General features: G+C 36.6%; 1 protein-coding gene and 7 pseudogenes across 1 annotated transcript; 7 read left to right on the top strand and 1 right to left on the bottom strand.

Moving 5' to 3' along the window:
• The first annotated feature begins 16,403 nt into the window (after nt 1–16,403).
• LOC148765807 (putative leucine-rich repeat receptor-like serine/threonine-protein kinase At3g14840) lies at nt 16,404–18,615 on the top strand (annotated as a pseudogene).
• A 1,337-nt stretch (nt 18,616–19,952) lies between these two features.
• On the top strand, nt 19,953–33,381 carry LOC105973862 (putative leucine-rich repeat receptor-like serine/threonine-protein kinase At3g14840; annotated as a pseudogene).
• Nucleotides 33,283–39,231, top strand: LOC148765806 (putative leucine-rich repeat receptor-like serine/threonine-protein kinase At3g14840; annotated as a pseudogene).
• Nucleotides 39,232–39,804: 573 nt separating this feature from the next.
• LOC105973861 (putative leucine-rich repeat receptor-like serine/threonine-protein kinase At3g14840) lies at nt 39,805–42,805 on the top strand (annotated as a pseudogene).
• Nucleotides 42,806–43,297: 492 nt separating this feature from the next.
• LOC105973873 (putative leucine-rich repeat receptor-like serine/threonine-protein kinase At3g14840) lies at nt 43,298–46,414 on the top strand (annotated as a pseudogene).
• Nucleotides 46,415–46,990: 576 nt separating this feature from the next.
• On the top strand, nt 46,991–49,992 carry LOC148765805 (putative leucine-rich repeat receptor-like serine/threonine-protein kinase At3g14840; annotated as a pseudogene).
• A 609-nt stretch (nt 49,993–50,601) lies between these two features.
• On the top strand, nt 50,602–63,185 carry LOC105973860 (putative leucine-rich repeat receptor-like serine/threonine-protein kinase At3g14840; annotated as a pseudogene).
• Nucleotides 52,313–58,460, bottom strand: LOC105964248 (transposon Tf2-1 polyprotein). Its single transcript, XM_088811758.1, has 2 exons — nt 53,343–58,460; nt 52,313–52,835 (listed from the first exon to the last, which is right to left on the bottom strand). The coding sequence occupies exon 1, from the start codon at nt 58,458–58,460 to the stop codon at nt 53,742–53,744; it is 4,719 nt and encodes a 1,572-aa protein (XP_088667884.1). The 3' UTR covers nt 52,313–52,835; nt 53,343–53,741.
• Nucleotides 63,186–70,511: the final 7,326 nt, after the last annotated feature.

Below are 70,511 nucleotides of genomic sequence, written 5' to 3'. Positions count from 1 at the left end.
TGCAGCTTCGGACGCTGCAATGTATTCCACTTCGGTAGTGGAATCGGCCGTCGTGCTTTGCTTGGAACTCTTCCAACACACGGCACCACCATTAAGCGTGAATATAAATCCAGAATTCGACTTTGAGTCGTCCACATCCGATTGAAAACTAGAGTTAGTAAAACCCTCTAATTTCAACTCGGCACCCCCATAGACCAAAAATATATCCTTAGTTCTTCGCAAGTACTTGAGGATATCTTTCACGGCTTTCCAGTGAGCCGGGCCGGGGTTAGACTGATATCTGCTTGTGACACTCACAGCATACGCAATATCGGGTCTCGTACATAGCATGCCATACATTATGCTTCCTATGGCAGAAGCATAAGGCGTCCTTTTCATCTCTTCGATTTCACTAGGTGTTTGGGGACACATAGATTTCGAGAGACGAACCCCATGGGACATTGGCAAGAATCCCTTCTTGGATTCTTCCATGCTAAACCGTTTCATAACGTTTCATAACCCCGGCCCGGCTCACTGGAAAGCCGTGAAAGATATCCTCAAGTACTTGCGAAGAACTAAGGATATATTCTTGGTCTATGGGGGTGCCGAGTTGAAATTAGAGGGTTTTACCGACTCTAGTTTTCAATCGGACGTGGACGACTCAAAGTCGAATTCTGGATTTATATTCACGCTGAATGGTGGTGCCGTGTGTTGGAAGAGTTCCAAGCAAAGCACGACGGCCGATTCCACTACCGAAGCGGAATACATTGCAACGTCTGAAGCTGCAAAAGAAGGGACTTGGATAAGGAAGTTCATCCAAGAGTTGGGTGTCATTCCTGATGCTAGTGATCCAGTACCGTTGTACTGTGATAACACCGGAGCCGTGGCACAAGCTAAGGAGCCACGATCTCATCAGAAGTCGAAGCATATTCTGAGGAAGTATCACGTGATCCGAGAGATCATTGATAGAGGTGAAGTTAAGGTAGAACGAGTCACCTCGGAAGAGAACGTTGCAGACCCCTTCACGAAGCCTTTACCAAGATCGGTCCATGAGAAACATCGAGAGTCGATGGGATTGCGGTTTATGGGTAGTTGGCTTTAGGTCAAGTGGGAGATTGTTAGAGTAGGTGACCAACAAGCCAACCTGTGGCTGTGGTCTTTCGTATTTATTATTGTAATAAACGAACCTTTATTCGTATTAATGATAAAACACCTTGGCATTCTATATCTTTGTCCCTTTGTCACAAGCATAGATATAGTCCTTACAGTTTTAACAAGTACTAGTAATTGATCGTTAGGATCGTGAGATATTTACTTAAGTATTATAACTGTTAAACGTGTTCCTAGTCGAAGGGTTACGTCACGAATGAGTATATCGGCCTTTCCCATTAAGACTAGCACTTAGTGTATGTGTACTGCATCTCATCAGTAAACGGTATTGTGATATCGGCATGCATAAGTGGGTGCTCGTAAGTTGACGAGTTCACTGAACTCCCTCACCCTAGAAATCTCTAAGTGGTTCCCAATAATCGAGTAGAGATATCTATGGTATAGTTGTACACCATTAGTCCTTATGACCTAGACATCACCGTGACTTCACTAGAGGACCTGCTGTATCGTGACCTGTCCCTGAGTTCCACCGAGGACCATCCCAAGGGCCAGTGTTCGTGCAGTCTGAAATCTAGTGGGAGGTCTGTGCATTGTAGTCGGGGATTCGATCGCTAGAACAGTCTTGGATGTCCTGTGTGTTCTGAAAGTTTGTAATCATTCTAAGTCTCTGGCCAGAGCTGACTAAGTGATGATTAGAGAATTTGATTCTCAAAGTCATGCACGTGACGATTACAACACTTGGAACGATCGCACCGTCATCGAACATATAAAGAGGTCTCGATGAACCAATGCCTCTAGTTCGATCGGGACATATGCATTGAAGGGACCGTACTGTACGTTAACTATATCTGAAGGTTCTTGCAGGCACTTCATTTGTATCTAGGGAATCATGACGCGTAGTTGCTAGACGCCAATCTTGATTCGTTGGGTGATTAAGGTGAAACGAGCTTCATCTTAATCGTAACTCGAAGGGGACGAGTTTTGACCACAAAGGGTTGTGGGCCCACGGCTAGCTTACACCTGAACCATCGAGGGTCACACTGCTCGTGCACATGAGATCTTTGAATAAACGGTCAGAGATAAAATAGTTTATCTTTGCATGATTGGAAGTCAATATGATTGAGTCCAACATTCATAATTTGGAATTATGAATGAGAATAAGAAAAGGAAAAGAATAGGCGAACGTGTTAGTGAACTTTCTAAATCGGGATGTTTCCAAATTTAGAAAGTGCACTGAACTAGGGTTTCCACTTTTGGAAAGTTGGAAAATGAAAGATGGCACTCGTAATGACGAGGGAATTATAATGATTCCGAAAATGTAATCGTTGCAATTTTTCGGTCATTGAATTGAGAGAAACGAGCAAGTAAAAGTACTAGCGAACTTAAGCTGTTGGGCCCGGTCCAACTTAAGCCCGCTAGGGTTTTATGCAAGGGACTATAAATACATGATTTATAGGCCTTGCACAAACACACAAAAACCCTAACCCTAAGCGGCCGTCAACTCTCTCTCTCGGCCTCTCTTTCCGCGTCCATCACCGCGCCACCGTCGCCGTTCCGTCGCCGGAATCAGCCATTCATCGGCTGTTCCTCTTTCGGTATTCTTTCTCTTTTCGTTTCTTCCGTTTTATTCTAACTACTTCGTGTCTAGTGCCACGTTTTAGTAGATCGAAGTATACGAGGTGAAATCCGAGAGGAGGAAGATCGTAGATCGAAGAATCGAGGAGCAACGCACGAGCCGAAGCTGCACGCTGCCCCACGCGCTGCCCCGAAGCCGCGCGTATACCGCACGCGCCGCCGTGACCTCACGCGCCGCTGCTGCCGCTGCACCGCTGCTGCCCCGATTGTACGGATTGGTTTCCGTAGCAATCTCGACGTGTTAAACGCTCCTACCTCACGCGTCAAGAGGTAAATCCACGAAACCCTAGTTTCGTTTCGATTAGGTTTAGACTATGATTTCATGTTTGTTTCGTATGATTTTTTGTGATTATGTGTAATCGTTTTAAATCATTACAAGCATGTTATTTGGTTTAAACGCGAGCATGTTAATTGATTTAAATTCGGTTCAATTTATTAGCATGTATGTTGTTTTTAATTTCGCTGGAAGCGCAAAGGTACGCAATTAATTGATTTAATTTGTCGGGCATGTACTATGTGCGTTTTAAACTCGTTTAATTCGCATAAATTTTTGTTTTCCGCTGCGTATGCGTGCCCGAAACCCAACACTTTCACGGCTTTCCAGTGAGCCGGGCCGGAGTTAGACTGATATCTGCTTGTGACACTCACAGCATACGCAATATCGGGTCTCGTACATAGCATGCCATACATTATGCTTCCTATGGCAGAAGCATAAGGCGTCCTTTTCATCTCCTCGATTTCCCTAGGTGTTTGCGGACACATAGATTTCGAGAGACGAACCCCATGGGACATTGGCAAGAATCCCTTCTTGGATTCTTCCATGCTAAACCGTTTCATAACGGTGTCTATGTACAGGCTTTGGGATTAGCCAAGCATCTTCCTTGCTCTATCTCTATAGATGCGTATTCCCAATACGTAAGATGCTTCTCCCAAATCCTTCATTGAGAAACGTGTGGACAACCATGCTTTCGTTTGTTGCAGCATTCCTACGTCATTCCCAATGAGTAGAATGTCATCAACGTAAAGCACTAAAAATATCATTGCCCTCCCACTAACCTTCTTGTATACACAAGGTTCCTCCGGATTCTTCTCAAAATCAAACTCTTTGATAGTTGAGTCGAACCTAATGTTCCAACTACGGGGTGCTTGCTTCAATCCATAAATGGATCGCTGGAGCTTGCAAACCTTTTGCTCACTTCCAGAAGATATGAAGCCTTCCGGCTGCGCCATGTAAATTTCTTCCTCAATGTCTCCATTAAGGAAGGCGGTCTTCACATCCATTTGCCATATCTCGTAGTCGTACCACGCAGCTATGGCCAGCAAAATCCTAATGGACTTCAGCATCGCGACTGGCGAAAAGGTTTCCTCATAGTCAACACCTTGCCTTTGAGTGTATCCTTTTGCTACCATTCTAGCTTTATAGGTCGATACCTTTCCATCAACTCCAATTTTCTTCTTATAGATCCACTTGCAGCCTATAGGAACAATTCCTTTGGGTGGATCTACCAAGGTCCATACCTTGTTGGAGTACATGGAGTCCATTTCGGATTTCATGGCAGTTAGCCAATGTCCCATGTCCGCATCCGATACGGCCTCATTGTATGTTCTTGGATCTTGTCCAAGATCAACATGATCTTCATCATTTTCGAGGAGGAATAACCTATCTCGCATTTTCCGAACTCTTTCGGATCTACGTACCGTAGGTTCAGGAGGTATATTAGTGGTTTGTTGTATTGGTTCGATTGCTTGTTCTTGCGTTTGAACTTCACTTTGTGGTTCTTGAACTACTTCAAGTTCTATCATGCTGCCCTTTCTATCGGATAGAAACTCCCTTTCCAAAAAGGTGGCATTTCTCGAAACAAACGTCTTTGCTTCTTTGACATAGTAGAACTCGTATCCCATCGAGTCTTCGGGATACCCCACAAAATAGCACAAGTCGGATTTACTATCCAACTTATCTCCCACTAATCGCTTCACATAAGCGGGACAACCCCATATCCTAATATGTTTGTAGTTGGGTTTCCGGGAATGCCAAAGTTCATAAGGTGTGGATTTAACTGCTTTGGTGTTAACTCTATTTAGCAAATACGCGGCAGTACGAAGTGCATGACCCCACAAGTATGCCAGTAAGTTTGTGAACCCCATCATTGATCGAACCATATCTAATAAAGTTCGATTCCGACGTTCGGAGACTCCATTAAGTTGAGGAGTTCCCGGTCGAGTCCATTGGGATTGTATCCCATTCTGTTTTAGATAGTCAATGAACTCGATGCTCAAGTATTCTCCACCACGATCGGATCGCAGCTTCTTAATACTTCGTCCGAGTTGCTTTTCCACTTCGTGTCTAAAATCTTTGAACCTTTCAAATGTTTCAGACTTGTACTTCATCAAGTACACATACCCATACCTAGAACAATCGTCGGTAAAGGTAGCGAAGTAGTTATATCCACCCTTCGCACTAACACTTAGTGGACCACATACGTCTGTATGGATCAAATCCAAAAGACCCTCGGCTCGTTCCATTTTCCCTTTGTAGGGTGACTTGGTCATTTTCCCTTTAAGGCAAGATTCACAAGTTTGTAGTGATTTCACGTCCTCCAAAGAGAACAATCCTTCACTGACAAAATCGTTCATCCTTCTTAAAGAGACATGACCTAATCTAGCGTGCCAAAGTTGTGTGGGCTTTTGATCTATCTCCTTACGTTTTGCTGATATGACATTAATAGGTATTTCATTTGGATTTAGTTCATACAAGTTGTTTAATAGTCGTCCTTTGCAAATTAAATTCTCATTCTTTTGTATAATGCAAATCGAATTTCCAAAAACAAAAGTAAAACCTTCAATATCTAATACAGGAATAGAAATAAGGTTTCTAATGAGGGACGGAACAAATAAACAATCGTTCAAAGCAATAGGAAAACTAGAATCCAAAACATTTAAGTAAATTGTGCCAATGGCTTCAGCAGCAACTCTTGCTCCATTCCCCATCCTTAGGTAGGTCTCACCCGCTCTAAGCCTTCGACTTCTTGTCATTAGCTGCAAATCATTGCACAAATGTGAGCTACAGCCCGTATCCAATACCCAAGAAGAAGAGTTGACAGACAAATTTACGTCAATGAAATACGTACCCTTTTCAGAACCTTTCTGCTTCAGGTAAGCCTTGCAGTTGCGGCGCCAATGTCCTTTCTTTCCACAGTGATGGCAAGCATCATCAACTTGCTTGCCAACCTTTGCTTTGGGGCCCCCACTACCTTCACCCACTTCGAACTTGCTGTTTGGGAAGGGAACTCTTTCCTTTCTCTTCTTTTGGAAAGAACTCTTCTTTCCAGAAGTAGCAGCAATGAGAACAGACTTCTCTTTCTTAATGGTGGACTCGAAGCTGACCAACATGTTCATTAACTCATCCAAGGGAGGATCTAGTTTGTTAATGTTGAAGTTCACAATGAACGATTCATAGGAACTAGGAAGGGACAACAGGATCAAATCCAACGAGAGCTCGGCCGGGAGGGTGACATCAAGATTCACTAGCTTTTCAAGGAGAGTGATCATTTTGAGACAGTGCTCGTGGACCGAAGTCCCTTCGCGCAGTCTCGATGTGATCAACTCCTTTGTAGCAGCGTACCTCGATGCCCTAATATTCTCACTATACATGCTATCGAGATGAGCCTTTATATCGAAAGCATGCATGTGAGACTCATATTTCCTCGCAAGCTATCATATAGCACCTAGCATGAGTGTCATCTTTCTTCCAAACTTCATAAGTTTCCTTTTCAGCATCAGTCGCTGTGGCAGGTATAGTGGCGGGAAGTCTCTCGTTCAAAACATAGAGACGCCCCTCAACAGTTAGCACAAGCTTAAGACTACGCAACCAATCTAGGTAATTAGAGCCATTGAGTTTATTGTCGAGGATTGACATTATGGGATTCTTAGACATGATTATCTGAGACATATAGAGAAGAGGATTATTAGAGATTCGCGTTAAATGATTGTTACAATTAAATGTTTGGACTTATGTTATTTAATTGTTCTCCCACTAATTTTATCGAGTTCCACTTCCCTCTAGTAGACAAACGAGAAAACTGATTTTTCTTAATGGGCTTTAGGTCCAATAGACAAATATAACCCGTAGTTAATCTAGCCCGATTATATTTGCCCAAATGTAGATCACAATCAATCATATCCACAATATGACCCTAAATTAATTTTCCTCACACTTGATAATGACCTAAGTTAATCTCGCGAATATCAAAATCGTCGTGTGTTAAGTCTAACCTACCAATCAAAGATGCTCATAGAACTTGATTATGCCAAACTAATGCAGTCCCTAGTTAATCTAGCCGACCACGTTAATCCAACATAACCCTTTTCTATGGCTACCTTCATCGCTATGTCAATTGAATTACAGCTTACTCTACCATAGCACTCCCCGCTAACACGGCTTACTGCACTACAGCAAAGGGCTACACATAATCCAACCGTTGGCAGAAGGAAAGAAATAACTCAACAGATTGGGTCATTCTTTATAGCTTGAAATGATTCTCAATTAGATTAAGAACGAGGGGTTTTATTAAAAGTTTTTATCTCAACAGAAGGTTCGGATTGGTCTATGTGATTCCTACATCTATGTTCTCTAAAGATATATGGAAACGCATATTGTCCTAAGAGGAACATACGACCTAATTATATAATTAAGGGTAAATTACACACACCCCCCTGAGGTAAGCTTAAATAACTGGAAGGTCCCTGTGGTATCGATAATTACACTCAGCCCCCTGAAACGTAGTCAGAAACTCTAATGGGATAATGAATTGGTTACGTTATTCCGATAGGGTTCTAGCGGACTATTGGTTTCAGAAAGTGGTGGAGACAACAAAGAGCTATGGGTGATTTAAGAAATGTTCGGGAATGTTCGGGGAGCCATGTTACCCCATAGCTCTTTGTTGTCTTCACCACTTTCTGAAACCAATAGTCTGTTAGAACCCTATCGGAATAACGTATCCAATTCATTATCCCATTAGAGTTTCTGACTACGTTTCAGGGGGCTAAGTGTAATTATCGATACCACAGGGACCTTACAGTTATTTAAGCTTACCTCAGGGGGGTGTGTGTAATTTACCCTATAATTAATTACGTTAATTAATTATCGGGTTATTCAAAATAATTATAGAACCTCAAATAGAATAAATCATTCAAATAATGTTGAGGTACTACTAATTAAGTTGAACTATAATCAATATTATATATGTGTTCTATTAATTGAAATCAATTTAACAATTTAAATTAATTAATTAATCTAACACCTATTTACTAAAATAGATGATTGTCGATCCAATTATCTAATTGGGATTAATTGAAAATAATTTTCCAAAAATTAAAATCAATTTGTTTTAAGTTTAATTTTAGAAATCTGAAATAATTTTTTTTTTTTTTTTTTTTTCAGTGAACCGGTTCGGCCCAACCGGTTCGGACCGAAGCGGTCCGGTTCTGTCCGGTCCAGCTGACCCAAATCAGTGGGCCGGGTCAGTCGGACCGGGAACCGGTCTGACCGACCCGAATCCACGTGGATTCGGTCAACTAGATCGCACACAACCATCGAACCGGCCGGTTCGACCGGTTCGATCCGAACAATTAAAAAACCGATGTTTTAAAAATAATTTCAGATCCGATTTTCCAATTTTAAACAATTTTAAAGCTGGAAAAATTGTAAACAATATTTCAAAAATATTTTAAACTTACAAAAACTCCCAATTACATAATACAACAATCACTACTTTAATAAATCGAACATGCATAAAATCATAGCATATTAAAACGAACGCAATTAATTACGCAACATGCTCTGATACCACTGTTGGGTTTCGGGCACGTGTACGCAGTGGAAAACAAAAATTTAATGCGATTTAAACAACTTTAAAGCACATAAGCACACGCCCGACAAATTAAAATCAATTAATTGCGTACCTTTGCGCTTCCAGCGAAATTAAAAGCAACATACATGCTAAAATGTTTAACTAAATTTAAACCAATTAACATGCTCGCGTTTAAACCAACTAACATGCTTGCAACGATTAATACGATTTCATATAATCACATAAAATCATACGAAAGCAAACATGAATATTTAGTTTAAACGTAAACGAATCGAAACAAGGGATTCGTGTGTTTACCTCTTGAAGCGTGAGGTAGGAGCGCTAAGCAAGTCGAGATTGCTACGGAAACCAATCCGTACAATCGGGGCAGCAGCGGCGAGACAGGCCATGGCGGCGCGTGTAACTCACGCGCGGTCTTCGGGCGGCGCGTGGGGTTGCGTGCGGCTTCGGCTCGTGTGCTCCTCCTCGATTCTTCGATCTTCGATCTTCCTCCTCTCGGATTTCACCTCGTATACTTTTATTTACTAAACACGTGGCACTAGACACGTAATAGTTAGAAAAACGGAAGAAAAAGAGAAGGAAAGAGACTACCAAGGCAGTCGGCCGATGAACGGCCGATTCCGGCGAGAATCCGGCGACGGCGCCGGTGATGGCCGCGGGAGAGAGGCCGAGAGAGAGAGGTGAGCGGCTAGGGTTTTGATTAGGTCTTGTGTGTTTGTGCAAGGCCTATAAATCAAGTATTTATAGTCCCTTGCATAAAACCCTAACGGGCTTAAATTGGACCGGGCCCAACAGCTTAAGCTCGTTAGTTCCTTTACTTGCTCGTCTCTCTCAATTCAATGATCGGAAAATTGCAACAATTACATTTTCGGAATCATTATAATATCCTCGTCATTATGAGTGCCATCTCTCATTTTCCAACTTTCCAAAAGTAGAAACCCTAGTTCAGTGGACTTTCAAAATTTGGAAACTTCCCGATTTAGAAAGTTCACTAACACGTTCGCCTATTCTTTTCCTTTTCTTATTCTCATTCATAATTCCAAATTATGAATGTTGGATCCAATCATATTGACTTCCAATCATGCAAAGATAAACTTACTTTATCTTTGACCGTTTATTCAAAGATCTCATGTGCACGAGCAGTGTGACCCTCGATGGTTCAGGTGTAAGCTAGCCGTGTGCCCACAACCCTTTGTGGTCAAAACTCGTCCCTTAGAGTTACGATTAAGATGAAGCTCGTTTCACCTTAATCACCCAACGAATCAAGATTGGCGTCTAGCAACTACGCGTCATGATTCCCTAGATACAAATGAAGTGCCTGCAAGAACCTTCAGATATAGTTAACGTACAGTACGGTCCCTTCGATGCATATGTCCCGATCGAACTAGAGGCATTGGTTCATCGAGACCTCTTTATATGTTCGATGACGGTGCGATCATTCCAAGTGTTGTAATCGTCACGTGCATGACTTTGAGAATCAAATTCTCTAATCATCACTTAGTCAGCTCTGGCCAGAGACTTAGAATGATTACAAACTTTCAGAACACACAGGACATCCAAGACTGTTCTAGCGATCGAATCCCCGACTACAATGCACAGACCTCCCACTAGCTTTCGGACTGCACGAACACTGGCCCTTGGGATGGTCCTCGGTGGAACTCAGGGACAGGTCACGATACAGCTGGTCCTCTAGTGAAGTCACGGTGATGTCTAGGTCATAAGGACTAATGGTGTACAACTATACCATAGATATCTCTACTCGATTATTGGGAACCACTTAGAGATTTCTAGGGTGAGGGAGTTCAGTGAACTCGTCAACTTACGAGCACCCACTTATGCATGCCGATATCACAATACCGTTTACTGATGAGATGCAGTACACATACACTAAGTGCTAGTCTTAATGGGAAAGGCCGATATCCTCATTCGTGGCGTAACCCTTCGACTAGGAACACGTTTAACAGTTATAATACTTAAGTAAATATCTCACGATCCCAATGATCAATTACTAGTACTTGTAATAACTGTAAGGACTATATCTATGCTTGTGACAAAGGGACAAAGATATAGAATGCCAAGGTGTTTTATCATTAATACGAATAAAGGTTCGTTTATTACAATAATAAATACGAAAGACCACAGCCACAGGTTGGCTTGTTGGTCACCTACTCTAACAATTCTTGTGTTTAAAATCATTGCATGTATGATCAGACTGCACAAATGATAGATTCAAGTCATTTTAGAAAGGGAATTTACAAGAATTTTTCGATTTATTAAGGAGTTTTGAAGGAAATTCAATTTTGGTAAAAACTAAGGGCATGCATGTGAAGATCTAGAGATGTTTGGGTCAAATTCGTAATTTTGAAGAAGCCAGTCCTAAATGTGTTCTCCAGTCTATTTTTCAGCATTTATTGAACAAATTTTTTGGACTTAAAGAGGTTTTGCAAGAAAATTAGTTTTTAGAAACTCTAGTAATCTTGCATGTATAGATCTTGAGATTTTTGGGGTATTATATGTAAGTTTCGAAACTTCTGCCTCAATTAACTTCTTACCTTCGTTTTCTGCATTTATTGAATTAGAATATCAGATTGTTAGGAGTTTTTCGTGAAAAGGTAGATTTTGAACTTTTACTGTGGTAGTATGTGTAAATATTGAAACTTTGGGGTGGAAACTGTAATTTTCAGAAACTTGCTATTTTCGAAATTCTTAGAACTCAAAATTGAGATTTTGGTTAACATTATTTGAAATCTTGTTAAATTGATGTGTTTGGAGTTTTTTTAAGATTAATGAGATTTCTTTTCGAACAAGACATTTTTTTTTGTGATAATAAATGGTAGAGACTAAGTGCTTCTTTAAGTGTTTTGTTATACTTCATTCCCTAGTGCTAGAATCTCTCTATATTAATGATAAAACCTAGTACTACTACCTAAGGAGCTTGATTTTGAAGGACGTTTGTTCCTCCTTCTACAATCTCTAATTATTTGCTAAAAGACTTTAATAGTCATTAAATGCATGTATGAGTATTTTTCCCTATCCTTTCCGGATGTTGGTGTGTGTGCATGTGTGAAATAACGCCTTGGTAAGCTAATATATACATTATATTATCTAGTAGTTATTTATTTATTTTAGGTCTTAGTAACTTAGGCATTATTATATTTAATTTATACATACTTATAAGTGTGTATACTAAATATATATATATATATATATATATATATATATATATATATATATATATAAATATATATATATGTATATGTATATGTATATGTCAGTTTAGATAGATGTATATATGTACATGTACATGTATGAAACACATATAATAATATAAGAATATAACATTAACATATTATTAATGCATAATTTATATGGTATACGTTTGTTTGTGTGCATCCGTGAGTGTGTAGGTGTGATCTTATATGCTTAATTGTTGTGATAATTGGTTTAGTGTGTTTGTGTGTTTGTTTTTCACTTGATTGATATTTGTGATGTATTATGGTGGTTAGTTTTCCTTATGGCTTATTGTGAGGAGTTTGTATCTTTTGTATACCTATGTGGAATTTTAAATACTTCTACTTGGCCACTTTTGGAAATAAATAAAATAACTTGGGGAGGTTAATGGAATACTTAGAAATAATAAGAAGAGATACAGGGGGCCGCTATTTCAACCATAGATACAATAGTTAAGTGGTTTGATTCCACCAAAAACGGGCTCAGTATAACTGTAAGGTCCCTGTGGTATCGATAATTCCACCAAAAATGTGGGTAAATTACACCCACACCCCTTAGGTATGCTTAAATAACTGTAAGGTCCCTGTGGTATCGATAATTACACTTAGCCCCCTGAAACGTAGTCAGAAACTCTAATGGGATAATGAATTGGATACGTTATTACGATAGGGTTCTAACGGACTATTGGTTTCAGAAAGTGGTGGAGACAACAAAGAGCTATGGGGTGACATGGCTCCCCGAACATTCTCGAACATTTCTTAAATCACCCATAGCTCTTTGTTGTGTCCACCACTTTCTGAAAGCAATAGTCCGTTAGGACCCTATCGGAATAACGTATCCAATTTATTATCCCATTAGAGTTTCTGACTACGTTTCAGGGGGCTGAGTGTAATTAGGGACCTTACAGTTATTTAAGCATACCTCATGGGTCTGTGTGTAATTTACCCATTTTCTTATTATCTAGGTCAATAAATTAATTTCGCATCGGATCCGATAAAATGTTTTCAAAAATTCACGATTTGAATAGAAAACCGAAGTATGTGCCTTACATTGATTGTAATTGTTCTACTACATATATATCTACATACATATATATATATATATATATATATATATATATTAGAACAATATTTGCAAATTTTGATATCTTTCGAGATCCTTACTGAGCTTGTGTAGCTCATATAGATATTCTCCGTTTGCAGGTACTAGTAAGACTAACCCCACCGGATTGGACAAGTAGCGGATGGAGTGGTCGACTTCGGATTTTCGGGCTCGTATGGAGGGCTCACTAATGTTGCTTATTATCTTAGTCTTTGTTTATTTTTCATTAAAAACTCTTACTATTACAATTGTAGCTCATGTATATTACTATCCCTAGTATAGGGCGAATTCTCTTCTATGATTACTTTTGAACTAATATATGTATAGTAGTACGTTTATTTAAATAACTTAATCGCTTAATATCTTTACCCTACAATTGTTTTCTAAGTCTCTGATTTTTCCTACATGGATGATAATAAAGAGAGAAATTTGAGAACTAAGGACAAGGTGACACCAAATAAGACTTTTCGAGAACCTTATGGTAATGTTTTAAAGAAACAAAAAAAAACAAATAAATACTAAATTCTTTGGACTTTCTCGGGTATTAGATACGGGCTGTGACTCACACCTATGTAATGATTTGCAACTAATGACAAGAAGTTGAATGCTTGGAGCGGGGGAGACCTACATAAGGATGGGGAATGGAGTAAGAGTTGTTGGTGAAGCTATTCGGACTATTTACTTAAATGTTTTTTATTCTAGTTTTCCTTTTGTTTTGAACAATTGTTTATTTGTTCTGTCCCTCATTAGAAACCTTATTTCTATCCTGTTTTGGATATTGAAGGTTTTACTTTTGTTTTTGGAAATTCAATTTTCAGTATACAAAAGAATGAAAATGTGATTTGCAAGGGATGACTATTAAACATCTTATATGAACTAAATCCAAGTGAAATACCTATTAATGTTATATCAGCAAAACGTAAGGAGATAGATCAAAACCTCCCACAACTTTGGCACGCTAGATTAGGTTATGCCTCTTTAAGAAGGATGAACGATTTTGTTAGTGAAGGATTGTTCACTTTGGACGACGTGAAATCACTACAAACTTGTGGATCTTGCCTTAAAGGGAAAATGAGCAAGTCACCCTACAAAGGGAAAATGGAGCGGGCCGAAGGTCTTTTGGATTTGATCCATATAGATGTATGTGGTCCACTAAGTGTTAGTGCGAAGGGTGGTTACAACTACTTCGCTACATTTACCGATGATTACTCAAGGTATGGGTACGTGTAGTTGATGAAGTACAAGTCTGAAACATTTAAAGTTCAAATATTTTAGGCACGAAGTAGAGAAACAACTCGCACGAAGTATTAAGAAACTACGATCCGAAGAGTACTTGAGCATCAAGTTCATTGACTATCTAAAATAGAATGGAATACAATGTCAATGGACTCCACATGGAACTCCTCAACTAAATAGAATTTTAGAGCGTCGGAATAGAACCTTGTTAGACATGGTTCGATCTATGATGGGGTTCACCAACATACCGGCATACTTAGGGGGTCACGCACTTTGCACTTCCTCGTATTTGTTGAATAGAATTAACACCAAAGTAGTTAAATCCACACCATACGAACTTTGGCATTTCCAGAAGCCCAACATCAAACATATTAGGATATGGGGTTGTCCCGCTTATGTGAAGCGATTAGTGGGAGATAAGTTGGATAGTAAATCTCACTTATTCTACTTTGTGGGGTATCCCGATGACTCAATGGGTTACGAATTCTATTATGTCAAGGCAGCAAAAAACATTTGCTTCGTGAAATGCCACCTTTCTAGAAAAGGAGTTTCTATCAGATAAAAAAGGCAACATGATAGAACTTGTAGTAGTTCAGGAACCGCAAAGTGAAGTTCAAGCACAAGAACAAGTAATCGAGCCAATACAACAATCCACTAATATACCTCATGAACCTTCAGTGCGCAGATCCGAAAGAGTTCGAAAAATGCTTGATAGGCTATTTCTCCTCGAAAATGATGAAGATCATATTGAATGTGGACAAGATCCAAGAACATACAATAAGGCCGTATCGGATGCCAAAATGGGACATTGGCTAAATGCCATGAAATCCGAAATGGACTCTATGTACTCCAACAAGGTATGGACCTTGGTAGATCAACCCAAGGGAATAGTTCCCAGAGGCTGCAAGTGGATCTATAAGAAGAAAATTGGAGTAGGGTGGATGGAAATGGCATGCGCAAAAGCGCTAATGAAAATACGTGCTACATCCCTAGGACATGTATACGCAACAAAAAACATGCACAAAAACACCCGCACAAAACAACATACACGTACAAAATACTGCCGAAAAACACTCGCGCAAAAAACATGAACAAACATACACGTACCAAACAACGCACACATGTACTCCGGCAATAGTGCATAAACACTAATGAAAACACGAACTACAACACTAGTACATGAGTACGTATCAAGAAACATTCGCACAAAACAACATGCACAAACGTTCTCGTAGAAAACAATGCAGCGAAGGACATGAATACTAGGACATGGACGTGGATGAACAAAACCATAGTACTAGGACATGAATACGCATGGACAAACATGCACAAAAACACTCGCACAAAACAACATGCACAAAAACACTCGCACAAAACAACATGCACAAACGTACACGTAGAGAACAATTCAAAAATGTACTCGCTCAAAAGTGCATGCGCAGAAACACTAATCAAAACATGAACTACAATACTCGCACATGAATAAGAATCAACAAACATGCACAAAAGTACTCGAATAAAACAACATGCACAAACATACACGTACCAAATAATGCAGAAAAGCCCTCGCGCAAAAGTGCATTCGCAAAACCGCTAATGAAAACACGAGCTACAATACTAAGAAATGCATACGCATCAACAAAGAAATACACAAACACTCGCAGAAACCAACATGCACAAACATACACATACAAAACAATACGCAAAAGTATTCGCGTAAAAGCCCATGCGCAAAAACGCTATTGAAAACACTAACTACCATACTAGGACAGGAATACGCATAAACTAACATACAAAAAAACACTCGCACAAAATAACCTGCACAAACATGCACGTACAAAACAATTCACAAAAGTACTCGCGCAAAAGCGCATGCACAAAAACACTATTGAAAACACTAACTACTATACTAGGACTCGAATACGCATATACAAATATGCACAACAACATTCGCACAAAATAACACACACAAACATACATGTACAACAATGATGAAAAGCACTCGTGCAAACGTGCATGCGCAAAAACGCTAATGAAAGCACGAACTATAATACTAGAATATGAATACTCATGAACAAACATACATGTACAAAACAAAGCACAAAAGTAGTTGCCCAAAAGTGCATCCTTGAAAACACTATTGAAAACATGAACTACAATACTAGGACATGAATACACGTCAATAGTCATACACAAAAACACTCGAACAAAAAACATGCACCAACATACACGTATATAAAAATGCAGAAAAGCAGTCGCGTAAAAGTGCATGCGTAAAAACACTAATGAACACGCGAACTATAATAGTAGGACATGGATACTGATCAACAAACATGCACAAAACACTCGAACAAAAAAATATGCACAAACATACATGTACAATCATACACGTAGTAAATGTGCATGCGCAAAAAAGTTGCACAGAAAAGCACTCGCTCAGACGTGCATACTAAAGCGCTAATGAAAATACGAGCTACAATACTAGGACATGTATACGCATCAAAAAACATAAACATGCACAAAAACACTCACATAAAACAACATTTTGTCGTCATATGATGTTAGTGGTTTTTTTTTTGTATTTGTATTTGTAGTTTTTCATTTTAAGAACTGCCTCATGGTTTCTGGAAAAAAATAATTTCAGGGAAAGCTGGTGCTGAAGGATTTCAACATCGAAAAAGAAGCAGGTGGAGTTAACAAAGGAATTAGAAGAAACTTCACTGCAGTTGTTGCTAATAATACTTTGGATATACGCTTCTATTGGGCAAGGAAATGGACAAATGGTATTCCTGTTAGAGGAGTATACGGTCCTCTCATTTCAGCCATATATGTTGATCCTGGTAAGCCGGAAGTTGGAACTTAGTAACTTGAAAACACAAGAGATAGTTGTCTGACACATCTCTAATAAAACCAATAAAGGAGATTATGGATTATTTTGACAGTACATTTGATCTCTCTCTCTCTCTCTCTCAGATTTTACGCCACCATCAGAAAAGGGAAGAAGCATATCTGCAGGTGCTATAGTTGGTATAGTAGTAGCAGTTCTTGTTATAGTCTTGCTAGTTCTGGCTATTCTTTGGTGGAAGGGTTGTTTTAAACGAAAAGACACATAGGAACATGGTACTAAAATTACGGGCACAATAATATAATCCTTAAACTTTAACATGTATTTGTATCTTATTTCCATGTGTGCAAATTCGTGCAATATTTCACATAGTGCAATAAATGCTATCTAAAATGTACTATGTAATTGAAAAGTGGTTGAAGTTATCTAAATTGCTATTTTACTTGTTTTTCTCAGAATTAAAGGGTGTAGACCTTCACACTGGGTCATTTACGCTAAGGCTAATTAATACTACCACAAACAATTTTGATCCTACTAATAAGATTGGAAAAGGTGGTTTCGGTCATGTATTCATGGTAGCGTAAACAATAAATACTTCTAATAAATGAATTATCTTTATGTTGTCATTTAGCTCATTGAGTTTTTCTGCGACCTCTGATTTGAAGGGTGTCCTATCCGATGGCACTATCATCGCCTTAAAACATCTTTCTGCCAAATAAGAGCAAGGGAACCGTGAGTTTGCCAATGAAATTGGCATGATTTATGCCCTACAACACCCTCACCTTGTCAAGTTACATGGATGTTGCATTGAAGGCAACCGATTGATGCTTGTCTACGAGTACTTGGAAAGTAATAGCCTTGCTCGTGCATTATTTGGTAAGTTATGTGACAATTCTATTTTTGTTTCTTTTAATTCACCTATCAATATTTATTTTTCCATTTTAAACTTATGTATTAAGATAAATGTTTGCAGGTCTAGAAGAACACCAAATTCATTTGGATTGGCCAACGAGGCACAAGATCTGCATTGGTATAGCTAGGGGTTTGGCGTATCTCCATGCCGAATCAAGACTTAAAATTGTGCATCGTGATATCAAGGCTACAAATGTGCTTCTTTATAAAGATCTTATGCCTAAAATATCTGATTTTGGACACGCCGAGCTCGATGAAGAGGATAACACCCATATCAGCACCCGGATTGCTGGAACTTTGTAAGTAATCGAAATCATTCATACTTATCTAGTTTACTATTTTTATCTGACCAAAGATCGAGCCATTGATTTCATAGAATACCTAGTGTGTCCCTCTCTATAGGATTTATATCATGAGGTTTAAGTCTATACAGACATGATATTTGATTTCCCAGTGGATATATGGCGCGTGAGTATGCGATGCGAGGCCATTTGACAGACAAAGCAGATATATACAACTTTGGTGTTGTTCTTTTGGAAGTTATCAGTAGAAGGAGCAACTCTAGCAATAGGGATCCAAGCTTCTATCTTCTTGACGAGGTAAATTTAGTTAACACAGTTTCACGCATTTACACTCTTCTTCTGCTACTATTGTTTCTATGAGTCACTATGATAAGCTTAACGCATGATATGTTCACACAAGAACTTCGAAGTTGATATAATAATATCACGACACGTGCAATGCACGTGCACGTTGCTAGTAATTATAAATAGAGCAATTAATGTGGATTTTTTTTTTTGAGAAAGAAAGCATCATATCTCATTAATATGGAATTTCAGAAATTACAATATCTCTGATAAAAATGAAGAACTAGTAGTCTATTCCACATGTTGTGCCAAAAAATGAACTGTACGAATGGGCCAACTCTATCTTAAGCGGGTGACACTCAGACTATACCAAAAGTACGGGATAACTGGGCCAGGTCGTGAAAGCGGGCTCGATAACGCTGGAATATTCAAATTATTTGTTTAATTTATTTTTTTATCATTTATGTAATAAGTATTAATTTTTCAAATTCGAGATGGTCAAAGGCTCTCTTTGTAGTTTGTATCATGAAAAATGGCAAGTTAAAAGATGAAAGGACTAGGTTAAACACATTTTCTATTTGGTTAGGAAGTAAAATAGTTGGAAAAATTATTTGGGTAAAAAAATGATAATGTATTTTGTGACTAAAACGAAAATAATACATTTTCCTATCAGAAAGTGAGAGAAATTGCACGTAAAACGCTAGCAAGTTTCTCTATCTTCTTCGAATCCAATTCATCTCTATCTTAGAAAAGTATATATATATATCATAGACTAGATGAGATTCATCATATTCATATCGATAAATTTTAAGAAATCAATACATTAATAATAATAATCTTAAGTATTTAAATTTATTTTAGTTTCTTAAAATGTATTTTCATTCATTCCTAGTAAAAGAGATATAACCTAAACCTACAATAATAAAGATAGCTCGTGTGGGACTTATGCATACAAACCCAAATTAAAAAAGACATAGAAAATTTATTAAGACACGTGCAGCGCACGTGCACCTTCTTAATTTAGAATAAAATTTGGGTGTAGGAAAAAGTCTTGAAAGTCAATTAAGTTTAGTTCAAAATATTTCCCATTTGATGGGGTATTGCATTATTATTATGAATAATAGTTTTAATTATTCATGCCAGACTATGAGAGATAAAAAATGATATTGAATCGGTTATATTTTGAATTAATATATATAAAAATAAGGAAAATGAAATTAAATTCTATCTTGTAATGAATTATTTTTATTAAAAATATGATAAAAAAAATTATATTTTATTTTGTCATAAAATATTTTTATTTTCTATTTGGCTAGAAACTAAAAAATGAAATAGATTTGAAGCTTGTTATATTTTCTATTAGGGCTCGTCATCTCAGGGTCGAATTCCTAGTTATACATGGATGCACGTCGTTCCCCACTCTCATTGACTTATTATTGATTTTGTTTGCTAAACGGGAACTACAAATCAAACCTTAATTTTGCTGAGATCATGTTTACTAATGACAAAACCTACAGTAGCCTTGGGAGGCATATCTTTGATGTTTACATTCAGGTACTTGTATAAAGCACACTTTTTTTCTACACATATTGAAGGTTATCTCTATTAAGTAAGGTCTGGAAAGAATAACTGATGTGCTGATAGGGTTCTCTTTTAAATGACGAGAACTTATGTTGAACGAATCATTTGAGTTTTGTTGTCATATGATGTTAGTGGTTATTTGTTTTGTATTTTTATTTGTAGTTTTTCATTTTAAGAAGTGCCTCATGGTTTCTGGAAAAAAACAATTTCAGGGAAAGCTGGTGCTGAAGGATTTCAACATCGAAAAAGAAGCAGGTGGAGTTAACAAGGGAATTAGAAGAAACTTCACTGCAGTTGTTGCTGATAATACTTTGGATATACGCTTCTATTGGGCTGGGAAATGGACAAATGGTATTCCTGTTAGAGGCGTATACGGTCCTCTCATTTCAGCCATATCTGTTGATCCTGGTAAGTCGGAAGTTGGAACTTAGTAACTTGAAAACACAAGAGATAGTTGTCTGACACATCTCTAATAAAACCTATAAAGGAGATTATTGATTATTTTGACAGTATATTTGATATCTCTCACTCTCTCTCTCTCAGATTTTACGCCACCATCAGAAAAGGGAAGAAGCATATCTGTAGGTGCTATAGTTGGTATAGTAGTAGCAGTTCTTGTTATAATCTTGCTAGTTCTGGCTATTCTTTGGTGGAAGGGTTGTTTTAGACGAAAAGACACATTGGAACATGGTACTAAAATTACTGGCACAATCATATAATCCTTAAATTTTAACATGTATCTGTATCTTATTTCCATGTGTGCAAATTCATGCAATATTTCACATAGTGCAATAAATGCTATCTAAAATGAACTATGTGATTGAAAAGTATTTGCAGTTATCTAAATTGTTATTTTACTTGTTTTTCTCAGAATTAAAGGGTGTAGACCTTCACACTGGGTCATTTACGCTAAGGCTAATTAAAACTGCCACAAACAATTTTGATCCTGCTAATAAGATTGGAGAAGGTGGTTTCAGTCATGTATTCAAGGTAGCGTAAACAATAAAAACTTTTAATAAATGAATTATCTTTATGTTGGTATTCAGCTCATTGAGTTTTTCTGCCATCTCTGATTTGAAGGGTGTTCTTTTCGATGGCACTGTCATCGCCGTAAAACAGCTTTCTGCCAAATAAAAGCAAGGGAACCGTGAGTTTGTCATGATTTCTGCCCTACAACACCCTCATCTTGTCAAGCTACATGGATGTTGCATTGTAGGAAACCGGTTGTTGCTTGTCTACCAGTAATTGGAAAGTAATAGCCTTGCTCATGCATTATTTGGTAAGTTATGTGACAATTCTATTTTTGTTTCTTTTAATTCACCTATCAATATTTCTTTTTCAATTTTAAACTTATGTATGAAGATAAATGTTTGCAGGTCTAGAAAAACATCTAATTCATTTGGATTGGCCAACGAGGCACAAGATCTGCATTGGTATAGCCAGGGGTTTGGTGTATCTGCATGCCGAATCAAGACTTAATATTGTGCATCATGATATCAAGGCTACAAATGTGCTTCTTGATAAAGATCTTATTGCTAAAATATATGATTTTGGACTCGCCGAGCTCGATGAAGAGGATAACACCCATATCAGCACCCAGATTGCTGGAACTTTGTGAGTAATCAAAATCATTCATACTTATCTAGTTTACTATTTTTATCAGACCAAAGATCGTGCCATTGATTTCATAGAATACCTAGCGTGTCCCTCTCTATAGGATTTATATCATGAGGTTAAGTCTATACTTTTGCGGAAAAACATTACAAAAAAAAAACCAAATTCTTTTTACCATAAAAACGACGACAAAAATATTACTGACATGATATTTGATTTCCCGGTGGATATATGGCGCGTCAGTATGCGATGCGAGGCCATTTGACAGACAAAGCAGATATATACAACTTTGGTGTTGTTCTTTTGGAAGTTATCAGTAGAAGGAACAACTCTAGCAATAGGGATCCAAGCTTATATCTTCTTGGCGAGGTAAATTTAGTTAACACAGTTTCACGCATTTACACTCTTCTTCTGCTACTATTGTTTCTATGAGTCACTATGATAAGCTTAACGCATGATATGTTCACACAATAAATTCGAAGTTGATAAAATAATATCACGACACGTGCAACGCACGTGCACGTTGCTAGTAATTATAAATGGAGCAATTAATGTGGATTTTTTTTTTTTTAGAAAGAAAGCATCATATCTCATTAATATGGAATTTCAGAAATTACAATATCTCTGATAAAACTTGGAAGAGAACTGAGCTGAAATGAAGAACTAGTAGTCTATTCCGCATGTTGTGCCAAAAAATGAACTGTACGAAAGGGCCAACTCTATCTTAAGGGGGTGACACTCAGACTATACCAAAAGTACGGGATAACTGGGCCACGTCGTGAAAGCGGGCTCGATAATGCTGGAATACTCAAATTATGTTTTTAATTTATTATTTTATCATTTATGTAATAATTATTAATTTTTCAAATTCGAGATGGTCAAAGGCTCTCTTTGTAGTTTGTATCATGAAAAATGACAAGTTAAAAGATGAAAGGACTAGGTTAAACACATTTTCTATTTAAGGAAGTAAAATAGTTGGTAAAATTATTTGGGTAAAAAATGATAATGTAATTTTGTGACTAAAACGAAAATAATACATTTTCCTATAAGAAAGTGAGAGAAATTGCACGTAAAACGCTAGCAAGTTTCTCTATCTTCTTCGACTCCAATTCATCTCTATCTTAGAAAAGTATATATATATCATACACTAGATGACATTCATCCTATTCATATCGATAAATTTTAAGAAAGCAATACATTAATAATAGTAATCTTAAGTATTTAAATTTATTTTAGTTTCTTAAAATGTATTTTCATTCATTCCTAGTAAAAGAGATATAACCTAAACCTACAATAATAAAGATAGCTCGTGTGGGACTTATGCATACAAACCCAAATTAAAAAAGACATAGAAAATTTATTAAGACACGTGCAACGCACGTGCACCTTCTTAATTTAGAATAAAATTTGGGTGTAGGAAAAAGTCTTGAAAGTCAATTAAGTTTAGTTCAAAATATTTCTCATTTGGTGGGGTATTGCTGTTAGAGTAGGTGACCAACAAGCCAACTTGTGGCTGTGGTCTTTCGTATTTATTATTGTAATAAACGAACCTTTATTCGTATTAATGATAAAACACATTGGCATTCTATATCTTTGTCCCTTTGTCACAAGCATAGATATAGTCCTTACAGTTATTACAAGTACTAGTAATTGATCGTTAGGATCGTGAGATATTTACTTAAGTATTATAACTGTTAAACGTGTTCCTAGTCGAAGGGTTACGCCACTAATGAGGATATCGGCCTTTCCCATTAAGACTAGCACTTAGTGTATGTGTACTGCATCTCATCAGTAAACGGTATTGTGATATCGGCATGCACAAGTGGGTGCTCGTAAGTTGACGAGTTCACTGAACTCCCTCACCCTAGAAATCTCTAAGTGGTTCCCAATAATCGAGTAGAGATATCTATGGTATAGTTGTACACCATTAGTCCTTATGACCTAGACATCACCGTGACTTCACTAGAGGACCAGCTGTATCGTGACCTGTCCCTGAGTTCCACCGAGGACCATCCCAAGGGCCAGTGTTCGTGCAGTCCGAAATCTAGTGGGAGGTCTGTGCATTGTAGTCGGGGATTCGATCGCTAGAATAGTCTTGGATGTCCTGTGTGTTCTGAAAGTTTGTATTCATTCTAAGTCTCTGGCCAGAGCTGACTAAGTGATGATTAGAGAATTCGATTCTTTAAGTCATGCACGTAAGGATTACAACACTTAGAACGATCGCACCGTTATTGAACATATAAAGAGGTCTCGATGAACCAATGCCTCTAGTTCAATCGGGACATATGAATCGAAGGGACCGTACTGTACGTTAACTATATCTGAAGGTTCTTGCAGGCACTTCATTTGTATCTAGGGAATCATGACGCGTAGTTGCTAGACGCCAATCTTGATTCGTTGGGTGATTAAGGTGAAACGAGCTTCATCTTAATTGTAACTCGAAGGGGACGAGTTTTGACCACAAAGAGTTGTGGGCCCACGGCTAGCTTACACCTGAACCATCGAGGGTCACACTGCTCGTGCACATGAGATCTTTGAATAAACGGTCAGAGATAAAATAGTTTATCTTTGCATAATTGGAAGTCAATATGATTGAGTCCAACATTCGTAATTTGGAATTATGAATGAGAATAAGAAAAGGAAAAGAATAAGCGAACATGTTAGTGAACTTTCTAAATCGGGAAGTTTCCAAATTTAGAAAGTCCACTGAACTAGGGTTTCCACTTTTGGAAAGTTGGAAAATAAGAGATGGCACTCGTAATGACGAGAAAATTATAATGACTCGGAAATTGTAATCGTTACAATTTTTCGATCATTGAATTGAGAGATACGAGCGATTAAAGAAACTAACGAGCTTAAGCTGATGGGCCCAGTCCAACTTAAGCCCGCTAGGGTTTCATGCTAGGGACTATAAATACATGATTTATAACCCTAGCACAAACACACAAAAAACCCTAACCCTAATCGGCCACCCTCTCTCTCTCGCCCTCTCTTCCGCGCGGCCACCACCGCGCCACCTCCGCCGCTCCGTCGCCGGAAACGGCCGTTCCTCGGCCGGCTCTTGTTCGGTATTCTTTCTCCTTTATTTTCTTTCCGTTTTATTCTAACTACTTCGTGTCTAGTGCCACGATTTAGTAGATCGAAGTATACGAGGTGAAATCCGAGAGGAGGAAGACCGTAGATCGAAGAATCGAGGAGCAACGCACGAGCCGAAGCCGCACGCTGCCCCACGCGCCGCCTCGCACAACCGCGCGTGCTGTACACGCGCCGCCGTGAGCTGCCACACCGCCGCTGCTGCTGCTCCATTGCTGCCCCGATTCTACGGATTGGTTTCCGTAGTAATCACGACGAATCGTTCAATCCTACCTCACGCGTCAAGAGGTAAATACTCGAAACCCTAGTTTCGTTTTAGGGTTTAATCTAAACTATGATTTCATGCTTGTGTTTGTATGATTTTATGTGATTATGTGTAATCGATTAAATCGTTGCGAGCATGTTATTTGGTTTAAATTGCGAGCATGTTAATTGATTTAAATTCGGTTAAATTTATTAGCATGTATGTTGTTTTTAATTTCGCTGGAAGCGCAAAGGTACGCAATTAATTGTTATCTATTATCGGGCATGTGCTTATGTGATTTAAAACTCGTTTAATTCGCATAAAATTTTTGTTTTCCGCTGCGTACGCGTGCCCGAAACCCAACAGTGGTATCAGAGCTCGTTGCGCAATTAATTGCGTTTCGTTTTAATATGCATGTTCGATTTATTAAAGTAGCGATTGTCGTATTATGTAATTGGGAGTTTTCGTAAGTTTAAAATATTTTTGAAATATTGTTTAGAATTTTTCCAGCTTTAAAATTGTTTAAAATTGGAAAATCGGATCTGAAATTGTTTTTAAAATGTCGGTTTTTTAAATGTTCGGATCGAACCGGCCGAACCGGCCGGTTCGATGGTTGTGTGCGGTTTAGTTGACCGAATCCAAGTGGACTCGGGTCGGTCAGACCGGTTCTCGGTCCGACTGACCCGGCCCACTGATTTGGGTCAGCTGGACCGGACAGAACCGGCCCGATTCGGTCCGAACCGGTCAGACCGGTTAGGCCGAACCGGACCACTGAAAAATAAAAAAAAAAAAAAAAAAAAAAAAAAAAAAAAAAAAAATATTTTATTTCAGATTTCTAAAATTAAACTTAAAACAAATTGATTTTAATTTTTGGAAAATTATTTTCAATTAATCCCAATTAGATAATTGGATCGACAATCATCTATTTTAGTAAATAGGTGTTAGATTAATTAATTAATTTAAATTGTTAAATTGATTTCAATTAATAGAACACATATATAATATTGATTATAAGTTCAACTTAATTAGTAGTACCTCAACATTATTTGAATGACTTATGCTAGTTGAGGTTCTATAATTATTTTGAAAACTCGATAATTAATTAATGTAATTAATTATGAAATTAGGTCGTATGTTCCTCTTAGGACAATATGCGTTTTCCATATACCTTTAGAGAACATAGATGTAGGAATCACATAGACCAATCCAAAACCTTCTGATGAGATAAAACACTTAATCAAAACCCCTCATTCTTTTAATTAAGAATCATTTCAAGCTATAAAGAAAAACCCAATCTGTTGAGTTATTTCTTTCCTTCTGCCAACGGTTGGATTATGTGTAGCCCTTTACTATAGTGCAGTAAGCCGTGTTAGCGGGGAGTGCTATGGTAGAGTAAGCTGTAATTCAATTGACATAATGATGAAGGTAGCCATAGAAAAGGGTTATGTTGAATTAACGTGGTCGGCTAGATTAACTAGGGACTGCATTAGTTTGGCATAATCGAGTTCTATGAGCATCTTTGATTGGTAGGTTAGACTTGACACACGACGATTTTGATATTCGCGAGATTAACTTAGGTCATTATCAAGTGTGAGGAAAATTAATTTAGGGTCATATTGTGGATATGATTGATTGTGATCTACCTTTGGGCAAATATAATCGGGCTAGATTAACTACGGGTTATATTTGTCTATTGGACCTAAAGCCCATTAAGAAAAATCAGTTTTCTCGTTTGTCTACTAGAGGGAAGTGGAACTCGATAAAATTAGTGGGAGAACAATTAAATAACATAAGTCCAAACATTTAATTGTAACAATCATTTAACGCGAATCTCTAATAATCCTCTTCTCTATATGTCTCAGATAATTATGTCTAAGAATCCCATAATGTCAATCCTCGACAATAAACTCAATGGCCCTAATTACCTAGATTGGTTGCGTAGTCTTAAGCTTGTGCTAACTGTTGAGGGGCGTCTCTACGTTTTGAACGAGAGGCTTCCCGCCACTATACCTGCCACAGCGACTGATGCTGAAAAGGAAACTTATGAAGTTTGGAAGAAAGATGACACTCATGCTAGGTGCTATATGATAGCCGCCATGGAGCCCGCGCTTGCGAGGAAATATGAGTCTCACTTGCATGCTTTCGATATAAAGGCTCATCTCGATAGCATGTATAGTGAGAATATTAGGGCATCGAGATACGCTGCTACAAAGGAGTTGATCACAGCGAGATTGCGCGAAGGGGTTTCGGTCCACGAGCACTGTCTCAAAATGATCACTCTCCTTGAAAAGCTAGTGAATCTCGATGTCACCCTCCCGGCCGAGCTCTCGTTGGATTTGATCCTGTTGTCTCTTCCTAGTTCCTATGAATCGTTCATAGTGAACTTCAACATGAACAAACTAGATCCTCCCTTGGATGAGTTAATGAACATGTTGGTCAGCTTCGAGTCCACCATTAAGAAAGAGAAGTCTGTTCTCATTGCTGCTCCTTCTGGAAAGAAGAGTTCTTTCCAAAAGAAGAGAAAGGAAAGAGTTTCCTTCCCAAACAGCAAGTTCGAAGTGGGTGAAGGCAGTGGGGGCCCCAAAGCAAAGGTTAGCAAACAAGTTGATGATGCTTGCCATCACTGTGGAAAGAAAGGACATTGGCGCCGCAACTGCAAGGCTTACCTAAAGCAGAAAGGTTCTGAAAAGGGTACGTATTTCATTGACGTAAATTTGTCTGTCAACTCTTCTTCTTGGGTATTGGATACGGGCTGTGGCTCACATTTGTGCAATGATTTGCAGCTAATGACAAGAAGTCGAAGACTTAGAGCGGGTGAGACCTACCTAAGGATGGGGAATGGAGCAAGAGTTGCTGCTGAAGCCATTGGGACTATTTACTTAAATGTTTTGGATTCTAGTTTTCCTATTGTTTTGAACGATTGTTTATTTGTTCCGTCGCTCATTAGAAACCTTATTTCTATTCCTGTATTAGATATTGAAGGTTTTACTTTTGTTTTTGGAAATTCGATTTGCATTATACAAAAGAATGAGAATTTAATTTGCAAAGGACGGCTATTAAACAACTTATATGAACTAAATCCAAGTGAAATACCTATTAACGTTATATCAGCAAAACGTAAGGAGATAGATCAAAACCCCGCACAACTTTGGCACGCTAGATTAGGTCATGTCTCTTTAAGAAGGATGAACGATTTTGTTAGTGAAGGATTGTTCTCTTTGGAGGACGTGAAATCACTACAAACTTGTGAATCTTGCCTTAAAGGGAAAATGACCAAGTCACCCTACAAAGGGGTAATGGAACGAGCCGAAGGTCTTTTGGATTTGATCCATATGTGGTCCACTAAGTGTTAGTGCGAAGGGTGGATATAACTACTTCGCTACCTTTACCGACGATTATTCTAGGTATGGGTATGTGTACTTGATGAAGTACAAGTCTGAAACATTTGAAAGGTTCAAAGATTTTAGACATGAAGTAGAAAAGCAACTCGGACGAAGTATTAAAAAACTACGATCCGATCGTGGTGGGGAATACTTGAGCATCGAGTTCATTGACTATCTAAAAGAAAATGGGATACAGTCCCAATGGACTCCACCGGGAACTCCTCAACTTAATGGAGTGTCCGAACGTCGGAATCGAACTTTATTAGATATGGTTCGATCAATGATGGGGTTCACAAACTTACCGGCATACTTGTGGGGTCATGCACTCCGTACTGCCGCGTATCTGCTGAATAGAGTTAACACCAAGGCAGTTAAATCCACACCTTATGAACTTTGGCATTCCCGGAAACCCAATTACAAACATATAAGGATATGGGGTTGTCCCGCTTATGTGAAGCGATTAGTGGGAGATAAGTTGGATAGTAAATCCGACTTGTGCTATTTTGTGGGGTATCCCGAAGACTCAATGGGATACGAGTTCTACTATGTCAAAGAAGCAAAGACGTTTGTTTCGAGAAATGCCACCTTTTTGGAAAGGGAGTTTCTATCCGATAGAAAGGGCAGCATGATAGAACTTGAAATAGTTCAAGAACCACAAAATGAAGTTCAAACGCAAGAACAAGTAATCGAACCAATACAACAAACCACTAATATACCTCCTGAACCTACGGTACGTAGATCCGAAAGAGTTCGGAAAATACCGGACAGGTTATTCCTCCTCGAAAATGATGAAGATCATGTTGATCTTGGACGAGATCCAAGAACATACAATGAGGCCGTATCGGATGCGGACATGGGACATTGGCTAACTGCCATGAAATCCGAAATGGACTCCATGTACTCCAACAAGGTGTGGACCTTGGTAGATCCACCTAAGGGAATCGTTCCTATAGGCTGCAAGTGGATCTATAAGAAGAAAATTGGAGTAGATGGAAAGGTGTCGACCTATAAAGCTAGATTGGTAGCAAAAGGATACACTCAAAGGCAAGGTGTTGACTATGAGGAAACCTTTTCGCCGGTCGCGATGCTGAAGTCCATTAGGATTTTGCTGGCCATAGCTGCGTGGTACGACTACGAGATATGGCAAATGGATGTGAAGACCGCCTTCCTTAATGGAGATATTGAGGAAGAAATTTACATGGCGCAGCCGGAAGGCTTCATATCTTCTGGAAGTGAGCAAAAGGTTTGCAAGCTCCAGCGATCCATTTATGGATTGAAACAAGCATCCCGTAGTTGGAACATTAGATTCGACTCAACTATCAAAGAGTTTGATTTTGAGAAGAATCCGGAGGAACCTTGTGTATACAAGAAGGTTAGTGGGAGGGCAGTAATATTTCTAGTGCTTTACGTTGATGACATTCTACTCATTGGGAATGACGTAGGAATGTTACAGCAAACGAAAGCATGGTTGTCCACACGTTTCTCAATGAAGGATTTGGGAGAAGCATTTTACGTATTGGGAATACGCATCTATAGAGATAGAGCAAGAAAGATGCTTGGCTTGTCCCAAAGCCTGTACATAGACACCGTTATGAAACGTTTTAGCATGGAAGAATCCAAGAAGGGATTCTTGCCAATGTCCCATGGGGTTCGTCTCTCGAAATCTATGTGTCCCCAAACACCTAATGAAATCGAGGAGATGAAAAGGACGCCCTATGCTTCTGCCATAGGAAGCATAATGTATGGCATGCTATGTACTAGACCCGATATTGCGTATGCTGTGAGTGTCACAAGCAGATATCAGTCTAATCCCGGCCCGGCTCACTGGAAAGCCGTGAAAGATATCCTCAAGTACTTGCGAAGAACTAAGGATATATTTTTGGTCTATGGGGGTGCCGAGTTGAAATTAGAGGGTTTCACTGACTCTAGTTTTCAATCGGATGTGGACGACTCGAAGTCGAATTCTGGATTTATATTCACGCTTAATGGTGGTGCCGTGTGTTGGAAGAGTTCCAAGCAAAGCACGACGGCCGATTCCACTACCGAAGCGGAATACATTGCAGCGTCCGAAGCTGCAAAAGAAGGGACTTGGATAAGGAAATTCATCCAAGAGTTGGGTGTCATTCCTGATGCTAGTGATCCAGTACCGTTGTACTGTGATAACACCGGAGCCGTGGCACAAGCTAAGGAGCCGCGATCTCATCAGAAGTCGAAGCATATTCTGAGGAAGTATCACGTGATCCGAGAGATCATTGATAGAGGTGAAGTTAAGGTAGAACGAGTCACCTCGGAAGAGAACGTAGCAGACCCCTTCACGAAGCCTTTACCAAGATCGGTCCATGAGAAACATCGAGAGTCGATGGGATTGCGGTTTATGGGTAGTTGGCTTTAGGTCAAGTGGGAGATTGTTAGAGTAGGTGACCAACAAGCCAACTTGTGGCTGTGGTCTTTCGTATTTATTATTGTAATAAACGAACCTTTATTCGTATTAATGATAAAACACATTGGCATTCTATATCTTTGTCCCTTTGTCACAAGCATAGATATAGTCCTTACAGTTATTACAAGTACTAGTAATTGATCGTTAGGATCGTGAGATATTTACTTAAGTATTATAACTGTTAAACGTGTTCCTAGTCGAAGGGTTACGCCACTAATGAGGATATCGGCCTTTCCCATTAAGACTAGCACTTAGTGTATGTGTACTGCATCTCATCAGTAAACGGTATTGTGATATCGGCATGCACAAGTGGGTGCTCGTAAGTTGACGAGTTCACTGAACTCCCTCACCCTAGAAATCTCTAAGTGGTTCCCAATAATCGAGTAGAGATATCTATGGTATAGTTGTACACCATTAGTCCTTATGACCTAGACATCACCGTGACTTCACTAGAGGACCAGCTGTATCGTGACCTGTCCCTGAGTTCCACCGAGGACCATCCCAAGGGCCAGTGTTCGTGCAGTCCGAAATCTAGTGGGAGGTCTGTGCATTGTAGTCGGGGATTCGATCGCTAGAATAGTCTTGGATGTCCTGTGTGTTCTGAAAGTTTGTATTCATTCTAAGTCTCTGGCCAGAGCTGACTAAGTGATGATTAGAGAATTCGATTCTTTAAGTCATGCACGTAAGGATTACAACACTTAGAACGATCGCACCGTTATTGAACATATAAAGAGGTCTCGATGAACCAATGCCTCTAGTTCAATCGGGACATATGAATCGAAGGGACCGTACTGTACGTTAACTATATCTGAAGGTTCTTGCAGGCACTTCATTTGTATCTAGGGAATCATGACGCGTAGTTGCTAGACGCCAATCTTGATTCGTTGGGTGATTAAGGTGAAACGAGCTTCATCTTAATTGTAACTCGAAGGGGACGAGTTTTGACCACAAAGAGTTGTGGGCCCACGGCTAGCTTACACCTGAACCATCGAGGGTCACACTGCTCGTGCACATGAGATCTTTGAATAAACGGTCAGAGATAAAATAGTTTATCTTTGCATAATTGGAAGTCAATATGATTGAGTCCAACATTCGTAATTTGGAATTATGAATGAGAATAAGAAAAGGAAAAGAATAAGCGAACATGTTAGTGAACTTTCTAAATCGGGAAGTTTCCAAATTTAGAAAGTCCACTGAACTAGGGTTTCCACTTTTGGAAAGTTGGAAAATAAGAGATGGCACTCGTAATGACGAGAAAATTATAATGACTCGGAAATTGTAATCGTTACAATTTTTCGATCATTGAATTGAGAGATACGAGCGATTAAAGAAACTAACGAGCTTAAGCTGTTGGGCCCAGTCCAACTTAAGCCCGCTAGGGTTTCATGCTAGGGACTATAAATACATGATTTATAACCCTAGCACAAACACACAAAAAACCCTAACCCTAATCGGCCACCCTCTCTCTCTCACCCTCTCTTCCGCGCGGCCACCACCGCGCCACCTCCGCCGCTCCGTCGCCGGAAACGGCCGTTCCTCGGCCGGCTCTTGTTCGGTATTCTTTCTCCTTTATTTTCTTTCCGTTTTATTCTAACTACTTCGTGTCTAGTGCCACGATTTAGTAGATCGAAGTATACGAGGTGAAATCCGAGAGGAGGAAGACCGTAGATCGAAGAATCGAGGAGCAACGCACGAGCCGAAGCCGCACGCTGCCCCACGCGCCGCCTCGCACAACCGCGCGTGCTGTACACGCGCCGCCGTGAGCTGCCACACCGCCGCTGCTGCTGCTCCATTGCTGCCCCGATTCTACGGATTGGTTTCCGTAGTAATCACGACGAATCGTTCAATCCTACCTCACGCGTCAAGAGGTAAATACTCGAAACCCTAGTTTCGTTTTAGGGTTTAATCTAAACTATGATTTCATGCTTGTGTTTGTATGATTTTATGTGATTATGTGTAATCGATTAAATCGTTGCGAGCATGTTATTTGGTTTAAATTGCGAGCATGTTAATTGATTTAAATTCGGTTAAATTTATTAGCATGTATGTTGTTTTTAATTTCGCTGGAAGCGCAAAGGTACGCAATTAATTGTTATCTATTATCGGGCATGTGCTTATGTGATTTAAAACTCGTTTAATTCGCATAAAATTTTTGTTTTCCGCTGCGTACGCGTGCCCGAAACCCAACAATTGCATTATTATTATGAATAATAGTTTTAATTATTCATGCCAGACTATGAGAGATAAAAAAATGATATTGAATCGATTATATTTTGAATTAATATATATAAAAATAATGAAAATAAACTTAAATTCTATCTTGTAATGAATTATTTTTATTAAAAATATGATAAAAAAAATTACATTTTATTTTGTCATAAAATATTTTTATTTTCTATTTGGCTAGAAACTAAAAAATGAAATAGATTTGAAGCTTGTTATATTTTCTATTAGGGCTCGTCATCTCAGGGTCGAATTCCTAGTTATACATGGATGCACGTCGTTCCCCACTCTCATTGACTTATTATTGATTTTGTTTGATAAACGGGAACTACACATCAAACCTTAATTTTGCGGAGATCATGTTTACTAATGACAAAACCTACAGTAGCTTTGGGAGGCATATCTTTGATGTTTACATTCAGGTACTTGAATAAAGCCCACTTTTTTCTACACATATTGAAGGTTATCTCTATTAAGTAAGGTCTGGAAAGAATAACTGATGTGCTGATAGGGTTCTCTTTTAAATGACGAGAACTTATGTTGAACGAATCATTTGAGTTTTGTTGTCATATGATGTTAGTGATTATTTGTTTTGTATTTTTATTTTTAGTTTTTCATTTTAAGAAGTGTCTCATGGTTTCTGGAAAAAAATAATTTCAGGGAAAGCTGGTGCTGAAGGATTTCAACATCGAGAAAAAAGCAGGTGGAGTTAACAAGAGAATTAGAAGAAACTTCACTGCAGTTGTTGCTGATAATACTTTGGATATACGCTTCTATTGGGCTGGGAAATGGACAAATGGTATTCCTGTTACAGGCGTATATGGTCCTCTCATTTCAGCCATATCTGTTGATCCTGGTAAGTTGGAAGTTGGAACTTAGTAACTTGAAAACACAAGAGATAGTTGTCTGACACATCTCTAATAAAACCAATAAAGGAGATTATGGATTATTTTGACAGTATATTTGATATCTCTCTCTCTCTCTCTCTCTCTCTCTCTCTCTCTCTCTCTCTCTCTCTCTCTCTCTCTCTCTCTCTCTCTCTCAGATTTTACGCCACCATCAGAAAAGGGAAGAAGCATATCTGCAGGTGGTATAGTTGGTATAGTAGTAGCAGTTCTTGTTATAGTCTTGCTAGTTCTGGCTATTCTTTGGTGGAAGGGTTGTTTTAGACGAAAAGACACATTGGAACATGGTACTAAAATTACTGGCACAATCATATAATCCTTAAATTTTAACATGTATCTGTATCTTATTTCCATGTGTGCAAATTCGTGCAAGATTTCACATAGTGCAATAAACGCTATCTAAAATGAACTAGGTGATTGAAAAGTGTTTGCAGTTATCTAAATTGTTATTTTACTTGTTTTTCTCAGAATTAAAGGGTGTAGACCTTAACACCGGGTCATTTACGCTAAGGCAAACTAAAACTGCCACAAACAATTTTGATCATGCTAATAAGATTGGAGAGGGTGGTTTCGGTCATGTATTCAAGGAAGCGTAAACAATAAATACTTCTAATAAATGAAGTATCTTTATGTTGTCATTCAGCTCAATGAGTTTTTCTGCCACCTCTGATTTGAAGGGTGTCCTATCCGATGGCACTATCATCGCCGTAAAACAGCTTTCTGCCAAATAAAAGCAAGGGAACCGTGAGTTTGTCAATGATATGTGCATGATTTCTGCCCTACAACACCCTCACCTCTTCAAGTTACATGGATGTTGCATTGAAGGCAATCGGTTGTTGCTTGTCTACGAGTAGTTGGAAAGTAATAGCCTTGCTCGTGCATTATTTGGTAAGTTATGTGACAATTCTATTTTTGTTTCTTTTAATTCACCTATCAATATTTCTTTTAACATTTTAAACTTATGTATGAAGATAAATGTTTGCAGGTCTAGAAGAACACCAAATTCATATGGATTGGCCAACGAGGCACAAGATCTGCATTGGTATATCCGAGGGTTTGGCGTATCTGCATGTCGAATCAGGACTTAAAATTGTGCATCGTGATATCAAGGCTACAAATGTGCTTCTTGCTAAAGATCTTATAGCTAAAATATTTGATTTTGGACTCGCCGAGCTCGATGAAGAGGATAACACCCATATCAGCACCCAGATTGCTGGAACTTTGTGAGTAATCAAAATCATACATACTTATCTAGTTTACTATTTTTATCTAACCAAAGATCGAGCCATTGATTTCATAGAATACCTAGTGTGTCCCTCTCTATAGGATTTATATCATGAGGTCTATGTCTATACTTTTGCAGAAAAACATTACAAAAAAAAACCAAATTTTTTTTACGATAAAAACGACGACAAAAATACTACTGACATGATATTTGATTTCCCAGTGGATATATGGCGCGTGAGTATGTGATGCGAGGCCATTTGACAGTCAACGCAGATATATACAACTTTGGTGTTGTTCTTTTGGAAGTTATCAGTAGAAGGAGCAACTCTAGCAATAGGGATCCAAGCTTCTATCTTCTTGACGAGGTAAATTTAGTTAACACAATTTCACACATTTACACTCTTGTTCTGCTACTATTGTTTCTATGAGTCACTATGATAAGCTTAACGCATGATATGTTCACACAAGAACTTCGAAGTTGTTATAATAATTTCACGACACTTGCAACGCACGTGCACATTGCTAGTAATTATAAATGGAGCAATTAATGTGCATTTTTTATTTGAGAAAGAAAGCATCATATCTCATTAATATGGAATTTCAGAAATTACAATATCTTTGATAAAACTTGGAAGAGAACTGAGCTGAAATGAAGAACTAGTAGTCTATTCCGCATGTTGTGCCAAAAAATGAACTGTACGAATAGGCCAACTCTATCTTATGCGGGTGACACTCAGACTATACCAAAAGTACGGGATAACTGAGCCAGGTCGTAAAAGCGGGTTCAATAACGCTGGAATATTCAAATTATTTTTTTCATTTATTTTTTTATCATTTCTGTAATAAGTATTAATTTTTCAAATTCGAGATGGTCTAAGGCTCTCTTTGTAGTTTGTATCATGAAAAATGGCAAGTTAAAAGATGAAAGGAGTAGGTTAAACACATTTTCTATTTGGTTAGGAAGTAGTTAAATTATTTGGGTAAAAAAAATGATAATGTAATTTGTGACTAAAACGAAAATAATACATTTTCCAATATGAAAGTGAGAGAAATTGCATGTAAAACGCTAGCAGGTTTCTCTATCTTCTTCGAATCCAATTCATCTTTATCTTAGAAAAGTATATATATATATATATATATATAATATATATCATAGACTAGATGAGATTCACCATATTCATATCGATAAATTTTAAGAAATCAATACATTAATAATAGTAATCTTAAGTATTTAAATTTACTTTAGTTTCTTAAAATGTATTTTCATTCATTCCTAGCAAAAGAGATATAACATAAACCTAAAATAATAAAGATAGCTCGTGTGGGACTTATGCATACAAACCCAAATTAAAAACGACAGAAATTTATTAAGACACGTGCAGCGCACGTGCACCTTCCTAATTTAGAATAAAATTTGGGTGTAGGAAAAAGTCTTGAAAGTCAATTAAGTTTAGTTCAAATTATTTCCCACTTGGTGGGGTATTGCATTATTATTATGAATAATAGTTTTAATTATTCATGCCAGACTATGAGAGATAAAAAAATGATATTGAATCAATTATATTTTGAATTAATATATATAAAAATAATGAAAATGAAATTAAATTCTATCTTGTAATGAATTATTTTTATTAACAATATGGTAAATAAAATTACATTTTATTTTTTCATAAAATATTTTTATTTTCTATTTGGCTAGAAACTAAAAAATGAAATAGATTTGAAGCTTGTAATATATTCTATTAGGGCTCGTCATGTCAGGGTCGAATTCCTAGTTATACATGGATGCACGTCGTTCCCCACTCTCATTGACTTATTATTAATTTTGTTTGATAAACGGGAACTACACATCAAACCTTAATTTTGCGGAGATCATGTTTACTAATGACAAAACCTACAGTTGCCTTGGGAGGCATATCTTTGATGTTTACATTCAGGTACTTGTATGAAGCCCACTTTTTTCTACACATATTGAAGGTTATCTCTATTAAGTAAGGTCTGGAAAGAATAACTGATGCGCTGATAGGGTTCTCTTTTAAATGACGAGAACTTATGTTGAACGAATCATTTGAGTTTTGTTGTCATATGATGTTAGTGGTTATTTGTTTTGTATTTGTATTTTTAATTTTTTCATTTTAAGAAGTGTCTCATGGTTTCTGGAAAAAAATAATTTCAGGGAAAGCTGGTGCTGAAGGATTTCAACATCGAAAAAAATTAGGTGGAGTTAACAAGGAAATTAGAAGAAACTTCACTGCAGTTGTTGCTGATAATACTTTGGATATATGCTTCTATTGGGCTGGGAAATGGACAAATGGTATTCGTGTTAGAGGCGTATACGGTCCTCTCATTTCAGCCATATCTGTTGATCCTGGTAAGTCGGAAGTTGGAACTTAGTAACTTGAAAACACAAGAGATAGTTGTCTGACACATCTCTAATAAAACCTATAAAGGAGATTATTGATTATTTTGACAGTATATTTGATATCTCTCTCTCTCTCTGATTTTACGCCACCATCAGAAAGGGAAGAAGCATATCTGCAGGTGCTATAGTTGGTATAGTAGTAGCAGTTCTTGTTATAGTCTTGCTAGTTCTGGCTATTCTTTGGTGGAAGGGCTGTTTTAGACGAAAAGACACATTGGAACATGGTACTAAAATTACTGGCACAATCATATTATCCTTAAATTTTAACATGTATATGTATCTTATTTCCAAGTGTGCAAATTCGTGCAATATTTCACATAGTGCAATAAATGCTATCTAAAATGAACTATGTGATTGAAAAGTGTTTGCAGTTATCTAAATTGCTATTTTACTTGTTTTTCTAAGAATTAAAGGGTGTAGACCTTCACACTGGGTCATTTACGCTAAGGCTAATTAAAACTGCCACAAACAATTTTGATCCTGCTAAAAAGATTGGAGAAGGTGGTTTCGGTTATGTATTCAAGGTAGCGTAAACAATAAATACTCTTAATAAATGAATTATCTTTATGTTGTCATTAAGCTCATTGAGTTTTTCTGCCACCTCTGATTTGAAGGGTGTCCTATCCGATGGCACTGTCATCGCCGTAAAACAGCTTTCTGCCAAATAAAAGCAAGGGAACCGTGAGTATGTCAATGAAATTGGCATGATTTCTGCCCTACAACACCCTCACCTTGTCAAGTTACATGGATGTTGCATTGAAGGCAATCGGTTGTTGCTTGTCTACGAGTACTTGGAAAGTAATAGCCTTGCTCGTGCATTATTTGGTAAGTTATGTGACAATTCAATTTTTGTTTCTTTTAATTCCGCTATCAATATTTCTTTTTCCATTTTAAACTTATGTATGAAGATAAATGTTTGCATGTCTAGAAGAACACCAAATTCATATGGATTGGCCAACGAGGCAGAAGATCTGCATTGGTATATCTAGGGGTTTGGCGTATCTGCATGTCGAATCAGGACTTCAAATTGTTCATCGTGATATCAAGGCTACAAATGTACTTCTTGCTAAAGATCTTCTGGCTAAAATATCTGATTTTGGACTCGCCGAGCTCGATGAAGAGGATAACACCCATATCAGCACCCGGATTGCTGGAACTTTGTGAGTAATCAAAATCATTCATACTTATCTAGTTTACTATTTTTATCTAACCAAAGATCGAGCCATTGATTTCATAGAATACCTAGTGTGTCCCTCTCTATAGGACTTATATCATGAGGTTTATGTCTATACTTTTGCAGAAAAACATTACAAAAAAAAAAACAAATTTTTTTTACGATAAAAACGACGACAAAAATATTACTGACATGATATTTGATTTCCCAGTGGATATATGGCGCGTGAGTATGCGATGCGAGGCCATTTGACAGACAAAGCAGATATATACAACTTTGGTGTTGTTCTTTTGGAAGTTATCAGTAGAAGGAGCAACTCTAGCAATAGGGATCCAAGCTTCTATCTTCTTGATGAGGTAAATTTAGTTAACACAGTTTCACGCATTTACACTCTTGTTCTGCTACTATTGTTTCTATGAGTCACTATGATAAGCTTAACGCATGATATGTTCACACAAGAACTTCGAAGTTGTTATAATAATATCACGACACGTGCAACGCACGTGCACATTGCTAGTAATTATAAATGGAGCAATTAATGTGCATTTTTTTTTTTTTTGAGAAAGAAAGCATCATATCTCATTAATATGGAATTTCAGAAATTACAATATCTCTGATAAAACTTGGAAGAGAACTGAGCTGAAATGAAGAACTAGTAGTCTATTCCGCATGTTGTGCAAAAAATGAACTGTACGAATGGGCTAACTCTATCTTAAGCGGGTGACACTCAGACTATACCAAAAGTACGAGATAACTAGGCCAGGTCGTGAAAGCGGGCTCGATAACGCTGGAATACTCAAATTATGTTTTTAATTTATTTTTTTATCATTTATGTAATAAGTATAAATTTTATATTCGAGATTGTCAAAGGCTCTCTTTGTAGTTTGTATCATCAAAAAATGACAAGTTAAAAGATGAAAGGACTAGGTTAAACACATTTTCTATTTAAGGAAGTAAAATAGTTGGTAAAATTATTTGGGTAAAAAATGATAATGTATTTTGTGACTAAGACGAAAAAAATACATTTTCCTATAAGAAAGTGAGAGAAATTGCACGTAAAACGCTAGCAAGTTTCTCTATCTTCTTCAATCCAATTCATCTCTATCTTAGAAAAGTATATATATATCATACACTAGATGACATTTATCATATTCATATCGATAAATTTTAAGAAATCAATACATTAATAATAGTAATCTTAAGTATTTATATTTATTTTAGTTTCTTAAAATGTATTTTCATTCATTCCTAGTAAAAGAGATATAACCTAAACCTACAATAATAAAGATAGCTCGTGTGGGACTTATGCATACAAACCCAAATTAAAAAAGACATAGAAAATTTTTTAAGACACGTGCAGCGCACGTGCACCTTCTTAATTTAGAATAAAATTTGGGTGTAGGAAAAAGTCTTGAAAGTCAATTAAGTTTAGTTCAAAATATTTCTCATTTGATGGGGTATTGCATTATTATTATGAATAATAGTTTTAATTATTCATGCCAGACTATGAGAGATAAAAAAATGATATTGAATCGATTATATTTTGAATTAATATATATAAAAATAATGAAAATGAAATTAAATTCTATCTTGTAATGAATTATTTTTATTCAAAATATGATAAAAAAAATTACATTTTATTTTGTCATAAAATATTTTTATTTTCTATTTGGCTAGAAACTAAAAAATGAAATAGATTTGAAGCTTGTTATATTTTCTATTAGGGCTCGTCATGTCAGGGTCGAATTCCTAGTTATACATGGATGCACGTCGTTACCCACTCTCATTGACTTATTATTAATTTTGTTTGATAAACGGGAACTACACATCAAACCTTAATTTTGCGGAGATCATGTTTACTAATGACAAAACCTACAGTAGCCTTGGGAGGCATATCTTTGATGTTTACATTCAGGTACTTGTATGAAGCCCACTTTTTTCTACACATATTAAAGGTTATCTCTATTAAGTAAGGTCTGGAAAGAATAACTGATGTGCTGATAGGGTTCTCTTTTAAATGACGAGAACTTATGTTGAACGAATCATTTGAGTTTTGTTGTCATATGATGTTAGTGGTTATTTGTTTTGTATTTTTATTTTTAGTTTTTCATTTTAAGAAGTGTCTCATGGTTTCTGGAAAAAAATAATTTCAGGGAAAGCTGGTGCTGAAGGATTTCAACATCGAAAAAAATTAGGTGGAGTTAACAAGGAAATTAGAAGAAACTTCACTGCAGTTGTTGCTGATAATACTTTGGATATACGCTTCTATTGGGCTGGGAAATGGACAAATGGTATTCGTGTTAGAGGCGTATACGGTCCTCTCATTTCAGCCATATTTGTTGATCCTGGTAAGTCGGAAGTTGGAACTTAGTAACTTGAAAACACAAGAGATAGTTGTCTGACACATCTCTAATAAAACCTATAAAGGAGATTATTGATTATTTTGACAGTATATTTGATATCTCTCTCTCTCTCAGATTTTACGCCACCATCAGAAAGGGAAGAAGCATATCTGCAGGTGCTATAGTTGGTATAGTAGTAGCAGTTCTTGTTATAGTCTTGCTAGTTCTGGCTATTCTTTGGTGGAAGGGTTGTTTTAGACGAAAAGACACATTGGAACATGGTACTAAAATTACTGGCACAATCATATTATCCTTAAATTTTAACATGTATATGTATCTTATTTCCAAGTGTGCAAATTCGTGCAATATTTCACATAGTGCAATAAATGCTATCTAAAATGAACTATGTGATTGAAAAGTGTTTGCAGTTATCTAAATTGCTATTTTACTTGTTTTTTCTAAGAATTAAAGGGTGTAGACCTTCACACTGGGTCATTTACGCTAAGGCTAATATAAACTGCCACAAACAATTTTGATCCTGCTAAAAAGATTGGAGAAGGTGGTTTCGGTCATGTATTCAAGGTAGCGTAAACAATAAATACTTTTAATAAATGAATTATCTTTATGTTGTCATTAAGCTCATTGAGTTTTTCTGCCACCTCTGATTTGAAGGGTGTCCTATCCGATGGCGCTGTCATCGCCGTAAAACAGCTTTCTGCCAAATAAAAGCAAGGGAACCGTGAGTTTGTCAATGAAATTGGCATGATTTCGGCCCTACAACACCCTCAACTTGTCAAGTTACATGGATGTTGCATTGAAGGCAATCGGTTGTTGCTTGTCTACGAGTACTTGGAAAGTAATAGCCTTGCTCGTGCATTATTTGGTAAGTTATGTGACAATTCAATTTTTGTTTCTTTTAATTCCGCTATCAATATTTCTTTTTCCATTTTAAACTTATGTATGAAGATAAATGTTTGCATGTCTAGAAGAACACCAAATTCATATGGATTGGCCAACGAGGCAGAAGATCTGCATTGGTATATCCAGGGGTTTGGCGTATCTGCAGGTCGAATCAGGACTTCAAATTGTGCATCGTGATATCAAGGCTACAAATGTACTTCTTGCTAAAGATCTTCTGGCTAAAATATCTGATTTTGGACTCGCCGAGCTCGATGAAGAGGATAACACCCATATCAGCACCCGGATTGCTGGAACTTTGTGAGTAATCAAAATCATTCATACTTATCTAGTTTACTATTTTTATCTAACCAAAGATCGAGCCATTGATTTCATAGAATACCTAGTGTGTCCCTCTCTATAGGATTTATATCATGAGGTTTATGTCTATACTTTTGCAGAAAAACATTACAAAAAAAAAAACAAATTTTTTTTACGATAAAAACGACGACAAAAATATTACTGACATGATATTTGATTTCCCAGTGGATATATGGCGCGTGAGTATGCGATGCGAGGCCATTTGACAGACAAAGCAGATATATACAACTTTGGTGTTGTTCTTTTGGAAGTTATCAGTAGAAGGAGCAACTCTAGCAATAGGGATCCAAGCTTTTATCTTCTTGATGAGGTAAATTTAGTTAACACAGTTTCACGCATTTACACTCTTGTTCTGCTACTATTGTTTCTATGAGTCACTATGATAAGCTTAACGCATGATATGTTCACACAAGAACTTCGAAGTTGTTATAATAATATCACGACACGTGCAACGCACATGCACATTGCTAGTAATTATAAATGGAGCAATTAATGTGCTTTTTTTTTTGAGAAAGAAAGCATCGTATCTCATTAATATGGAATTTCAGAAATTACAATATCTATGATAAAACTTGGAAGAGAACTGAGCTGAAATGAAGAACTAGTAGTCTATTCCGCATGTTGTGCAAAAAAATGAACTGTACGAATAGGCCAACTCTATCTTAAGCGGGTGACACTCAGACTATACCAAAAGTACGGGATAACTGGGCCAGGTCGTAAAAGCGGGTTCAATAACGATGGAATATTCAAATTATTTTTTTCATTTATTTTTTTATCATTTATATAATAAGTATTAATTTTTCAAATTCGAGATGGTCTAAGGCTCTCTTTGTAGTTTGTATCATGAAAAATGGCAAGTTAAAAGATGAAAGGAGTAGGTTAAACACATTTTCTATTTGGTTAGGAAGTAGTAAAATTATTTGGGTAAAAAAATGATAATGTATTTGGTGACTAAAACGAAAATAATACATTTTCCAATATGAAAGTGAGAGAAATTGCACGTAAAACACTAGCAGATTTCTCTATCTTCTTCAAATCCAATTCATCTTTATCTTAGAAAAGTATATATATATATATCATAGACTAGATGAGATTCACCATATTCATATCGATAAATTTTAAGAAATCAATACATTAATAATAGTAATCTTAAGTATTTAAATTTACTTTAGTTTCTTAAAATGTATTTTCATTCATTCCTAGGAAAAGAGATATAACCTAAACCTAAAATAATAAAGATAGCTCTTGTGGGACTTATGCATACAAACCCAAATTAAAAAAGACATAGAAAATTTATTAAGACACGGGCAGCGCACGTGCACCTTCCTAATTTAGAATAAAATTTGGGTGTAGGAAAAGGTCTTGAAAGTCAATTAAGTTTAGTTCAAAATATTTCCCATTTGATGGGGTATTGCATTATTATTATGAATAATAGTATTAATTATTCATGCCAGACTATGAGAGATAAAAAAATGATATTGAATCGATTATATTTTGAATTAATATATATAAAAATAATGAAAATGAAGTTAAATTCTATCTTGTAATGAATTATTTTTATTAAAAATATGGTAAATAAAATTACATTTTATTTTTTCATAAAATATTTTTATTTTCTATTTGGCTAGAAACTAAAAAATGAAATAGATTTGAAGCTTGTAATATATTCTATTAGGGCTCGTCATGTCAGCATCGAATTCCTAGTTATACATGGATGCACGTCGTTCCCCACTCTCATTGACTTATTATGGATTTTGTTTGATAAACAGGAACCACACATCAAACCTTAATTTTGCGGGGATCATGATTACTAATGACAAAACCTACACTAGCCTTGGGAGGCATATCTTTGATGTTTACATTCAGGTACTTGTATAAAGCCCACTTTTTTTCTACATATATTGAAGGTTATCTCTAACAAGTAAGGTCTGGAAAGAATAACTGATGTGATGATAGGGTTCTCTTTTAAATGACGAGAACTTATGTTGAACGAATCATTTGAGTTTTGTTGTCATATGATGTTAGTGGTTATTTGTTTTGTATTTATATTTGTAGTTTTTCATTTTAAGAAGTGCCTCATGGTTTCTGGAAAAAAATAATTTCAGGGAAAGCTGGTGCTGAAAGGATTTCAACATCGAAAAAGAAGTAGGTGGAGTTAACAAGAGAATTAGAAGAAACTTCACTGCAATTGTTGCTGATAATACTTTGGATATACGCTTCTATTGGGCTGGGAAATGGACAAATGGTATTCATGTTAGAGGCGTATACGGTCCTCTCATTTCAGCCATATCTGTTGATCCTGGTAAGTCGGAAGTTGGAACTTAGTAACTTGAAAACACAAGAGATAGTTGTCTGACACATCTCTAATAAAACCTATAAAGGAGATTATTGATTATTTTGACTGTATATTTGATATCTCTCTCTCTCTCTCTCTCTCTCTCTCTCTCTCTCTCTCTCTCTCTCAGATTTTACGCCACCATCAGAAAAGGGAAGAAGCATATCTGCAGGTGCTATAGTTGGTATAGTTGTAGCAGTTCTTGTTATAGTCTTGATAGTTCTGGCTATTCTTTGGTGGAAGGGCTGTTTTAGACGAAAAGACACATTGGAACATGGTACTAAAATTACTGGCACAATCATATTATCCTTAAATTTTAAAATGTATATGTATCTTATTTCCATGTGTGCAAATTCGTGCAATATTTCACATAGTGCAATAAATGCTATCTAAAATGAACTATGTGATTGAAAAGTGTTTACAGTTATCTAAATTGCTATTTTACTTGTTTTTCTCAGAATTAAAGGGTGTAGACCTTCACACTGGGTCATTTACGCTAAGGCTAATTCAAAACTGCCACAAACAATTTTGATCATGCTAATAAGATTGGAGAAGGTGGTTTCGGTCATGAATTCAAGGTAGCGTAAACAATAAATACTTTTAATAAATGAATTATCTTTATGTTGTCATTAAGCTCATTGAGTTTTTATGCCACCTCTGATTTGAAGGGTGTTCTATCCGATGGCACTGTCATCGCCGTAAAACAGCTTTCTGCCAAATAAAAGCAAGGGACCCGTGAGTTTGTCAATGAAATTGGCATGATTTCTTCCCCACAACACCCTCATCTTGTCAAGTTACATGGATGTTGCATTGAAGGCAACCGGTTGTTGCTTGTCTACGAGTACTTGGAAAGTAATAGCCTTGCTCGTGCATTATTTGGTAAGTTATGTGACAATTCTATTTTTGTTTCTTTTAATTCACCTATGAATATTTCTTTTTGCATTTTAAACTTATGTATGAAGATAAATGTTTGCAGGTCTAGAAGAACACCAAATTCATATGGATTGGCCAACGAGGCACAAGATCTTCATTGGTATAACCAGGGCTTTGGCGTATCTGCATGTCGAATCAGGACTTAAAATTGTGCATCGTGATATCAAGGCTACAAATGTGCTTCTTGCTAAAGATCTTATGGCTAAAATATCTGATTTTGGACTCGCCGAGCTCGATGAAGAGGATAACACCCATATCAGCACCCGGATTGCTGGAACTTTGTGAGTAATCAAAATCATTCATACTTATCTAGTTTACTATTTTTATCTAACCAAAGATCGAGCCATTGATTTCATAGAATACCTAGTGTGTCCCTCTCTATAGGATTTATATCATGAGGTTTAAGTCTATACTTTTGCAGAAAAACATTACAAAAAAAAAACCAAATTTTTTTTACGATAAAAACGACGACAAAAATATTACTGACATGATATTTGATTTCCCAGTGGATATATGGCGCGTCAGTATGCGATGCGAGGCCATTTGACAGACAAAGCAGATATATACAACTTTGGTCTTGTTCTTTTGGAAGTTATCAGTAGAAGGAGCAACTCTAGCAATAGGGATCCAAGCTTCTATCTTCTTGACGAGGTAAATTTAGTTAACACAGTTTCACGCATTTACACTCTTCTTCTGCTACTATTGTTTCTATGAGTCACTATGATAAGCTTAATGCATGATATGTTCACACAATGAATTCGAAGTTGATATAATAATATCACGACACGTGCAACGCACGTGCACGTTGCTAGTAATTATGAATGGAGCAATTAATGTGGAGTTTTTTTTTTGTTTTTGAGAAAGAAAGCATCATATCTCATTAATATGGAATTTCAGAAATTACAATATCTCTGATAAAACTTGGAAGAGAACTGAGCTGAAATGAAGAACTAGTAGTCTATTCCGCATGTTGTGCAAAAAATGAACTGTACGAATGGGCTAACTCTATCTTAAGCGGGTGACACTCAGACTATACCAAAAGTACGAGATAACTAGGCCAGGTCGTGAAAGCGGGCTCGATAACGCTGGAATACTCAAATTATGTTTTTAATTTATTTTTTTATCATTTATGTAATAAGTATAAATTTTATATTCGAGATTGTCAAAGGCTCTCTTTGTTGTTTGTATCATCAAAAAATGACAAGTTAAAAGATGAAAGGACTAGGTTAAACACATTTTCTATTTAAGGAAGTAAAATAGTTGGTAAAATTATTTGGGTAAAAAATGATAATGTATTTTGTGACTAAGACGAAAAAAATACATTTTCCTATAAGAAAGTGAGAGAAATTGCACGTAAAACGCTAGCAAGTTTCTCTATCTTCTTCAATCCAATTCATCTCTATCTTAGAAAAGTATATATATATCATACACTAGATGACATTTATCATATTCATATCGATAAATTTTAAGAAATCAATACATTAATAATAGTAATCTTAAGTATTTATATTTATTTTAGTTTCTTAAAATGTATTTTCATTCATTCCTAGTAAAAGAGATATAACCTAAACCTACAATAATAAAGATAGCTCGTGTGGGACTTATGCATACAAACCCAAATTAAAAAAGACATAGAAAATTTTTTAAGACACGTGCAGCGCACGTGCACCTTCTTAATTTAGAATAAAATTTGGGTGTAGGAAAAAGTCTTGAAAGTCAATTAAGTTTAGTTCAAAATATTTCTCATTTGATGGGGTATTGCATTATTATTATGAATAATAGTTTTAATTATTCATGCCAGACTATGAGAGATAAAAAAATGATATTGAATCGATTATATTTTGAATTAATATATATAAAAATAATGAAAATGAAATTAAATTCTATCTTGTAATGAATTATTTTTATTCAAAATATGATAAAAAAAATTACATTTTATTTTGTCATAAAATATTTTTATTTTCTATTTGGCTAGAAACTAAAAAATGAAATAGATTTGAAGCTTGTTATATTTTCTATTAGGGCTCGTCATGTGAGGGTCGAATTCCTAGTTATACATGGATGCACGTCGTTACCCACTCTCATTGACTTATTATTAATTTTGTTTGATAAACGGGAACTACACATCAAACCTTAATTTTGCGGAGATCATGTTTACTAATGACAAAACCTACAGTAGCCTTGGGAGGCATATCTTTGATGTTTACATTCAGGTACTTGTATGAAGCCCACTTTTTTCTACACATATTAAAGGTTATCTCTATTAAGTAAGGTCTGGAAAGAATAACTGATGTGCTGATAGGGTTCTCTTTTAAATGACGAGAACTTATGTTGAACGAATCATTTGAGTTTTGTTGTCATATGATGTTAGTGGTTATTTGTTTTGTATTTTTATTTTTAGTTTTTCATTTTAAGAAGTGTCTCATGGTTTCTGGAAAAAAATAATTTCAGGGAAAGCTGGTGCTGAAGGATTTCAACATCGAAAAAAATTAGGTGGAGTTAACAAGGAAATTAGAAGAAACTTCACTGCAGTTGTTGCTGATAATACTTTGGATATACGCTTCTATTGGGCTGGGAAATGGACAAATGGTATTCGTGTTAGAGGCGTATACGGTCCTCTCATTTCAGCCATATCTGTTGATCCTGGTAAGTCGGAAGTTGGAACTTAGTAACTTGAAAACACAAGAGATAGTTGTCTGACACATCTCTAATAAAACCTATAAAGGAGATTATTGATTATTTTGACAGTATATTTGATATCTCTCTCTCTCTCAGATTTTACGCCACCATCAGAAAGGGAAGAAGCATATCTGCAGGTGCTATAGTTGGTATAGTAGTAGCAGTTCTTGTTATAGTCTTGCTAGTTCTGGCTATTCTTTGGTGGAAGGGTTGTTTTAGACGAAAAGACACATTGGAACATGGTACTAAAATTACTGGCACAATCATATTATCCTTAAATTTTAACATGTATATGTATCTTATTTCCAAGTGTGCAAATTCGTGCAATATTTCACATAGTGCCATAAATGCTATCTAAAATGAACTATGTGATTGAAAAGTGTTTGCAGTTATCTAAATTGCTATTTTACTTGTTTTTTCTAAGAATTAAAGGGTGTAGACCTTCACACTGGGTCATTTACGCTAAGGCTAATTAAAACTGCCACAAACAATTTTGATCCTGCTAAAAAGATTGGAGAAGGTGGTTTCGGTCATGTATTCAAGGTAGCGTAAACAATAAATACTTTTAATAAATGAATTATCTTTATGTTGTCATTAAGCTCATTGAGTTTTTCTGCCACCTCTGATTTGAAGGGTGTCCTATCCGATGGCGCTGTCATCGCCGTAAAACAGCTTTCTGCCAAATAAAAGCAAGGGAACCGTGAGTTTGTCAATGAAATTGGCATGATTTCGGCCCTACAACACCCTCAACTTGTCAAGTTACATGGATGTTGCATTGAAGGCAATCGGTTGTTGCTTGTCTACGAGTACTTGGAAAGTAATAGCCTTGCTCGTGCATTATTTGGTAAGTTATGTGACAATTCAATTTTTGTTTCTTTTAATTCCGCTATCAATATTTCTTTTTCCATTTTAAACTTATGTATGAAGATAAATGTTTGCATGTCTAGAAGAACACCAAATTCATATGGATTGGCCAACGAGGCAGAAGATCTGCATTGGTATATCCAGGGGTTTGGCGTATCTGCATGTCGAATCAGGACTTCAAATTGTGCATCGTGATATCAAGGCTACAAATGTACTTCTTGCTAAAGATCTTCTGGCTAAAATATCTGATTTTGGACTCGCCGAGCTCGATGAAGAGGATAACACCCATATCAGCACCCGGATTGCTGGAACTTTGTGAGTAATCAAAATCATTCATACTTATCTAGTTTACTATTTTTATCTAACCAAAGATCGAGCCATTGATTTCATAGAATACCTAGTGTGTCCCTCTCTATAGGATTTATATCATGAGGTTTAAGTCTATACTTTTGCAGAAAAACATTACAAAAAAAAAAACCAATTTTTTTTTACGATAAAAACGACGACAAAAATATTACTGACATGATATTTGATTTCCCAGTGGATATATGGCGCGTCAGTATGCGATGCGAGGCCATTTGACAGACAAAGCAGATATATACAACTTTGGTGTTGTTCTTTTGGAAGTTATCAGTAGAAGGAGCAACTCTAGCAATAGGGATCCAAGCTTCTATCTTCTTGACGAGGTAAATTTAGTTAACACAGTTTCACGCATTTACACTCTTGTTCTGCTACTATTGTTTCTATGAGTCACTATGATAAGCTTAACGCATGATATGTTCACACAAGAACTTCGAAGTTGTTATAATAATATCACGACACGTGCAACGCACGTGCACATTGCTAGTAATTATAAATGGAGCAATTAATGTGCATTTTTTTTTTTTGAGAAAGAAAGCATCGTATCTCATTAATATGGAATTTCAGAAATTACAATATCTATGATAAAACTTGGAAGAGAACTGAGCTGAAATGAAGAACTAGTAGTCTATTCCGCATGTTGTGCAAAAAAATGAACTGTACGAATAGGCCAACTCTATCTTAAGCGGGTGACACTCAGACTATACCAAAAGTACGGGATAACTGGGCCAGGTCGTAAAAGCGGGTTCAATAACGATGGAATATTCAAATTATTTTTTTCATTTATCTTTTTATCATTTATATAATAAGTATTAATTTTTCAAATTCGAGATGGTCTAAGGCTCTCTTTGTAGTTTGTATCATGAAAAATGGCAAGTTAAAAGATGAAAGGAGTAGGTTAAACACATTTTCTATTTGGTTAGGAAGTAGTAAAATTATTTGGGTAAAAAAATGATAATGTATTTTGAGACTAAAACGAAAATAATACATTTTCCAATATGAAAGTGAGAGAAATTGCACGTAAACCGCTAGCAGGTTTCTCTATCTTCTTCAAATCCAATTCATCTTTATCTTAGAAAAGTATATATATATATATCATAGACTAGATGAGATTCACCATATTCATATCGATAAATTTTAAGAAATCAATACATTAATAATAGTAATCTTAAGTATTTAAATTTAATTTAGTTTCTTAAAATGTATTTTCATTCATTCCTAGCAAAAGAGATATAACCTAAACCTAAAATAAAAAAGATAGCTCTTGTGGGACTTATGCATACAAACCCAAATTAAAAAAGACATAGAAAATTTATTAAGACACGGGCAGCGCACGTGCACCTTCCTAATTTAGAATGAAATTTGGGTGTAGGAAAAAGTCTTGAAAGTCAATTAAGTTTAGTTCAAAATATTTCCCATTTGATGGGGTATTGCATTATTATTATGAATAATAGTTTTAATTATTCATGCCAGACTATGAGAGATAAAAAAATGATATTGAATCGATTATATTTTGAATTAATATATATAAAAATAATGAAAATGAAATTAAATTCTATCTTGTAATGAATTATTTTTATTAACAATATGGTAAATAAAATTACATTTTATTTTGTCATAAAATATTTTTATTTTCTATTTGGCTAGAAACTAAAAAATGAAATAGATTTGAAGCTTGTTATATTTTGTATTAGGGCTCGTCATTTCAGGATCGAATTCCTTGTTATACATGGATGCACGTCGTTCCCCACTCTCATTGACTTATTATGGATTTTGTTTGATAAACAGGAACTAAACATCAAACCTTAATTTTGCGGAGATCATGTTTACTAATGACAAAACCTGTAGTAGCCTCGGGAGGCATGTCACGCCCCGAATTTCCGAGACATGATTAATCGAAAATAAGTTTAGAAAACATACGCACAACTTAAGAAAATCGACAGCTTCGCTGTTTTAATTTAAAAATTTATTTGTCTCAAACCACTTGTCGGAAAAATCTGAAAATTTAACACTACACTTTAAACAGTCTATGGAATATGTCTGTGAAACAGTTTTGTAAACGGTTCAGCAGATTTTGTGTAATCAATAAAATAGTACAGTGCTGGCAGTAAAATTTATATACTACGGAAGAAACTTTAAAAATTCATAATAAAATCAATTTTCGTCCAAAAGGAATAAAACATTGATGTAATCTAGTTTTAAGAGTCTAGAGTGAAATACAATTAGAATCATTTCGATCCGTCAAGTAAAACTCGGGTTTTCAAAAATATAACACGAAGCTCGCGTCAAACTGTTCAGTCTTTAAAAAAAAAAAATCATAACTTACTCATTTGAAATCCAATTTCAGCAAACTCTATATCAAACTGAAGCTAATGAGATAATCTAAAGCAAAATAAAACATATTCAGCTTCAAGCCAACAATTAAAACATAGTTCTCAACATTCAAGCATACTAATAAAAATAAACATGAAAAGTCTAAACAATCTAATACGCGAATCCACTCCAAAACATATTCTCGATTCAATCATTCCGCTCGATCCAAGTTATCACCTGAAAAGTAGTAGAGGGTGAGCAAAAGCTCCGTAGGAATAATGATTTCAAAGCTTCAATAAAGCAAATGGTCATGCAGCTTACAATGCCTGCTCAAACACGAAAAGCCTTCTAGAAAACAGTTTTCACAAAAATATTTAATAAGCAAGTAAAAATTCATTCCAAAAGCTCACAGATTAAACAAAATCATGTAATGTACGTAACAGCCAATACGTGGCTCTGCACGTGATCACACACATAGTCGATCCCGTTACAGCTCGATCAATCATGAGCTCTGCCCGCGACCGCACACAGCCGGTCCCGTTATAGTCCGATCATCATGGACTCTGCCCTCTTTACGGGGTGCTACCCCGAAGGAAAAGTTACCTCATGCGCATGTTTCCGGTCTTTCACCGCGGAGCTAGTCGAGCCCAACTTAATTTCACCACGTACACATCCATAACAAGTCCAAACCATTTCGCTTTATTAAGAACCATCCCCATAACCAACACTTCGAAATAAATGTTTTCAAGAAAGATCGAGTGGAGCGAGTAAACAAACACCATAAACCACACGCACATTCACAAATATAAAAAGCTTCTAAATCAAAACCCCTACCTCGTTTCGACAATTCAATCCACGAAACCTTATCAATTGTCTCAGCACGAAAGCTTATTATTTGTTTAAGCAGATTATTCCTTTCCTGTAATATGATAATTATGCACACAAATACACAATGAGATTTTATCATACGTACATCCACTGGAAGCAAACATAGCAGATCATGTAATACAGAGAAGGACATAGACCATCCATAACAGATATGTATTATATATATACTCACACTCGAGCACACACCAGCCATAAATAATAACATATATATACACATTATATATCTATACATAATATATAGACACGCACACAGAACATAATTTCAACATACACACACTACAAAATTCAAACACACACACACGTATTACATAATATATATATATATTGTGAATCTGCACACATACAGACCATTATATATTCTAATACACACTTATGCTAGGTAGGATTTAAGCACTTATGTGCTAAAGTTCATAATAAATTATATATTCATATACACTACGTAGCATATATGTCTATGTATAGCACCCCAACATAAACCCAGCACACACATAACTCACGCACTCACACAGGACGCAGCAGAATTGCAGAGTAGTTGTACCTTTCGCAATTAAATTGAGTAATCCAAACAAATCAAAATAACAGAACATTCAGAGCTATGGACGGATAGACAAATTAATTCTCGTATCCTTCCAATTCCTTCGTCTCTCTTTCTCTAATTTTGTATTCTCCGAACTATCGTGCAATCTGTAACTAGCCCTCTTCTTTCTCACGTTCTCCCTCAAGCCGCCGCCTCCTTCTCCCGATTAATTGTTCTCCATTTTAATTAAAGACATTTATTTTGTCTTAGGGCTTCCTAGCCCACATAGGATTTTATTTAATTTAAATACCCAATAATTTATTTATAACCACATACTAAAAAAAATATTTAAAATAAAATTACGGTCATTACAACCTACCCTCCTTAAAGGAATTTCGTCCTCGAAATTCTCAACGCACCTTAATCATTGAACAAATCCGGATATTTCGAGCGCACTTCCTCTTCACGTTCCCATGTAGCTTCTTCAATGCCATGATGTTGCCACAAAACTTTGACCAAATGGATAGTTTTCCCTCGCAAGACTTGTGTTCTTGAATCTAATACTCTGACTGGTTTTTCCTCGTAAGAAACGTCTTCTTCCACTCTCAAATCGGCCCAATCCAGAATGTGTGTCGGGTCAGGTTCATACTTACGTAACATAGATACGTGAAAGACATCATGAACTCCTACAAGTTTTGGAGGTAAAGCAAGTCGATATGCCACCTCTCCCACTCTATCAAGAATCTCAAAGGGGCCTATGTATCTAGGTGCCAATTTTCCCCTTCGGCTGAATCTCATTAAGCCTCTCCTCGGGCTAACCTTTAGAAAAACATGATCACCAACCTCGAAGCATAGAGGTCGTCTGCGTCGATCCGCATAACTCTTCTGGCGACTCTGAGCTGTGACTAGTCGTTTACGAATGATAGCAATTTTTTCGGTGGTTTCACGAACCGATTCAGGTCCTAATATAGATTTATCACCAACTTCTGTCCAACAAATAGGTGATCTACAGGGTCGTCCATACAACGCTTCAAAAGGAGCCATTTCAATACTAGATTGATAGCTGTTATTGTAAGCAAACTCCACTAATGGTAGGTGATCCTCCCACGAACCTCTAAAGTCGAGTACACACGCCCTCAACATATCTTCTAGAATTTGAATAGTTCGCTCCGATTGACCATCTGTTTGAGGATGGTAAGCAGTACTGAATCGTAAATCTGTCCCTAGAGCTGATTGAAGGCCTTGCCAAAAGCGAGAAGTAAAGCGTGGGTCGCGATCTGAAACAATGGAAACTGGGATACCATGAAGCCTGACTATGTCTCTGATATAAAGCTTGCTAAGAACATCAATCGAATCAGTAATGCGTATAGGCAGAAAATGAGCAGACTTTGTCAAACGATCGACGATAACCCAAATTGAATTGTGCCCTCTGGGCGATCTTGGAAGTCCACTCACAAAATCCATCGTAATATGTTCCCACTTCCACTCCGAAATTGGTAGTGGCTGAAGTAATCCAGCAGGTCTCTGGTGTTCGGTCTTAACTTGCTGACAAGTCAAACACTTCGAAACAAAATGCGCTACATCTTTCTTCATACCTCTCCACCAAAATTGACGTCGTAGATCATGATACATCTTCGTCCCACCTGGGTGCACGGCTAGACGCGAGTGATGAAATTCTCGAATTATCTCATCTCGAAAAGATTGTGGGACAAACACTTTATCCATAAACCTCAAACTTTGATCAGTATGCAGACTCCAACCGGATAGACCCTCACCACTAGAAATAGCTGTACGAATAGAATCAGCTTCGACATCTTGCTTTTGAGCCTCAAGCACTCGAGTAAAAAGCGCAGGCTGTGACACGATGGAGAATAATGCAAACCTCTCAGTTGTTTCGCTAAGGTGCAAATCAAACTCGCTAATATCTTCCATCATTTCCCACTCCTTAACTGCCACACCTACTATGCTATGAAGAGATTTCCTACTAAGTGCATCTGCTACAACATTTGCTTTGCCTGGGTGGTACTCCAATTCGAAATCATAATCCTCCATGTACTCCATCCAGCGCCGTTGTCGTAGATTAAGATCCTTTTGAGAAAATAAGTACTTCAAGCTCTTGTGATCAGAAAATACTTCAAATTTCTCACCATACAGATAGTGTCTCCAGCTCTTTAGCGCGAAAATGACAGCTGCTAACTCCAAATCATGCGTAGGGTAGTTGTGTTCATGCGTCTTTAGTTGACGAGAACCATAAGCTACAACCCTTCCCAACTGCATAAGTACACAACCCAAACCATCGCGTGAAGCATCACAATAAACTGTATATCCCAAGCCTCTTTCGGGTATTACAAGTATTGGCGCTGATGTCAATCTCTTTTTCAATTCCAAGAAGGCTAGCTCACAAGCTTCGTCCCATAAAAATTTGACTCCCTTACGCGTAAGACGTGTTAATGGCGAAGCAAGCCGAGAAAAATCTTCCACGAATCTGCGGTAGTAACCTGCAAGCCCAAGAAAACTACGAATCTCAAACACCGTCTTTGGTTGTCCCCAATTCATTACTGCTTCTATCTTCGACGGATCAACTAAAACTCCATTGTCTGACCCAACATGGCCAAGGAATTTAACCTCAGGCATCCAAAACTCACACTTCTCGTATTTTGCATACAACTTGTGATCTCTGAGTAGTTGTAGGACGGTTTCCAAATGTTTCTCGTGCGCTTCCTTTGACGGAGAGTAAATCAAGATATCATCGACGAATACCACAACAAACTTGTCAAGATAAGGGCGAAAGATTCGATTCATCAAATCCATAAATACTGCAGGTGCATTAGTCAATCCAAAAGGCATAACAAGAAACTCATAGTGCCCATATCTAGTTCTGAAAGCTGTCTTTGGGATGTCCTCTTCTCTAACTCTCAATTGGTGGTAACCTGACCTCAAATCGATTTTTGAAAAACAGGACGATCCTTTAAGTTGATCAAACAAGTCATCAATCCTTGGTAAAGGGTATTTGTTCTTGATAGTAACTCTGTTGAGCTTCCTATAATCAATGCACATACGTAAAGAACCATCCTTCTTCTTCACGAACAAAGCAGGAGCTCCCCACGGTGAAGTACTAGGGCGAATGAAACCTTTATCTAGTAATTCTTGAAGTTGTACCTTTAACTCACTCAACTCTGCTGGAGCAAATCTATAGGGAGCCATAGAAATTGGAGTTGTACCGGGAATAAGATCAATAGAAAACTCGACCTCACGGTGTGGTGCCACACCATGCAAGTCTTCTGGAAAAACATCCGAGAAATTGCATACTACATGAGGAAGGTCTTTACTTGTCGAACCTACTTCGTCGGCTAAAATAGAAAGGAGAATATTGGATCTCTTACTAGTACGTAACCAATTCATGGATGAATTTAGAACGTCCCTTTTATTACCAAAAGAATAAGAATAACTGCCTCTGGCTGTCGAGACAGTGACTCTCCTTCTATAACAATCAATGTTAGCACGATAGGCACTTAGCCAATCCATCCCAAGAATAACGTCAAAACTGACCATGTCTAATATAATCAAGTCAAAAACTAAGGAATGATATGCAATCTTTATCTCACAAGATCTACAAATCTCCCTTAAAGTAACCCCACCACTAACCGGAGTATCTATACACAAAGGGACATCCAAAGCTTCAATTTTTAAACCCAAGGATAACGCAAATGCCAAAGATATGAATGAATGAGATGCTCCAGTATCAATAAGAACAGATGCCCAAGAATTAAACACTAAAAATGTACCTTGAGCGACTGAAGGATTTGAGGATTCCTCTGCAAGATTCGGTGCTCTCACAACTGAATACACACGACCTTGAGTTCCATGACCTCCGTGGCCTTGCTTGCCACCTACATGTGTTCGTGTCTGCTGAGAAGAAAGTCCATGTTGTGGTGGCCTATACTCTTGGCGTACTGGTGCGGATTGTGTAGAATGAGTAGGCGGGTATGATTTAGCCATGTTCGGCGTACCTTGGCTCTGAGGGCAATAACGACTAATATGTCCAGCTTCACCACAACTATAGCATGTCGGGGGTCTATTACTCTGTATTATTCCTTGAGGTTGCCCTTGATAGGGTCTTTGAAGTTGACCAGCTCGTTTCTCTCTCTGAGGGCAGTCATATCGACGATGTCCCGGTTGGTGACAATGGTAACATACTGTACTCTGAGGAGTATGTGCAGTAGGAGCTATCGAATCGACGTGAACCGACTTTGAAGATTGATGTTTTCCTTGAGCATGTGAAACGGAGTTGGAGGATTTTTGTCGTTTAGCAAAACGACCTTCAGACTCTATTATGTTTCCTCCCTGTTGCGGCCTAGAATCTCGAATCCTCCTTGTGTCTTGGAGAGTCTCCTCCACTGTGGCGGCAGTATCAACAATATCAGAATACGTGCGAATTCTTAAGGCTGCAAGTCGCTCTCTAATGGATATCTTCAAACCCCTCTCAAATCTTTTGCACCTCAACTCCTCAGTTGAAACAAGTTCGTTCGCAAAACGTGCTAGGGATGTAAACTTGGCCTCATATTGGGCAACACTCATATTACCCTGAATAAGGTCCATGAATTGCTGTCGAAATGTATCCCTAGTCGTCTCTGGAAAGTACCTCTCTAAGAAGACTCTAGAGAAGGTCTCAAAATTATCAGCAACGGTCAACTTCACACGTTTCCACCAATGGTATGCATCGCCTTTCAGTTGGTGTACAGCAAAAGACACTCTCATACCGCCATCAGTGATCCTCGACGTATCTAAGTTACGGGTAATCTGCTCCAACCACTCCTCTGCTGCTAAAGGGTCTGGCTCACCATGGAATGTGGGCGTGTCTAGACGTAAAAACTCTCTCAAAGCTATGGAAGCTGGTGCCGGATTATCTCCAACTACTGGTGCAGGATTTCCTTGTCCAAAAGCGTTGGCCATCACCTTTAGAGTATTGACTACTTCATTCATAAATTGTTCCGGGATAGGCTGGGTGGATGGAACGTTTGGTGTATTTGTCGGTGCGGTATTTCCAGCATTATTGTCGTTCGCACTTGGGTTCCCAGTTGGAATTTCACCCCTGCCTCTGCCGCTGCCGCCTCTCCTGCCTCTACCTCTAGTAGACATTCCTCTATTTAAGATACCCACAGTAATTAACTAAATCACTCACAATATCATGTTAAATTAACCGTATTCAATCGCGCACATGAACCAATTTACTCAAACCAGCAAAACATATAACGATATGATCACGTTAGTCAATTAACACTTTCGCAAGTAATACAAGCCAAAGTAGCACATAATACACAGCAAACCAAACACATAAAACCACACTTCAATAATTCCCACGGCTCCAGGTATTCAAACCCAGAGCTCTGATACCAAGTTGTCACGCCCCGAATTTCCGAGACATGATTAATCGAAAATAAGTTTAGAAAACATACGCACAACTTAAGAAAATCGACAGCTTCGCTGTTTTAATTTAAAAATTTATTTGTCTCAAACCACTTGTCGGAAAAATCTGAAAATTTAACACTACACTTTAAACAGTCTATGGAATATGTCTGTGAAACAGTTTTGTAAACGGTTCAGCAGATTTTGTGTAATCAATAAAATAGTACAGTGCTGGCAGTAAAATTTATATACTACGGAAGAAACTTTAAAAATTCATAATAAAATCAATTTTCGTCCAAAAGGAATAAAACATTGATGTAATCTAGTTTTAAGAGTCTAGAGTGAAATACAATTAGAATCATTTCGATCCGTCAAGTAAAACTCGGGTTTTCAAAAATATAACACGAAGCTCGCGTCAAACTGTTCAGTCTTTAAAAAAAAAAAATCATAACTTACTCATTTGAAATCCAATTTCAGCAAACTCTATATCAAACTGAAGCTAATGAGATAATCTAAAGCAAAATAAAACATATTCAGCTTCAAGCCAACAATTAAAACATAGTTCTCAACATTCAAGCATACTAATAAAAATAAACATGAAAAGTCTAAACAATCTAATACGCGAATCCACTCCAAAACATATTCTCGATTCAATCATTCCGCTCGATCCAAGTTATCACCTGAAAAGTAGTAGAGGGTGAGCAAAAGCTCCGTAGGAATAATGATTTCAAAGCTTCAATAAAGCAAATGGTCATGCAGCTTACAATGCCTGCTCAAACACGAAAAGCCTTCTAGAAAACAGTTTTCACAAAAATATTTAATAAGCAAGTAAAAATTCATTCCAAAAGCTCACAGATTAAACAAAATCATGTAATGTACGTAACAGCCAATACGTGGCTCTGCACGTGATCACACACATAGTCGATCCCGTTACAGCTCGATCAATCATGAGCTCTGCCCGCGACCGCACACAGCCGGTCCCGTTATAGTCCGATCATCATGGACTCTGCCCTCTTTACGGGGTGCTACCCCGAAGGAAAAGTTACCTCATGCGCATGTTTCCGGTCTTTCACCGCGGAGCTAGTCGAGCCCAACTTAATTTCACCACGTACACATCCATAACAAGTCCAAACCATTTCGCTTTATTAAGAACCATCCCCATAACCAACACTTCGAAATAAATGTTTTCAAGAAAGATCGAGTGGAGCGAGTAAACAAACACCATAAACCACACGCACATTCACAAATATAAAAAGCTTCTAAATGAAAACCCCTACCTCGTTTCGACAATTCAATCCACGAAACCTTATCAATTGTCTCAGCACGAAAGCTTATTATTTGTTTAAGCAGATTATTCCTTTCCTGTAATATGATAATTATGCACACAAATACACAATGAGATTTTATCATACGTACATCCACTGGAAGCAAACATAGCAGATCATGTAATACAGAGAAGGACATAGACCATCCATAACAGATATGTATTATATATATACTCACACTCGAGCACACACCAGCCATAAATAATAACATATATATACACATTATATATCTATACATAATATATAGACACGCACACAGAACATAATTTCAACATACACACACTACAAAATTCAAACACACACACACGTATTACATAATATATATATATATTGTGAATCTGCACACATACAGACCATTATATATTCTAATACACACTTATGCTAGGTAGGATTTAAGCACTTATGTGCTAAAGTTCATAATAAATTATATATTCATATACACTACGTAGCATATATGTCTATGTATAGCACCCCAACATAAACCCAGCACACACATAACTCACGCACTCACACAGGACGCAGCAGAATTGCAGAGTAGTTGTACCTTTCGCAATTAAATTGAGTAATCCAAACAAATCAAAATAACAGAACATTCAGAGCTATGGACGGATAGACAAATTAATTCTCGTATCCTTCCAATTCCTTCGTCTCTCTTTCTCTAATTTTGTATTCTCCGAACTATCGTGCAATCTGTAACTAGCCCTCTTCTTTCTCACGTTCTCCCTCAAGCCGCCGCCTCCTTCTCCCGATTAATTGTTCTCCATTTTAATTAAAGACATTTATTTTGTCTTAGGGCTTCCTAGCCCACATAGGATTTTATTTAATTTAAATACCCAATAATTTATTTATAACCACATACTAAAAAAAATATTTAAAATAAAATTACGGTCATTACAGAGGCATATCTTTGAAGTTTACATTCAGGTACTTGTATAAAGCCCACTTTTTTTCTACACATATTGAAGGTTAACTCTAACAAGTAAGGTCTGGAAAGAATAACTGATGTGCTGATAGGGTTCTCTTTTAAATGACGAGAACTTATGTTGAACGAATCATTTGAGTTTTGTTGTCATATGATGTTAGTGGTTATTTGTTTTGTATTTGTATTTGTAGTTTTTCATTTTAAGAAGTGCCTCATGGTTTCTGGAAAAAAATAATTTCAGGGAAAGCTGGTGCTGAAGGATTTCAACATCGAAAAAGAAGAAGGTGGAGTTAACAAGAGAATTAGAAGAAACTTCACTGCAGTGGTTGTTGATAATACTTTGGATATACGCTTCTATTGGGCTGGGAAATGGACAAATGGTATTCCTGTTAGAGGCGTATACGGTCCTCTCATTTCAGCCATATCTGTTGATCCTGGTAAGTCGGAAGTTTGAACTTAGTAACTTGAAAACACAAGAGATAGTTGTCTGACACATCTCTAATAAAACCAATAAACGAGATTATGGATTATTTTGACAGTATATTTGATATTTCTCTCTCTCTCTCTCTCTCTCTCTCTCTCTCTCTCTCTCTCTCTCTCTCTCTCTCTCTCTCTCTCTCTCTCTCTCTCTCTCTCTCTCTCTCTCTCTCTCTCTCTCTCTCTCTCTCTCTCTCTCTCTCTCTCTCTCTCTCTCTCTCTCTCTCTCTCTCTCTCTCTCTCTCTCTCTCTCTCTCTCTCTCTCTCTCTCTCTCTCTCTCTCTCTCTCTCTCTCTCTCTCTCTCTCTCTCTCTCTCTCTCTCTCTCTCTCTCTCTCTCTCTCTCTCTCTCTCTCTCTCTCTCTCTCTCTCTCTTCTCTCTCTTAGATTTTACGCCACCATCAGAAAAGGGAAGAAGCATATCTGCAGGTGCTATAGTTGGTATAGTAGTAGCAGTTCTTGTTATAGTCTTGCTAGTTCTGGCTATTCTTTGGTGGAAGGGCTGTTTTAGACGAAAAGATACATTGGAATATAGTACTAAAATTACTGGCAGAATCATATAATCCTTAAATTTTAACATGTATCTGTATCTTATTTCCATGTGTGAAAATTCGTGCAATATTTCACATAGTGCAATAAATGCTATCTAAAATGAACTATGTGATTGAAAAGTGTTTGCAGTTATCTAAATTGCTATTTTACTTGTTTTTCTCAGAATTAAAGGGTATAGACCTTCACACTGGGTCATTTACGCTAAGGCAAATTAAAACTGCAACAAACAATTTTGATCCTGCTAATAAGATTGGAGAAGGTGGTTTTGGTCATGTATTCAAGGTAGCGTAAACAATAAATACTTCTAATAAATGAATTATCTTTATGTTGTCATTCAGCTCATTGAGTTTTTCTGCCACCTCTGATTTGAAGGGTGTCCTATCCGATGGCACTATCATCGCCGTAAAACAGCTTTCTGCCAAATAAAAGCAAGGGAACCGTGAGTTTGTCAATGAAATTGGCATGATTTCTGCCCTACAACACCCTCACCTTGTCAAGTTACATGGATGTTGCATTGAAGGCAACCGGTTGTTGCTTGTCTACGAGTACTTGGAAAGTAATAGCCTTGCTCGTGCATTATTTGGTAAGTTATGTGACAGTTCTATTTTTGTTTCTTTTAATTCACCTATCAATATTTATTTTTCCATTTCAAACTTATGTATGAAGATAAATGTTTGCAGGTCTAGAAGAACACCAAATTCATTTGGATTGGCCAACGAGGCACAAGATCTGCATTGGTATAGCCAGGGGTTTGGCGTGTCTGCATGCCGAATCAAGACTTAAAATTGTGCATCGTGATATCAAGGGTACAAATGTGCTTCTTGATTAAGATCTTATGGCTAAAATATCTGATTTTGGACTCGCCGAGCTCGATGAAGAGGATAACACCCATATCAGCACCCTGATTGCTGGAACTTTGTGAGTAATCAAAATCATTCATACTTATCTAGTTTACTATTTTTATCTAACCAAAGATCGAGCCATTGATTTCATAGAATACCTACTGTGTCCCTCTCTATAGGATTTATATCATGAGGTTTAAGTCTATACTTTTGCGGAAAAAACATTACAAAAAAAAAAAACCAAATTTTTCTTACGATAAAAACGACGACAAAAATATTACTGACATAAAATATGATTTCCCAGTGGATATATGGCGCGTGATTTTTACATGGAATTATAATTTATAAGGTGTTAGCCATATATTTATATTCAAATATATATATAAACAAAAACGAATGGAAGAAGAAGATATCGAATCTGTTGTAATCTGCTGACTTTTAATTTTTTTTTTTTTTTTCTTTTAGTGTTGATACTTGATACATTGAAATTTGGAAATAATGGTAATCAGCTAATCATATTATACACAGAGAAACAAAAATAATTTCAAAAATTTAAATTAGTATTATAACGCATGGAAAGATAGTAATTAGACATAATAATAATCTCAAATTTAATTAAAAATAATTAATATTATAACTCAAGGATAGACAATAGTTAGACATAATAATCTTTTTTTTATATTTACAAAACTGCCATTTCTGGCCACATAGCTTTACCGAAACTAATAATTAGCTTGGATAATAAAGTAATTATTCATTATGTCGGACCACCATTTGTTCCGGGTTGGGCTGTCTGAAAGCCCACCAGACTATCATCTGGACAAGGCACACCAAAAAGCCCGCCACATTGGATACCTGCACAAAGAATTTAAAACATTAAATACTAGGATTATTAAATTAATTATATATATATATATATATATATATATATATATATATATATATATATATATATATATATATATATTTTCTATTAAAATATTAACTTAATTAAAAAAACAAATAACTTACGATAATTACAACATCTTTACTAGCCAATCCAAATGCTAGCCACACGAGCCCATTTAGGGCTAGGCAGCCTAGCTGCTGGATTGGCACTAAAGTGTTGTTACGGGTTTTGAAAACGTCAATCTGTAAAATGGAAGATTCGATTAGTAGAGTATAATGAATTAAATAAAGAAAATGTACTATATTTAAATACACAATTTCACGCATTTACACTCTTCTTCTGCTACTATTGTTTCTATGAGTCACTATGATAAGCTTAACGCATGATATGTTCACACAAGAATATCGAAGTTGATATAATAATATTACGACACGTGCAACGCACGTGCACATTGCTAGTAATAATAAATGGAGCAATTAATGTGGATTTATTTTTTATTTTTATTTTGACAAAGAAAGCATCATATCTCATTAATATGGAAAGGTATATATATATCATAGACTAGATGAGATTCATCATATTCAAATCGATAAATTTTAAGAAATCAATACATTAATAATAGTAATCTTAAGTATTTAAATATTTTAGTTTCTTAAAATGTATTTTCATTCATTCCTAGCAAGAGAGATATAACCTAAACCTAAAATAATAAAGATAACTCGTGTGGACTTATGCATACAAACCCAAATTAAAAAAGACATAGAAAATTTATTAAGACACGTGCAGCGCACGTGCACCTTCCTAATTTAGAATTAAATTTGGGTGTAGGAAAAAGTCTTGAAAGTCAATTAAGTTTAGTTCAAAATATTTCCCATTTGATGGGGTATTGCATTATTATTATGACTAATAGTTTTAATTATTCATGCCAGACTATGAGAGATAAAAAAATGATATTGAATCGATTATATATTGAATTAATATACATAAAAATAATGAAAATGAAATTAAATTCTATCTTGTAATGAATTATTTTTATTAAAAATTTGGTAAATAAAATTACATTTTATTTTGTCATAAAATAATTTTATTTGTTATTTGGCTAGAAACTAAAAAATGAAATAGATTTGAAGCTTGTTATATTTTCTATTAGGGCTCGTCATCTCAGGGTCGAATTCCTAGTTATACATGGATGCACGTTGTTCCCCACTCTCATTGACTTATTATGCTTTAAAATTAATAAATAAATTTTACATAAGTTTCACTTTTATTGTAAATAACATGCACCAAAAACCTTGTGTTATGAAAAACATGCATTGAATTCCCCAAAAATATTTAACGGTGTTAATTGTTAAAGGAATTGGGGATTTCATGCAAGATAAAATAAAACATAGGGAGATCCCACAGAATAAAATTAACACAGAGAGATTTGGTGCATGTTTTCCATAACACATGGAGTATTTTGCATTTTACACTCGAACATAGTAAAAATTGGATTACAAAAGCGATCATGAAAATACGTACTATAGTTCGAGGACATGAATGCGCATCAAGAAACGTGCACAAAAACACTCGCTAGAAGAGATACGCACATAAGTAAAAGTACAAAAGCATGCACAAAAGTACTCACGCAAAAGTGGATTCACAAAAAGGATCATGAAAACACAAATTACAATCCTAGGACATTAATACAAATCAACAAACATGCATAAGCATACTCGCTCAAATGGACATGCACAAACGTACATGTAAAAATACATGGTAAAAAGTGCATTCGCAACAACGTTCTTAAAAACACGAACTACAATACTAGGACTTTAATACACATTAACAAACAACAACAAAAACACTAGATAAAAAAGATACAGTGGTGTGTAGAAATAAAACTCTACGTTTACGTTTACGTGGGTTTTTTTTCGGATTAATTTATATTTCTATATTAATTGGTGGATTTGTTATCTTATAGGTACAAATCGAAAATTAGGTGTCCATGAAGCAAAAATTATCAAAGATTAAGAAAAGAGTTGCAATTAGGAAAATAAAATTAAATTAGAAGAGAGAATCCCCGAACATCTTTGGTACGCTGCTCAATTCTTTCTCCTTTATAACCGGCATTCTCGGATATGATCAAAACAATTTTTTTTTTGACTTTATTAAACCCTAACTTGGGCTATAAGAAACTCTAAACAAGAACAAAATTCGATTTGTATTTTTTATTTTTTTCTTTTCTTTTTTTGTTTGAACCAACAAACCCTAACTTGGCTGGAAAGAAATCTAAACAAAAAATATAATACGATTTTTGTTGTATATATATATATATATATAATTTTTTTTTGACGAAAACTCTAAATAACACAACGCAAGAAATGATGAGATATACTAGAAGACACAACAAAAAAATAAAGATAGGTGAAACCTGTTTTGGATGTTGCCTCTGATACCAACTAATACGAACCCCGTAGAACCGCGGTACGTGTATGTTTGTGCATGTTGTTTTGTTTGGGTTTTTTTTTGCTTGTTTGTTGATGAATATGCTTGTCTTAGTATTCTAGTTCATGTTTTCAATAGCGTTGTTGCGCATCCACGTTGCGCGAAATTTCAAATTCAGACTCGAACATGGTCAAAATTGGATTCCAAAAGCGATCATGAAAATACGTACTACAGTTTGAGGACATGAATGCGCATCCAGAAACGTGCACAAAAACACTCGCTAGAAAAGACACGGACACAAGTAAAAGTACAAAAGCATTCACAAATGTACTCACGCAAAAGTCCATTTGCAAAAAGGATTATGAAAACACACACTACAATCCTAGGACATTAATACAAATCAACAAACATGCACAACGTCACTCGCTCAAATGGACATGCACAAACTTACATTTAAAAAACATGCGCAAAAGTGCATTCGCAACAACGTTCTTAAAAACACGAACTACAATACTAGGTTTTTAATACGCATCAACAAACAACAACAAAAACACTAGATGAAAAAGATACAGTGTAGTGTAGAAATAAAACTCTACGTCTACGTGGATTTTTTTTCGGATTAATTTATATTTCTATATTAACTGGTGGATTTGGTATCTTATAGGTACAAATAGAAAATTAGGCGTCCCGGAAGCAAAAATGATCAAAGAGTAAGAAAAAAATTGCAATTAGGAAAAGAAAATCAAATTAGAAGAGAGAATTCCCGGACATCTTTTGTATTGTCCACGAAGCCGAGAATAACTTTCTCATGGACTCCAAATCGAGTTGTTCCGGCGGCATTGGAATGGCATTTCAGCTGGCTACAATTTATGTCTAACGGCAAAATTCCAAATTTGGACTCAATTATGGTCAAAATTGGATTCCAAAAGCGATCATGAAAATACGTACTTCAGTTTTAGGACATGAATGTGCATCAAGAAACGTGCACAAAAACACACGCTATAAGAGATACACACATAAGTAAAAGTACAAAATAATGCACAAAAGTACTCACGCAGAAGTGCATTCGCAAAAAGGATCATGAAAACACAAAGTACAACAAAACTCAAATGATTCGTTCAACATAAGTTCTCGTCATTTAAAAGAGAACCGTATCAGCACATCAGTTATTCTTTCCAGACCTTACTTGTTAGAGATAACCTTCAATATGTGTAGAAAAAAAGTGGGCTTTATACAAGTACCTGAATGTAAACATCAAAGATATGCCTCCCAAGGCTACTGTAGGTTTTGTCATTAGTAAACATGATCTCCGCAAAATTAAGGTTGATGTGTAGTTCCCGTTTATCAAACAAAATCCATAATAAGTCAATGAGAGTGGGGAACGACGTGTCCTGCCCACGATCATCGATTTCGCTTTTCTTCTTCCATATTGTGGAGGAGTTTTTGTGTTGTTCATTTTCTTCTCCATGTATTCCGAAACTCTTGTATATACCATGATTCCTAATTGGTCGTCGCAGTTGTCTTCTCCGTTCAATGATGATCCATCATGTTCCTTTGCTATTTTCGTTTATTTTCTGTTCCATAATATTTTGGCTATTCTCTTTCGTATTGTCTTTGTCTTTACATGCAAGGGGTAGATGCGCAATTCTGCCGCAAATTTTGCAGAAACAAGTGTTCATCTCATATGAAATATTTTGTTTATAGTTATTAATAAGTAGATATGATGGTAATGGGTTCTCTGTGTTTACTTCCGTACAAACTCTTGCATATCTTCCTCTGGTTTTCTCGTTTGTGTTGATGTCCATTTTTATGAGTCGTCCTATCATACTAGATATTTTAAACAGTGTGTTTTCTTGAAAGTATTCAATAGGGAGGTCCGTATATTGTGCCCATATGAATACTTTTCCATCTTTAAAAGATTATTTGCGAAAATTTGGTTTCCACTGGTACGTTGCAAGATAATACTAGAACATGTATCAGGGACCACCTGCAAGTGCGAGGAAGTATTCTTCAGGGTCCGTGAATTTAGTGATGTAAAATCCATCTCCGATGTCCGTAACTTCGAGTATATTCATTGTTTTCCATATTTTATGTAGTGAGAAACCTATGTCTGGGATCGGTTGTTTGGAACCATTTGTTTGAATGATTTGACTCTTCTTCCATGGCATTCTTAGTTCCGTCAATTCATCTATTGTGAAGTCAATTTTTGGGATTTTTCCTTCGTCTGGTAGCTGTTCTCCGTTTGGTTCTGCATACTGATCTTGTTCGATATATTCGAACCATGTTGGAAAGTAGATGTGTTTATATGCTTTCATAAGTTTTTGCTTGTATGAGCTTGGGTCTCTCAGATGAGCTTCAGCACTATAATTTGAGTGAGCAGTATTTTGTTCATGCAACTGAGTGTTTTCAGTTGATAGTTTTTTTTGGTTTGTCATTAGTTAATAGGAATACATGAACATTCTATCGGATTATCTTTGGGAATGTCAAAAAATAAAACAAACCAAGCTCATTAGATATACTTCTAATATTCTCTCCCTTTTTTTCATTTGCCTTCTTCAATATTCATTAAAGTTCTTAAAGAATTACATGCTCATCCACTACTACTGGTACATATAACTTTTTCTCTCTTTTAATTAATCGTTTTCTTTTTAATTTCTAATGTTTTAAAAGCAAATATGATTTTTTGCAAATGATTTGAATGCATAAATATCCACCATAATATATACTGACAATTGATGTTGATCATGTAACATGGATGCCTTAAGGGTAGATTTTAATATACTTTCTGTTATGTTGTTACATAATGCAGCAAAGTACTCGTGCAAAAGTGCAAGCGCAAGAACGCTAATGAAAATACGTGCTACAATATTATGAAATTTATACGCATCAACAAAAATGCACAAAAACACTCGCACAAATCAACATGCACAAACATGCACGTGCAAAACAATGCAATAAAGCACTCGCGCCAAATGCATGCCCAAAAACACTAATGAAAACATGAACTACAATACTAGGACATGCATACGCATCAACAAACATGCACAAACACACTCGTACAAAACAACATGGTCCAACATACACGAGAAAAATAATGCAGAAAAGCACTCGCGCAAAACAGCATGCACAAAAACGCTAATGAAAGTACGTGCTACAATACTAGGACATTTGTACGCATCAAAAAACATGCACAAAAACACCCGCACAAAACAACATACACGTGTAAAACATCGCAGAAAAACACTCGCGCAAAGTGCATGAATGAATACACGAGCAACAATACTAGGACATGCATACGCATTAACAAACATGCACACAAAAAACCCAAACAAAACAACATGCACAAAGATACAGGTAGAACATAATGCAGAAAAGTATTAAAGCAAAAGTGCATGCGAATGAACGGTAATGAAAACACAAGCTAGAATACTAAGACATGCGTACGGATCAACAAACATGCACAGAAACACTGGCACAAATCAACATGCACAAACATACACGTACAACACAATGTAGAAAAGCATTCATTCAAAGTGCACGTCCAAAAAACGCTAATGAAAACACGAGCTACAATACTAGGCCATGCATATGCATCAACAAACATGCACAAATACACTCGCACAATGCAACATGACAAACATACACATGCAAAACAATGCACACTCCCGCAATAGAGCATGCGCAAAAACACTAATGAAAACACGAACTACAGTACTAGTACATAAACACGCATCAACAAACATTCGCACAGAACAACATGAACAAACACTCTCGTAAAAAACTATGCAACGAAGCACTCACGCAAAAGTACATGCGCAATAAAGCTATAAAAACAAAACCATTGTACTAGGACATGAATACGCATGAACAAACATGCAAAAAAACACTCGCACCAAACAACATGCACAAACGTGCACGTACGGAACAGTGCAAAAAAGTCCTCGCGCAAAAGTGCATGCGCAAAATCACTAATCAAAACAGGACCTACAATACTCTGACATGAATGCCTATCAACAAAAACACTCGAACAAAACAACATGCACAAACATACACGTACAAAATAATGTAGAAAAGCCCAAGCGCAAAAGTGCATTCGCAAAACGCTAATGAAAACATGAGCTAGAATACTAAGAAATGCATTGACATCAACTAACATACACAAAAACACTCGCACAAAACAAGATGCACAAACACACACATACAAAACAATACACAAAAGTACTCGCGTAAAAGCGCATGCGCAAAAACGCTATTGAAAACACTAACTACAATACTAGGAGAGGAATACGCATAAACAAACATGCACAAAAACACTCCCACAAAACAATATGCACATACATACACGTACAAA

The sequence above is a fragment of the Erythranthe guttata genome, chromosome 13 (genome assembly GCF_056151865.1).
Source record: "Erythranthe guttata isolate IM_541 chromosome 13, IM_541, whole genome shotgun sequence".
NCBI classification, from domain to species: domain Eukaryota; kingdom Viridiplantae; phylum Streptophyta; class Magnoliopsida; order Lamiales; family Phrymaceae; genus Erythranthe; species Erythranthe guttata.
This window is presented reverse-complemented; position numbering and strand designations above follow the sequence as displayed.

Coding starts and splice junctions, on each gene's coding strand:
- LOC105964248 (XM_088811758.1), bottom strand. CDS start 58,460: ATGTCTACTAGAGGTAGAGGCAGGAGAGGCGGCAGCGGCAGAGGCAGG.